The 71857-nt window shown below is 45.2% G+C and overlaps 2 protein-coding genes across 2 annotated transcripts; one reads left to right on the top strand and one right to left on the bottom strand.

Annotated features, from left to right (window-relative positions):
- Positions 1–17897: 17897 nt before the first annotated feature.
- On the bottom strand, positions 17898–24971 carry LOC311115550 (uncharacterized protein). The gene is made up of 4 exons (XM_084190702.1): positions 24578–24971; positions 23772–23903; positions 23203–23256; positions 17898–18887 (listed from the first exon to the last, which is right to left on the bottom strand). Exons 1-4 carry the CDS (start codon positions 24650–24652, stop codon positions 18858–18860), a joined length of 291 nt encoding a protein of 96 aa, XP_084046828.1. The 5' UTR covers positions 24653–24971; the 3' UTR covers positions 17898–18857.
- Positions 24972–25513: 542 nt separating this feature from the next.
- On the top strand, positions 25514–61583 carry glrx3 (glutaredoxin 3). The gene is made up of 11 exons (XM_084190705.1): positions 25514–25879; positions 27570–27678; positions 37416–37490; positions 42383–42587; positions 47818–47990; positions 55293–55354; positions 55790–55847; positions 58058–58110; positions 58418–58457; positions 58750–58842; positions 61239–61583. The coding sequence occupies exons 1-11, from the start codon at positions 25815–25817 to the stop codon at positions 61287–61289; spliced, it is 984 nt and encodes a 327-aa protein (XP_084046831.1). The 5' UTR covers positions 25514–25814; the 3' UTR covers positions 61290–61583.
- Positions 61584–71857: the final 10274 nt, after the last annotated feature.

Raw genomic sequence — 71857 nt, 5'->3', positions numbered from 1 at the left:
GATTTGGTGACTAAATCAATGTTCTCATGGTATTTCACAGTAAACATATTTTGGATCAATTGTGGTGTGGTGAAAGATGTTACCAAACAAAACACAATAAAAGGTTTTTAATAGAAGACTTGCTACGTTACAAATGTTACCAGTTTGGAGTTTTGTAGTAAGAGTTTAGAAAATTCACCACATACAGAGCGTTCAGAAAGTATTCAGACCCCTCCCCTTTTCCACATTTTGTTACGTTGCAGCCTTATTCTAAAGTTGATGAAATTACATGTTTTCCTCATCAATCTACACTCAATACCCCATAATGACAAAGCAAAAACAGGTTTTTAGAAATGTTAGAAAATCTTCCTCTGATGGTGGGGGGATTTTCCTCTGATTGTGTGGGGGGGGGGGGGGGGGGGGGGCGGGGGACACTTTGAGGTGGCTATGTGGTAAAGCAGAGGAAACACTTCCTGATTCATCATCAGAGTTCGACAGCCTCACTCCTCACAACTCACAACTCACAACTCATTTCCCTTTGTCCGTGTCCGTGTCCGTGTCCGTGTTGTCTTTCCCTTCTATACTCATGGGACCTGAAATTCCCAAATGTCTCCACAAGGATAGTAAAACAAGGAAAATTCTCCCTTGTGGGGACATTTCCCACTTCCCCACGAGGACAAAGGCTATTTAAAGTTTAGGGGTTAGGTTTAGGGTTACAATTAGGGTTGGGTTGGGTTAGAATTAGGGTTAGGGGTTAAGATTAGGGAAAATAGAATGGAAATACATTTTAGGTTCCCAAGAGGATAAAATAACAAGTGTGTGAGAGAGACAGACAGACAGACAGACAGACAGACAGACAGGGAGGGAGGGAGAGACAGACAGACAGACAGTGAAGACAGACAGACAGAGAAGATAGAGACAGACAGACAGAGAGTGAAGATAGACAGACAGAGACAGACAGGCAGACAGACAGACAGACAGAGAGTGAAGGTAGAGACAGACAGACAGACAGGGAGTGAAAATAGATAGAGGGTGCGATCAAGATATCAAGATGGAGACAGAAGGAGAAAAGACAGGGAGAGATATTCTGGAAACTAGTTTTCTGGACACTAGTTTGCGGATAAAAGGCTATGCGTGACGACGTAGCGCACGTCAAAACAACATTTGCAGTTAAATTCCCATGTACCAAATAAAAAAGACAAGTTAAATGAGTTTCATCTCATTTTCAACTCTACTGATGGTTTGGTCACAAAAAAATGTTTCCGTTATATAGTGAAAGAGCCCACTCTGGTGTTGGCACCTGGGCTCGCAGATACAGTGTAGTTATAGCCTACATGATTTGGACTTTCACCACCCTGTGAAGTTCATCATAACTTATTTAATATGTAGCGTAATAAACTGCATGCTTTCCCCGAGTCATAGTGGGAGGACCACGCAACATGTCATCACGTGACTCCAAATTTACTTCGATATGAAGGATATTTGCGCATTAAAAGCGTTTCCACCGCCATTTCTCGCATAGCCTAGTTAATATTACCGATACAAAGAGATCCGACGTCGTCTAGCGTATTTCGTTTTGTCGACATTTGGAAAGTTTACCGGCAAATTTGCTCTTTCCATCAGGCCTGTCATTGTTTTTATCCGACATGTCCTTCACTGGCATTAAAACGTTGGATGGAAACCTGGTTATTGTCTAAAAATGTGTGCGGTTGTACATGAAATATCTCTGCACGTTGAAATCTCTCAAAACAAACAGAGACATAATTACTGTAAACAAAACCCCCTTGTGATGACTTGTCCTACTTTCTGCAGCCATATTGGGGGAAGGAGAGAAGCACCGCAGAGAGAGAGAGAGAGACTGGCATATGGACTGCATCTTCATTAGGACCATGACAATAAATAGATTCAATGGGCAGATTAAGAAACCAAAGCTTTGATCAGATAATCCCCGGGCGCATCCCAAATGCCACCCTATGGGCACTGGTCAAAAGTAGTGCACTAAATAGGGAATGGGGTGCCATTTGGGACACATCCAACATCTCTGTTGTGAAGCATGACTATTCATAAGGAATATTCACACAGATTGAAACACATAGTAGAGTTTGGCTGAAGAGTTTGTTACGTAATCACATAGAGATGCAGAACATCACAGACAACTGTTGTTTGCTGATAATTCTTTCCCCTAGCAGAGAAAAATGAACCTTTGCCTGACTGTATTCTTCTATTAAAGGGGTAGCTGTTGTGTGTGTGTGTGTGTGTACTAATGAATATTTCATCATCATCAGCGGCAGTTTCAGTCAGTCAGCATTGTCATGACGATCATCTCTGAAAAGTAAAGCAGGTCAGTGGCGACCCGTCATTCAGGGCTGTTTTGAGCCCCACCTGTTTAGCAAAAAAATATATTTGTTGTTTTGTTTTGTTTTGTTTGTTGTTGTTGTTGCCTGTTTTGCATTTTATTTGGGCATTAATACGTGTCACATATCAGTTTGCAAACAATGTAAAAAATTAATATTTGAGTTAATAAAGCCGCATACAAACATGGTCTCTTTTTTGCTTTCTTGAGTAAGGCAGCTCCAAAATGCAGGTGTTTCAGCCTAGCTCAGTGCTTTCTGTGGTGGGGCAGCCAGCGGAAAATACGGCGTGTAGGAGTTGGTAATGTTCTCTAGTTGCACTGTGATTGGCTCAGTGTTCTGTCACTCATTGGGACACTACGTCACCGCAAAATCTACGGGTAAAGCTCGAAAATTCAAACCCCTTGGGTGCTGCCATAGAGTTACATTAGAAGTGCCCATCCAAGAAGGCTCAATGTCATTGGCCACAGATAAAATGACGTCAAATCACGTTATATCTACTGTAGCTTTGATTGGACTGATCATGTCAACATCATACTTTCAAAATCTAAGCTAGCAGTCATCATCATGAATCTAGTCGACAATCAACTGGCAAATCCTTTTCAATCCTTGTCATATGAAGAGAAATTATGAAGAGAAATTATAGATAAAACGTATCGGTGCTCATCGGCCATTGGACATAAACATTACACAACAAGTTGGAAATCGCAAATTCAACAATGAGTGGTTTGGAAGGAATCAGTGGCTAACTGCAAGCATTGCAAAGCAATCACTAGCCTGCTATTCAGTGGAGTGGCTGTGTGGTCCCAAGTCTGGGTTTAAGGGTCTCTTTTCCAAGCTTAAAAGGATCAACATTCAACATTGGACATGCTGTCAATCCATCATGACTTCTGCCGCTTTCAAAACAACTGGAAACTCGGAACTGGGAACTCTGAAAGAAACTAGCTCCGACTGGGAAAATTCGTTTTGAACGGTCATCCAACTTGGAATTCCAAATTGGGAACTCAGGCCTCTTTCTAGAGCTCCGACCTGAAGATCACTGACATCATGATTCGACCTTGTTTTTTTCCCCCCGAGTTCCCAGTTGTCTTGAAAGCACCATAAATCCAGAAAATGCCAGACTTTGATGACAATGTTTGATGACAAAATTTGCCTACGAAGGACCGCCGCGCCACCTTCCTGTTCAAGTGAGCACGACAAGGTGAGTCTAACATTTTTGTTGTATGCTGCTGCATAAATTATTGTAATATGCCAGGGCGATATGTATACTGTAGCTAAGAAAGTAATACTAAGTGTATGTTGTGTAGTAAGCTGTTTGTAGCCCATGTGCCTCACCCTAATAATTTGGTCCCTTTTCCCCTCATAACTTAGCCTACTGTTCTGACTTGGTGGTGCACATGTAGCCTATAGCCTGTTTTAGAGATATGTAATCATCGAATATTGTAAGAGCTTTCATTGTCTGCTTATATGCCCCCTTTATTTATCCTACGGTTCTGACTTGGTGTACAGGGAGAACACTGTAAGAACGGCCCATGTTCTGAATTCTGTCGCTGTACATTTCAAAAGTGCTGAACAAATAGTTATATTGACTACGTCCTTCTTAGCTCGCTCATTAATGTCTTAATCGAAATTACGGATTGCCTCTTATCCGCTCATCGTTCCCTTATGCCATAGTTTGTACATCTCAATTGTCATTAGAAACCACATTTGTTTAAGCAAGTCAGCCATATCAGCTATGTTTTTTTTATTTTAAGGCAGTAAATGAGGCTGAATGAACTGTTTCGCTGCCAGACAAGGCTCCACTGATAGCCAGGTGTAGCAGTGGTAAGGATTCACTCCATGGTGCTGAAAAGAAAGCTCTGCTGTTGGGACAGCTTTATGGAGGCCCTAACAGTTTGTGGGCACCGTTTGTCACCATTATAGTGCAACTAATGTATTGTTTAGTGTTGTGGCTTTGCTGGCATGCATAAAAAAAAAAAAAAATGTGGGGGAGTTTCACCCACCAAGATTTACACGCTAAAATCGCCACTGCATTCAAGCAACTGCTGTAATGATATACTATGGGGCTTGTAAGGCTTGTAGCGTAGCTAACAAATTGTCAGCAAACATAACGTGTAACGTAACTTATTTGAAAAGTACATTCGTTTTTATTACATTGCTCAACATGTTCTTAACATTTGTCATAATCAGTTAAATCAATGAATATTGACCTTCTGGACTTACATTTGTATCCTCTCTCCTCGGACTCCAGCTGCATGTTTTTCCGCCACAATGCTAAAAATCGGCACTGAAGCAGGTAAATAAAGGAAGCAAATGAAGCAACAGCAGATGAGATGGGTGAATGAGGTTAGTTAGGCGTGTGTGGAATGACAGGTGGTGTGATAAAACGTCTCTCCCTCAGAGAGCAGTAGCTGAATACCTTTTTACCTCTCACCCTTCCCCCCGGGGCCCCAGCGTGCACGCAGCTTCTCCCCTCGTTGACACGGATCTGATTTAACCTTTAAAAACAACAGCAAGGTGCACCACCACCAATCCAAACAAATGTACAATGCAGAGGTCAAGCAGAGGTCAAGCAGAGGTTATGCTCAGAGGCAAACAAGCAGCCGAAGGCATGCAGAGCAGAGGGTGAACACCACAAGTCATTATTAATTCATAATACACTTATTATTCGTTACGGGGGCCTTGGGATCAGATAAAACAATATGCATTAAACAGTCTCTGTCTCTACCCTCCCCTCCTCCACTGTTTGGCCTTTCGTCTCTGAAGCTTTGTTCAAACTACATCACCTGTTCCTGTCCTGACGCTCCGCCTGACATTAAGATATCTCTCCGAGAGGAGTCCTGTGCTTTCATGTGTTTGGTAAACCCTTCCAGCAGCTCTGCCATTAGCCGTATGTGACTGGTGGTGACTGACAGGCACGCCACTTAGATACTTTCATGGTACCAATGTATGTTGCAGTAAAGTCTTGAGGGATTCCTTTGGGCACAAGGAGTAATGGGAGCTACTGTCAGGAGCACAGCAAGATATAAAGGTGATTTCAGTTAAGCACATACCCTTAACATATAACAGTATCCATCTTTGTATGGTTTTATTTTCTGGAGGGATGGGGGAGGGGGATGTTCTGAAGAAAAATACAAAACAGTTGCAGTAGTATACAAATTAAACTGTCACCCTTTGATTCATACAACACAATACAATCTTTCTTTAAAGCTAGAATCTGCAATTGAAACAATAACAAAGTGGACACCCCGCCTTTGTTTTGGTAAAAAGCTGAGGGATGGGCCTAGAGAAATGTAACCACTCTCTAATTCAGACAGCACTATGGATGCAAGGACTGACCATCCATGATATCAGAATTATAGCTTTAACAAGGCTTGAGACTACACATATATATATATATATATATATATATATATATATATATATATTGTTTTACATATGTTGTTTACAAACATTGGAGTAAACAAATTGTATATTCTGGCCTGTGATGGGGTATGACAGTTGAACTAAGCTCATCAGGAATTTATAAGTTCTATTCTTCAAGAATCAATGGGTATAAATAATTAATTTATGTCCAAAAAAGGATGTACCAACTTATTTTTGCTTCATTTTTTTCTCTCTCAATGTTCTGTTGTCCTTTTTGCTTCCCACTTAATGACCTATGACCTTGGAATATGCCATAAACCGTTTCCCCCTTGGTTACGGGTTCAAGTCAGATAGGAGGGGAATTCAAGGTGCACTTTGAACTCTCATTATATAGGTATGACCATGACACAGGGTTTTATGTGTTTGTATACAACAGTGAATTAGAACAAATTGGATCAGTAACTGAAGTCATTTTACACTTCGCATGGGAATATTTACTGGGTTAAAATTGTCGTCGGACGGAACCACATAATTCACAATGAACTGTTATCTATTGTATGTTTGTTAATTACTAGTGCTGAGCGATTAACCTACATTTTGGTTATTTTTCGGGTTTTAAAACTATAATTGACCAACGTCAGTTCAATTATTAGAATTCCATTTCGTTCATTTTTTCCCCCCCTGTGAGCTCAATGTGCACATTGCAGTTTCTCTAGAGATAAATCGGATCAAGCTCTAACTATGTGATGTAGTAGGGAGTTGTCGTTTCCAACAGGCCAATATTCTACATACTTTAGGGCAGAAAACGTGGTAATTAACTACAATGACCATAATCCATTGCGCCGCCTACTTGTCAGCCTGTGTTTCTTTATGGCTGCTACATAAGAGACTGAAGAATCCGTGATAGAGAGGGACGGAGGGCACTTTCTTCGGGAGGTATCTCTACCTGAAAATACATGATCTAAGTGAATGACAGTTGGTATTCAGCAGTCATTAAAGTCTGCCTTATTTACTTTGAAGAACTACTGGTTACTTTGAAGAATCACAGTGGTCCTCTGTAGCTCAGCTGGTAGAGCACGGCGCTTGTAACGCCAAGGTAGTGGGTTCGAACCCCGGGACCACCCATACACAAAAAAAAAAAATGTATGCACGCATGACTGTAAGTCGCTTTGGATAAAAGCGTCTGCTAAATGGCATATTATTACTGAAATAGTGATTTAGTCAGACAGTATAGGCAGCAGCTCTGTAGAGATGAGATGACTTGGAATGAAATAATAAAGTCATCAAATAAAACAAACGTAACCTACACAACAACTGAAATAAAGTAAAGTAATGTGAATGAGTGATAAGCAGTAACGGGACTTGTATTAATTGTTTTATTCTGTGCTGTTACAGCATTCAACCCACATAATGCATAGTGCATTTAACATCAAAATAACAATAATATATAAACCTGATAATATATATATATATTTTTTACAATCGAACTGAAACAGACCTCAAAAAGCACTAACCGCTCTAGCACTACGAATTATTCATAGACAGGTTATTCAGGTTATTGGTCATCTTCGACCTTCCTTCAAAAACACTGATCAGCGCTTCGTAACAGTTCAAGGGAGCACCATTCTACCAAGAACGTAGAACAGACCGTCTGTGTGCATGACCTTTTTGTTCTGCGTCTCTGTAGAACTCTTTACTAAAAAGGGGGACTACTTTTTTTGAGGCAGACAAGAAAGGGATCCACGGGTATAGAGTTCCCATAGGGAACAATGGGGGAGCGGGGTAGCCTTGCACTACATGGGGGTAACTTTAAATGCAACATCGTGGATCAAAGACTCAACAAAAAGCAGGTGGACATGCTGTAAGACTATATGGGATGCAGTGAAGGTCACATTCATAAAAGGGAAAAGGTTCGGAGTTCAATAAAGTACAGGAAGAGAAAGTGTCACCTTTCTCAACATCTCTCTTATTCTGTAATGATACACTGAATCTAAAAAGACAAAATGCAAATATTGAAAACTAATACTATATATAGCATGAGACAGTAAATAAGCAGTTCCTCAATGATGAGTTCTACATCAGCTGAACAGATGTCAGGAAAAAGAAAGAGCATACGAGGAGCACACTCTGACCTAGTGTTCTTCAGCAGAGAAACCATTACATCTGTTGACTTCCCAGTGGCCAAGCATGGCAACTCAGCCACCTGTGAACATGTCAGATGAGGGTGTTAGTAGCAGTCAGATGAGGGTGTCAGTAGCAGTCAGATGAGGGTGTCAGTAGCAGTCAGATGAGGGTGTCGGTAGCAGTCAGATGAGGGTGTCAGTAGCAGTCAGATGAGGGTGTTAGTAGCAGTCAGATGAGGGTGTCGGTAGCAGTCAGATGAGGGTGTTAGTAGCAGTCAGATGAGGGTGTCAGTAGCAGTCAGATGAGGGTGTCAGTAGCAGTCAGATGAGGGTGTCAGTAGCAGTCAGATGAGGGTGTTAGTAGCAGTCAGATGAGGGTGTCAGTAGCAGTCAGATGAGGGTGTCGGTAGCAGTCAGATGAGGGTGTTAGTAGCAGTCAGATGAGGGTGTCAGTAGCAGTCAGATGAGGGTGTCAGTAGCAGTCAGATGAGGGTGTCAGTAGCAGTCAGATGAGGGTGTTAGTAGCAGTCAGATGAGGGTGTCAGTAGCAGTCAGATGAGGGTGTCAGTAGCAGTCAGATGAGGGTGTCAGTAGCAGTCAGATGAGGGTGTCGGTAGCAGTCAGATGAGGGTGTCAGTAGCAGTCAGATGAGGGTGTCGGTAGCAGTCAGAGCAGTCAGATGAGGGTGTCAGTAGCAGTCAGATGAGGGTGTCGGTAGCAGTCAGATGAGGGTGTTAGTAGCAGTCAGATGAGGGTGTCGGTAGCAGTCAGATGAGGGTGTCAGTAGCAGTCAGATGAGGGTGTCGGTAGCAGTCAGATGAGGGTGTCGGTAGCAGTCAGATGAGGGTGTCGGTAGCAGTCAGATGAGGGTGTCGGTAGCAGTCAGATGAGGGTGTTAGTAGCAGTCAGATGAGGGTGTCAGTAGCAGTCAGATGAGGGTGTCAGTAGCAGTCAGATGAGGGTGTCGGTAGCAGTCAGATGAGGGTGTTAGTAGCAGTCAGATGAGGGTGTCAGTAGCAGTCAGATGAGGGTGTCAGTAGCAGTCAGATGAGGGTGTCAGTAGCAGTCAGATGAGGGTGTTAGTAGCAGTCAGATGAGGGTGTCAGTAGCAGTCAGATGAGGGTGTCAGTAGCAGTCAGATGAGGGTGTCAGTAGCAGTCAGATGAGGGTGTCGGTAGCAGTCAGATGAGGGTGTCAGTAGCAGTCAGATGAGGGTGTCGGTAGCAGTCAGAGCAGTCAGATGAGGGTGTCAGTAGCAGTCAGATGAGGGTGTGAGTAGCAGTCAGATGAGGGTGTGAGTAGCAGTCAGATGAGGGTGTCGGTAGCAGTCAGATGAGGGTGTCGGTAGCAGTCAGATGAGGGTGTCAGTAGCAGTCAGATGAGGGTGTCGGTAGCAGTCAGATGAGGGTGTCGGTAGCAGTCAGATGAGGGTGTTAGTAGCAGTCAGATGAGGGTGTCGGTAGCAGTCAGAGCAGTCAGATGAGGGTGTCGGTAGCAGTCAGATGAGGGTGTTAGTAGCAGTCAGATGAGGGTGTCGGTAGCAGTCAGATGAGGGTGTCGGTAGCAGTCAGATGAGGGTGTCGGTAGCAGTCAGAGCAGTCAGATGAGGGTGTCGGTAGCAGTCAGATGAGGGTGTTAGTAGCAGTCAGATGAGGGTGTCAGTAGCAGTCAGAGAAGTCAGATGAGGGTGTCGGTAGCAGTCAGATGAGGGTGTCAGCAGCAGTCAGAGCAGTCAGATGAGGGTGTCAGCAGCAGTCAGAGCAGTCAGATGAGGGTGTCAGTAGCAGTCAGATGAGGGTGTCAGTAGCAGTCAGATGAGGGTGTCAGTAGCAGTCAGATGAGGGTGTCGGTAGCAGTCAGAGCAGTCAGATGAGGGTGTCAGCAGCAGTCAGAGCAGTCAGATGAGGGTGTCAGCAGCAGTCAGATGAGGGTGTCAGCAGCAGTCAGATGAGGGTGTCAGCAGCAGTCAGATGAGGGTGTCAGCAGCAGTCAGATGAGGGTGTCAGTAGCAGTCAGATGAGGGTGTCGGTAGCAGTCAGATGAGGGTGTCGGTAGCAGTCAGATGAGGGTGTCGGTAGCAGTCAGATGAGGGTGTCGGTAGCAGTCAGATGAGGGTGTCAGTAGCAGTCAGATGAGGGTGTCAGTAGCAGTCAGATGAGGGTGTCAGCAGCAGTCAGATGAGGGTGTCGGCAGCAGTCAGATGAGGGTGTCGGTAGCAGTCAGATGAGGGTGTCGGTAGCAGTCAGATGAGGGTGTCGGTTGCAGTCAGATGAGGGTGTCAGCAGCAGTCAGAGCAGTCAGATGAGGGTGTCAGCAGCAGTCAGAGCAGTCAGATGAGGGTGTCGGTAGCAGTCAGATGAGGGTGTCGGTAGCAGTCAGATGAGGGTGTCATTAGCAGTCAGATGAGGGTGTCAGTAGCAGTCAGATGAGGGTGTCAGTAGCAGTCAGATGAGGGTGTCAGTAGCAGTCAGATGAGGGTGTCAGTAGCAGTCAGATGAGGGTGTCAGCAGCAGTCAGATGAGGGTGTCGGCAGCAGTCAGATGAGGGTGTCGGTAGCAGTCAGATGAGGGTGTCGGTAGCAGTCAGATGAGGGTGTCGGTTGCAGTCAGATGAGGGTGTCAGCAGCAGTCAGAGCAGTCAGATGAGGGTGTCAGCAGCAGTCAGAGCAGTCAGATGAGGGTGTCGGTAGCAGTCAGATGAGGGTGTCAGCGGCAGTCAGATGAGGGTGTCAGTGGCAGTCAGATGAGGGTGTTAGTAGCCGTCAGATGAGGGTGTTAGTAGCAGTCAGATGAGGGTGTCGGTAGCAGTCAGAGCAGTCAGATGAGGGTGTCGGTAGCAGTCAGATGAGGGTGTTAGTAGCAGTCAGATGAGGGTGTGAGTAGCAGTCAGATGAGGGTGTCAGTAGCAGTCAGATGAGGGTGTCAGTAGCAGTCAGATGAGGGTGTCAGCGGCAGTCAGATGAGGGTGTCAGTGGCAGTCAGATGAGGGTGTTAGTAGCCGTCAGATGAGGGTGTTAGTAGCAGTCAGATGAGGGTGTCGGTAGCAGTCAGAGCAGTCAGATGAGGGTGTCGGTAGCAGTCAGATGAGGGTGTGAGTAGCAGTCAGATGAGGGTGTCAGTAGCAGTCAGATGAGGGTGTCAGTAGCAGTCAGATGAGGGTGTCAGTAGCAGTCAGATGAGGGTGTCGGTAGCAGTCAGATGAGGGTGTTAGTAGCAGTCAGATGAGGGTGTCGGTAGCAGTCAGAGCAGTCAGATGAGGGTGTCAGCAGCAGTCAGATGAGGGTGTCAGTAGCAGTCAGATGAGGGTGTCAGTAGCAGTCAGATGAGGGTGTCGGTAGCAGTCAGATGAGGGTGTCAGCAGCAGTCAGATGAGGGTGTCGGTAGCAGTCAGATGAGGGTGTCAGTAGCAGTCAGATGAGGGTGTCGGTAGCAGTCAGATGAGGGTGTCGGTAGCAGTCAGATGAGGGTGTCGGTAGCAGTCAGATGAGGGTGTCGGTAGCAGTCAGATGAGGGTGTCGGTAGCAGTCAGATGAGGGTGTCGGTAGCAGTCAGATGAGGGTGTCAGTAGCAGTCAGATGAGGGTGTCGGTAGCAGTCAGATGAGGGTGTCAGCAGCAGTCAGAGCAGTCAGATGAGGGTGTCAGCAGCAGTCAGAGCAGTCAGATGAGGGTGTCAGTAGCAGTCAGATGAGGGTGTCAGTAGCAGTCAGATGAGGGTGTCAGTAGCAGTCAGATGAGGGTGTCGGTAGCAGTCAGATGAGGGTGTCAGCAGCAGTCAGAGCAGTCAGATGAGGGTGTCAGCAGCAGTCAGAGCAGTCAGATGAGGGTGTCAGCAGCAGTCAGATGAGGGTGTCAGCAGCAGTCAGATGAGGGTGTCAGCAGCAGTCAGATGAGGGTGTCAGCAGCAGTCAGATGAGGGTGTCGGTAGCAGTCAGATGAGGGTGTCGGTAGCAGTCAGATGAGGGTGTCGGTAGCAGTCAGATGAGGGTGTCGGTAGCAGTCAGATGAGGGTGTCAGTAGCAGTCAGATGAGGGTGTCAGTAGCAGTCAGATGAGGGTGTCAGCAGCAGTCAGATGAGGGTGTCGGCAGCAGTCAGATGAGGGTGTCGGTAGCAGTCAGATGAGGGTGTCGGTAGCAGTCAGATGAGGGTGTCGGTTGCAGTCAGATGAGGGTGTCAGCAGCAGTCAGAGCAGTCAGATGAGGGTGTCAGCAGCAGTCAGAGCAGTCAGATGAGGGTGTCGGTAGCAGTCAGATGAGGGTGTCGGTAGCAGTCAGATGAGGGTGTCAGCGGCAGTCAGATGAGGGTGTCAGTGGCAGTCAGATGAGGGTGTTAGTAGCCGTCAGATGAGGGTGTTAGTAGCAGTCAGATGAGGGTGTCGGTAGCAGTCAGAGCAGTCAGATGAGGGTGTCGGTAGCAGTCAGATGAGGGTGTTAGTAGCAGTCAGATGAGGGTGTGAGTAGCAGTCAGATGAGGGTGTCAGTAGCAGTCAGATGAGGGTGTCGGTAGCAGTCAGATGAGGGTGTCGGTAGCAGTCAGAGCAGTCAGATGAGGGTGTCGGTAGCAGTCAGATGAGGGTGTTAGTAGCAGTCAGATGAGGGTGTCAGTAGCAGTCAGAGAAGTCAGATGAGGGTGTCGGTAGCAGTCAGATGAGGGTGTCAGCAGCAGTCAGAGCAGTCAGATGAGGGTGTCAGCAGCAGTCAGAGCAGTCAGATGAGGGTGTCAGTAGCAGTCAGATGAGGGTGTCAGTAGCAGTCAGATGAGGGTGTCAGTAGCAGTCAGATGAGGGTGTCGGTAGCAGTCAGAGCAGTCAGATGAGGGTGTCAGCAGCAGTCAGAGCAGTCAGATGAGGGTGTCAGCAGCAGTCAGATGAGGGTGTCAGCAGCAGTCAGATGAGGGTGTCAGCAGCAGTCAGATGAGGGTGTCAGCAGCAGTCAGATGAGGGTGTCAGTAGCAGTCAGATGAGGGTGTCGGTAGCAGTCAGATGAGGGTGTCGGTAGCAGTCAGATGAGGGTGTCGGTAGCAGTCAGATGAGGGTGTCGGTAGCAGTCAGATGAGGGTGTCAGTAGCAGTCAGATGAGGGTGTCAGTAGCAGTCAGATGAGGGTGTCAGCAGCAGTCAGATGAGGGTGTCGGCAGCAGTCAGATGAGGGTGTCGGTAGCAGTCAGATGAGGGTGTCGGTAGCAGTCAGATGAGGGTGTCGGTTGCAGTCAGATGAGGGTGTCAGCAGCAGTCAGAGCAGTCAGATGAGGGTGTCAGCAGCAGTCAGAGCAGTCAGATGAGGGTGTCGGTAGCAGTCAGATGAGGGTGTCGGTAGCAGTCAGATGAGGGTGTCATTAGCAGTCAGATGAGGGTGTCAGTAGCAGTCAGATGAGGGTGTCAGTAGCAGTCAGATGAGGGTGTCAGTAGCAGTCAGATGAGGGTGTCAGTAGCAGTCAGATGAGGGTGTCAGCAGCAGTCAGATGAGGGTGTCGGCAGCAGTCAGATGAGGGTGTCGGTAGCAGTCAGATGAGGGTGTCGGTAGCAGTCAGATGAGGGTGTCGGTTGCAGTCAGATGAGGGTGTCAGCAGCAGTCAGAGCAGTCAGATGAGGGTGTCAGCAGCAGTCAGAGCAGTCAGATGAGGGTGTCGGTAGCAGTCAGATGAGGGTGTCAGCGGCAGTCAGATGAGGGTGTCAGTGGCAGTCAGATGAGGGTGTTAGTAGCCGTCAGATGAGGGTGTTAGTAGCAGTCAGATGAGGGTGTCGGTAGCAGTCAGAGCAGTCAGATGAGGGTGTCGGTAGCAGTCAGATGAGGGTGTTAGTAGCAGTCAGATGAGGGTGTGAGTAGCAGTCAGATGAGGGTGTCAGTAGCAGTCAGATGAGGGTGTCAGTAGCAGTCAGATGAGGGTGTCAGCGGCAGTCAGATGAGGGTGTCAGTGGCAGTCAGATGAGGGTGTTAGTAGCCGTCAGATGAGGGTGTTAGTAGCAGTCAGATGAGGGTGTCGGTAGCAGTCAGAGCAGTCAGATGAGGGTGTCGGTAGCAGTCAGATGAGGGTGTTAGTAGCAGTCAGATGAGGGTGTGAGTAGCAGTCAGATGAGGGTGTCAGTAGCAGTCAGATGAGGGTGTCAGTAGCAGTCAGATGAGGGTGTCAGTAGCAGTCAGATGAGGGTGTCGGTAGCAGTCAGATGAGGGTGTTAGTAGCAGTCAGATGAGGGTGTCGGTAGCAGTCAGAGCAGTCAGATGAGGGTGTCAGCAGCAGTCAGATGAGGGTGTCAGTAGCAGTCAGATGAGGGTGTCAGTAGCAGTCAGATGAGGGTGTCGGTAGCAGTCAGATGAGGGTGTCAGCAGCAGTCAGATGAGGGTGTCGGTAGCAGTCAGATGAGGGTGTCAGTAGCAGTCAGATGAGGGTGTCGGTAGCAGTCAGATGAGGGTGTCGGTAGCAGTCAGATGAGGGTGTCGGTAGCAGTCAGATGAGGGTGTCGGTAGCAGTCAGATGAGGGTGTCGGTAGCAGTCAGATGAGGGTGTCGGTAGCAGTCAGATGAGGGTGTCAGTAGCAGTCAGATGAGGGTGTCGGTAGCAGTCAGATGAGGGTGTCAGCAGCAGTCAGAGCAGTCAGATGAGGGTGTCAGCAGCAGTCAGAGCAGTCAGATGAGGGTGTCAGTAGCAGTCAGATGAGGGTGTCAGTAGCAGTCAGATGAGGGTGTCAGTAGCAGTCAGATGAGGGTGTCGGTAGCAGTCAGATGAGGGTGTCAGCAGCAGTCAGAGCAGTCAGATGAGGGTGTCAGCAGCAGTCAGAGCAGTCAGATGAGGGTGTCAGCAGCAGTCAGATGAGGGTGTCAGCAGCAGTCAGATGAGGGTGTCAGCAGCAGTCAGATGAGGGTGTCAGCAGCAGTCAGATGAGGGTGTCGGTAGCAGTCAGATGAGGGTGTCGGTAGCAGTCAGATGAGGGTGTCGGTAGCAGTCAGATGAGGGTGTCGGTAGCAGTCAGATGAGGGTGTCAGTAGCAGTCAGATGAGGGTGTCAGTAGCAGTCAGATGAGGGTGTCAGCAGCAGTCAGATGAGGGTGTCGGCAGCAGTCAGATGAGGGTGTCGGTAGCAGTCAGATGAGGGTGTCGGTAGCAGTCAGATGAGGGTGTCGGTTGCAGTCAGATGAGGGTGTCAGCAGCAGTCAGAGCAGTCAGATGAGGGTGTCAGCAGCAGTCAGAGCAGTCAGATGAGGGTGTCGGTAGCAGTCAGATGAGGGTGTCGGTAGCAGTCAGATGAGGGTGTCAGCGGCAGTCAGATGAGGGTGTCAGTGGCAGTCAGATGAGGGTGTTAGTAGCCGTCAGATGAGGGTGTTAGTAGCAGTCAGATGAGGGTGTCGGTAGCAGTCAGAGCAGTCAGATGAGGGTGTCGGTAGCAGTCAGATGAGGGTGTTAGTAGCAGTCAGATGAGGGTGTGAGTAGCAGTCAGATGAGGGTGTCAGTAGCAGTCAGATGAGGGTGTCAGTAGCAGTCAGATGAGGGTGTCAGCAGCAGTCAGAGCAGTCAGATGAGGGTGTCAGCAGCAGTCAGATGAGGGTGTCGGTAGCAGTCAGATGAGGGTGTCGGTAGCAGTCAGATGAGGGTGTCGGTTGCAGTCAGATGAGGGTGTCAGCAGCAGTCAGAGCAGTCAGATGAGGGTGTCAGCAGCAGTTAGAGCAGTCAGATGAGGGTGTCAGCAGCAGTCAGATGAGGGTGTCAGTAGCAGTCAGATGAGGGTGTCGGTAGCAGTCAGATGAGGGTGTCGGTAGCAGTCAGATGAGGGTGTCGGTAGCAGTCAGATGAGGGTGTCGGTAGCAGTCAGAGCAGTCAGATGAGGGTGTCGGTAGCAGTCAGATGAGGGTGTTAGTAGCAGTCAGATGAGGGTGTGAGTAGCAGTCAGATGAGGGTGTCAGTAGCAGTCAGATGAGGGTGTCAGTAGCAGTCAGATGAGGGTGTCAGCAGCAGTCAGAGCAGTCAGATGAGGGTGTCAGCAGCAGTCAGATGAGGGTGTCGGCAGCAGTCAGATGAGGGTGTCGGTAGCAGTCAGATGAGGGTGTCGGTAGCAGTCAGATGAGGGTGTCGGTTGCAGTCAGATGAGGGTGTCAGCAGCAGTCAGAGCAGTCAGATGAGGGTGTCAGCAGCAGTTAGAGCAGTCAGATGAGGGTGTCAGCAGCAGTCAGATGAGGGTGTCAGTAGCAGTCAGATGAGGGTGTCGGTAGCAGTCAGATGAGGGTGTCGGTAGCAGTCAGATGAGGGTGTCGGTAGCAGTCAGATGAGGGTGTCGGTAGCAGTCAGATGAGGGTGTCGGTAGCAGTCAGATGAGGGTGTCGGTAGCAGTCAGATGAGGGTGTCAGTAGCAGTCAGATGAGGGTGTCGGTAGCAGTCAGATGAGGGTGTTAGTAGCAGTCAGATGAGGGTGTTAGCAGCAGTCAGATGAGGGTGTCGGTAGCAGTCAGATGAGGGTGTTAATAGCAGTCAGATGAGGGTGTTAGTAGCAGTCAGATGAGGGTGTCAGTAGCAGTCAGATGAGGGTGTCAGTAGCAGTCAGATGAGGGTGTCAGTAGCAGTCAGATGAGGGTGTCGGTAGCAGTCAGACCAGTCTGAAGGAGAAAAGAGAGGGACAACAGGAACATGAAAATAAAACAGGAGTACACTTGTCCAAAACCTCCCTGAGGAAATCTAAATAATTCCACATCCATAAAACGATACTTGTCAGGGTTGGTCAGCGTGAGGCCTATGAGTCCATCCCAAATGGCACCCTATTTCCTACATAGTACACTACTTTTGAGCATAGCCCTATGGGCCCTGGTCCACAGTAGTGCTCTATATAGGGTGCCATTTGGGACACTCCCTATACCATCACCCTGCTCATTACGTCTTCATGAAGGGCTCTTCTGGGGCATACTTGATCTCCCAATATGAGTTGGAGGGTGTTTTCTTTTCCATTTTATTAGCAGCTAAGCTCTTTACACTTGTAGCATATTGCAGCAGGTTTCAAGCTTACGCTTTATTGTCTTACATTATTGAAAATCTAGGCCCTCAGAGCCATTTCCCTCAGGTCAAGCTTTGTGTGAGAACACTCATTTCTCCTGCTAGTATACTGGGCTGTGCTGGGGGAGGACAGGGGAGATTGTAAGGGTAATACTCATGAATCCATCCCGGTTGACTTTCCTCCAAACTTTAGCCCTCCCCTATTGCATCTGTTGAGCCAGACTATTGATACCCTGACGTCTATGAATATATCATTCATCATGGCATTATAACGGCCAATCACTCCGTATCATATGAGATGGACTGGAAACTATCATAAAGGTTAGGATAGAACACCCAACAGAATATGGTAACGTTCTAGAAGGATAGGATACGGAGGATGGTAACGTTCTAGAAGGATAGGATACGGACTATGGTAACGTTCTAGAAGGATAGGATACGGAGGATGGTAACGTTCTAGAAGGATAGGATACGGAGGATGGTAACGTTCTAGAAGGATAGGATACGGAGGATGGTAACGTTCTAGAAGGATAGGATACGGACTATGGTAACGTTCTAGAAGGATAGGATACGGAGGATGGTAACGTTCTAGAAGGATAGGATACGGACTATGGTAACGTTCTAGAAGGATAGGATACGGAGGATGGTAACGTTCTAGAAGGATAGGATACGGACTATGGTAACGTTCTAGAAGGATAGGATACGGACTATCCTAACATTCTAGAAGGCAGGGGAGTTGGAAAATACTGGAATAGAAAAGTGGCCTGAAAATGTGTGATCTAGTTCAACTTCATGGATAAGAATTGGGATGCTAGCTACAGTATATGCTACCTCCTGACATGAGAAATGTGAACCAAAGACAGCAAGAAGTAGTATGTAACAAAACATATCCTCAAACAAGTGAGACAAAAACGTAACTGAATAAATGCTGTTCACATATAATTCACTAGTAAACATCCCAGACTGCTTTAGGGTAAAGATCCATAATGTACAGTAGGCAGTAGAAGCTGGTGAACAGAATAGATGAGATCTGGAAATAAGCTTCATATACAAAGGCATTGGATAAGAATGACAAATAGTAGTCACAGAAATACATCTAAAACGTCCACCATGTTTAATCAAACCATACTTTATTGAAAGTAGTTTTTCCTCGTACTAAAAATAAAACTATTTCATTGAGTCATAACCTAAATCTAACAGCATCAACTATTGTCTATTCCTTCCATAAAAATCATTGCTTAGCAAGGAGGAAACTGGCTTCAAATCATTGTAAGATAACACAAAACAAAATCTAGTGGGAAATAGACACAGCATTGTCAAACAGCACTACATTTCAAGTGCCGATCAAACTATTGAAAACAATATAGTGGTTGAAACGGTTCATGAGATTAACACTAAATTCAGGACACTAGCCAAAATTAAATGATTATCAGAAATATTGTTAGAAAAGTTCTTATTTTATATTCAGCCAATTACATTTTACAAAAATATATAAAATATTTAACAAAATATATATTTGCAGACATGATTATCCATTTCCAAAAGGTTTACAATGATATCGCTTCAAAACATTGATTTACTTAACAATATCATGATTATTTACATTCTGTATTTTCTGGCAGCTTTAGAAGCCGTTTTGATACTGGGACAATAACAGTTATTTGTGTAATGCAGCCATTGACTTTAAAATGAGTATCCTCGTTACATTGTAAAGTTACAGTATTAAATTGTGGCTTGATGGCTCATTCCTTATCGTTGTATGTAGACTACACTGTAGTGGTTGTCTTTCCATTCAAAACAGAATGTTATTAAGATGGTAATGAAATGATCATGTCTACTGTTTGGTTAACAGCCCTTTTCCCATACCAGTGTTAGGTAGTGTAACCATGTGAGGCTATATATGTGAAGCAATACAGTACTAGTGGTAAAAAGCAAGAAAAGTCAAGGCTCCTTTCTAACGAACGTTCACAGCCACACACACACGCCATGGCTTGATCAATCAATCATTCGCTTCATCCTCAAGGATCCTTCAAGTTCTTCAAATGATCTCTGATCATGGCGATGACCGATCAATACCCCATGATGTGGTTAATGTGCCCCTGAGAAGAGAGGGGGACTCACAATGTGACACAGGTAACCTATATGGAACAAACCCTTCACATTTACATAATGCCGGCATCCCAAACGGTACCCTCTTCCCTATTAGGGAACAGGGTGCTATTTGGGACGCAAGCCATGTCATGTTCATTAACCAGTCCCTCCAGCATTTTAAATGGGATTTTTATGGGCAAACTGCTTGATTTTGCTGTGGCAATCCTGACACTTTGCATGGCAATATTCTATGATTTAGTCTAATTTGTCTTGAAAATATGCTGACGGGGGGGGAGAGTTTGTTGATGTGTAGCTTGATTTAACCATATTATGGTGGTAAATGTGCTCATTTTGGTTGAAATTGCAAGCCCTCTTTTTGTGCTGCGGTGATGGGTCAGTTTTATGTGATAATATTGCGATGATTTGACTGTTTTAAATGGAAATAGTGCAGTGATTGGTCAAATGTACAAGCCCTCACATAATATGCAGGGAATTGTTGATTTTGCACAACAACAACAAAAAAGTGATGGCAGAATCCTGGGGGGACTGATGAACCCTTTGGACATTAGAAAGTCCAGAATGCTGACTCGGCCCAAGGTGAGTATGAAGAGCAATGCTCCATGGTCAATGTGGTAGGTTCTTTAGTCTGAGGGCCAACCCTTCTAAACGCTCCATGGTCAATATGGTCGGTTCTTTAGTCTGAGGGCCAACCCTTCTAAATGCTCCATGGTCAATATGGTAGGTTCTTTAGTCTGAGGCCCAACCCTTCTAAATGCTCCATGGTCAATATGGTCGGTTCTTTAGTCTGAGGGCCAACCCTTCTACAGTGGGGAAAAAAAGTATTTAGTCAGCCACCAATTGTGCAAGTTCTCCCACTTAAAAAGATGAGAGAGGCCTGTAATTTTCATCATAGGTACACGTCAACTATGACAGACAAAATGAGATTTTTTTTCTCCAGAAAATCACATTGTAGGATTTTTAATGAATTTATTTGCAAATTATGGTGGAAAATAAGTATTTGGTCAATAACAAAAGTTTCTCAATACTTTCTTATATACCCTTTGTTGGCAACGACACAGGTCAAACGTTTTCTGTAAGTCTTCACAAGGTTTTCACACACTGTTGCTGGTATTTTGGCCCATTCCTCCATGCAGATCTCCTCTAGAGCAGTGATGTTTTGGGGCTGTCGCTGGGCAACACGGACTTTCAACTCCCTCCAAAGATTTTCTATGGGGTTGAGATCTGGAGACTGGCTAGGCCACTCCAGGACCTTGAAATGCTTCTTACGAAGCCACTCCTTCGTTGCCCGGGCGGTGTGTTTGGGATCATTGTCATGCTGAAAGACCCAGCCACGTTTCATCTTCAATGCCCTTGCTGATGGAAGGAGGTTTTCACTCAAAATCTCACGATACATGGCCCCATTCATTCTTTCCTTTACACGGATCAGTCGTCCTGGTCCATTTGCAGAAGAACAGCCCCAAAGCATGATGTTTCCACCCCCATGCTTCACAGTAGGTATGGTGTTCTTTGGATGCAACTCAGCATTCTTTGTCCTCCAAACACAACGAGTTGAGTTTTTACCAAATTGGTTCTATTTTGGTTTCATCTGACCATATGACATTCTCCCAATCCTCTTCTGGATCATCCAAATGCACTCTAGCAAACTTCAGACGGGCCTGGACATGTACTGGCTTAAGCAGGGGGACACGTCTGGCACTGCAGGATTTGAGTCCCTGGCGGCGTAGTGTGTTACTGATGGTAGGCTTTGTTAGTTTGGTCCCAGCTCTCTGCAGGTCATCCACTAGGTCCCCCCGTGTGGTTCTGGGATTTTTGCTCACCGTTCTTGTGATCATTTTGACCCCACGGGTGAGATCTTGCGTGGAGCCCCAGATCGAGGGAGATTATCAGTGGTCTTGTATGTCTTCCATTTCCTAATAATTGCTCCCACAGTTGATTTCTTCAAACCAAGCTGCTTACCTATTGCAAATTTAGTCTTCCCAGCCTGGTGCAGGTCTACAATTTTGTTTCTGGTGTCCTTTGACAGCTCTTTGGTCTTGGCCATAGTGGAGTTTGGAGTGTGACTGTTTGAGGTTGTGGACAGGTGTCTTTTATACTGATAAGTTCAAACAGGTGCCATTAGTACAGGTAATGAGTGGAGGACAGAGGAGCCTCTTAAAGAAGAAGTTACAGGTCTGTGAGATCAAGAAATCTTGCTTGTTTGTAGGTGACCAAATACTTATTTTCCACCATAATTTGCAAATAAATTCATTAAAAATACTACAATGTGATTTTCTGGAATTTTTTCTCTCAATTTGTCAGTCATAGTTGACGTGTACCTATGATGAAAATTACAGGCCTCTCTCATATTTTTAAGTGGGAGAACTTGCACAATTGGTGGCTGACCAAATACTTTTTTCCCCCACTGTAAAATGCTCCATGGTCAATATGGTAGGTTCTTTAGCCTGAGGGCCAACCCTTCTAAATGGGCATATTTTATTATGTTGAATATACATTGATGTTATAGGAGCAACAATTGTCCCCAAAGTAAGAGGCATTCTATCCTATATTAGCATATCAATGTTTGTTTATATGTGCAATAGCCATTAATCACATTGCCAATGATGAGACATTGGTTTCGGTGTTGCTGGGTTAGGCCTACACACTGACATACAGTGAGGGAAAAAAGTATTTGATCCCCTGCTGATTTTGTACGTTTGCCCACTGACAAAGACATGATCAGTCTATAATTTTAATAGTAGGTTTATTTGAACAGTGAGAGACAGAATAACAACAAAAAAATCCAGAAAAAAAACGCATGTCAAAAATGTTATAAATTGATATGCATTTTAAATGAGGGAAATAAGTATTTGACCCATCTGCAAAACATGACTTAGTACTTGGTGGCAAAACCCTTGTTGGCAATCACAGAGGTCAGACGTTTCTTGTAGTTGGCCACCAGGTTTGCACACATCTCAGGAGGGATTTTGTCCCACTCCTCTTTGCAGATCTTCTCCAAGTCATTAAGGTTGAGGCTGACGTTTGGCAACTTGAACCTTCAGCTCCCTCCACAGATTTTCTATGGGATTAAGGTCTGGAGACTGGCTAGGCCACTCCAGGACCTTAATGTGCTTCTTCTTGAGCCACTCCTTTGTTGCCTTGGCCGTGTGTTTTGGGTCATTGTCATGCTGGAATAACCATCCAAAACCCATTTTCTATGCCCTGGCTGAGGGAAGGATGTTCTCACCCAAGATTTGACGGTACATGGCCCCGTCCATCGTCCCTTTGATGCAGTGAAGTTGTCCTGTCCCCTTAGCAGAAAAAGACCCCCAAAGCATAATGTTTCCACCTCCATGTTTGATGGTGGGGATGGTGTTCTTGGGGTCATAGGCAGCATTCCTCCTCCTCCAAACACGGCGAGTTGAGTTGATGCCAAAGAGCTCGATTTTGGTCTCATCTGACCAAAACACTTTCACCCAGTTCTCCTCTGAATCATTGAGATGTTCATTGGCAAACTTCAGACGGGCCTGTATATGTGCTTTCTTGAGCAGGGGGACCTTGCGGGCGCTGCAGGATTTCAGTCCTTCACGGCGTACTGTGTTACCAATTGTTTTCTTGGTGACTATGGTCCCAGCTGCCTTGAGATCATTGACAAGATCCTCCCGTGTAGTTCTGGGCTGATTCCTCACCGTTCTCATGATCATTGCAACTCCACGAGGTGAGATCTTGCATGGAGCCCCAGGCCGAGGGAGATTGACAGTTCTTTTGTGTTTCTTCCATTTGCGAATAATCGCAACTGTTGTCACCTTCTCACCAAGCTGCTTGGCGATGGTCTTGTAGCCCATTCCAGCCTTGAGTAGGTCTACAATCTTGTCCCTGACATCCTTGGAGAGCTCTTTGGTCTTGGCCATGGTGGAGAGTTTGGAATCTGATTGATTGCTTCTGTGGACAGGTGTCTTTTATACAGGTAACAAGCTGAGATTAGGAGCACTCCCTTGAAGAGTGTGCTCCTAATCTCAGCTCGTTACCTGTATAAAAGACACCTGGGAGCCAGAAATCTTTCAGATTGAGAGGGGGTCAAATACTTATTTCCCTCATTAAAATGCAAATCAATTTATAACATTTCTGACATGCGTTTTTCTGGATTTTTTTGTTGTCATTCTGTCTCTCACTGTTCAAATAAACCTACCATTAAAAGTATAGACTGATCTTTTCTTTGTCAGTGGGAAAACGTACAAAATCAGCAGGGGATCAAATACTTTTTTCCCCCCCTCACTGTATGATATCAGTCATCCATATTACTGGGATACGTTGAACGCTACTTACAGGCTCCCCTGCCAGGCAGCGATTACAGCACTGGCTGCCTTGGACTGCATAGACCTGTACAAGAGAAGACACGAGACTGGTGGGTTATTACGGCAATCATTATTATACTGATTATTGAATGGATTGTCATACTGTAGTTCTGCCAAAAAATATTTGAGGATGAACACCAAGAAGCCAAGACTATTCAAAGGCTGATTATGACGGATGGACAATTCCACAGTAAAGTGAAAGGAAATATAAAAGGTCATGTCAACATTGTGGCACTAGCCAAATTCCTGACAGAGACTGGGTAAGGATGATGTTGAATTTCCCAAACAGTTAAACTGTCTTAAAATATAGCTACCGCTGCACCTTAAGAGATGTTGAGGAAGTATGTTGTCATGGGTACGCCTAGCGTCCCTAACTCCTTCACCTATTCACCTTTATTACTACTATAGCATCATTCAGGAGGAAAACACGGACCACAAAACACTCCTGCAATGCACATGGGAAGCTAAGTCCTTTGGAATATAGGCCTAGAATGTAGCAGCGAAAGATTTTTTAAAAAATCGTTTAATATGCATAGCTACCATGTTAGAAGCTGGGTGGTTGATGCTGTTTGGGACACTCTGCTGTTGCATACTGGCATCCATGCCACTGTCAGTCACCATCGCGCCATGTTCAACCTGGATGTAGACTCCCACCCCGTTGCACAGTCGTTTCTGAGGATTCAAACAACGCAGCATGGTTCCATAACATGACAGGCAAAGATCGATCTAGCTAGCTACATTTTTTATAGGCATGCATTCACTTAGCTACTATTCTAAGGTACTAAGATAAAGTTTCTTCCTGAGACTGTGTAAATTACACGTGCTTTTTGTAAACACCCCACTAACGTTAGCTCTCTATGCGTTAGCTTAGCTAGCTACCGTACAACCATATATGCATGCAAGGTTAGTTAAACTAGTAGCAATACAAATACATACACACGTGATAACCACTGAAATGTGACTAGCCAATTAATCACTATTAACTGATTTAGCCTAAAAATAGTAACAAGCCAACTGGACAGCTATTTCAATAGCCAGTTAGCTAGACTGGTGTTAGTTAAATTATAAATACAACAATAGCACAGATCTTTATAACTAAAGCAACAGGATAACGTTATTGCCTGGAAACCCGACGTTGAATTGCATTGAATTCTACGTCGGGCAGAAATGAGCGCTTGAATCAGGGTAGTTTCCTCTCACAACGGCCTCTACAATTCGGGAATGTTGTTGAATAAAATTGTATTTTAACGTTAAAATTCAAAACGCTCATTTCTGCCCGATGTAGAATTCAATGCAATTCAACGTCGGGTTTCCAGGCAATAAACTAGCTAAGGTTAGCTTCATACCGCTTGGCAATCTTTCCAGTTTTGAAGGTCCCCTTGGTGGCGTCTCTTCTTCTGGAGGGGTGTCATATATTCCATGGTTGTGGAAAATTATTATACCTAGTTATTTTTTAGATCTATCGACTGAGTTTAATAACAAAATGTCAAAGGTAACAGTAACGTTAGATAGCTGGCAAGCAAGCATAACACGTCCAGTTAGCTAGCTAGCTAATGCTAACGAGGTATTTTCAGAAACGTCTGGCTGCGATATCAAATTAATGAAATGTCAACTAGTAGTGGCTACAAACGGTTCAATCTCTGGCTACCTTATTAGCTGGTTAGTTAGCTATTTCACTTTCATTTCGCTTTTCTACCGCAAGGACACGACAACCGCTCTATTCATTTCTCTGCTTCTGACATTTGAAAGTGTTGTCCCGGTTGAAGACTTCCAATGATAGCCAGCCAATCAGAATCCATTTCAAGATAGACAGCCAATCAGAATGCATTTCAAGATAGACAGCCAACCAGAAACCATTTTAAGATAGACAGCCAATCAGAATCCATTTCAAGATAGACAGCCAATCAGAATCAATTTCAAGCAGCGGGGGCGGGGGGATATCTGTATAGCACCTTGTGACAACTGCTGATGTAAAAAGTGCTTTATAAAATACATTTGATTGATTGATTGAATTTGTTTTTCCCGCCACCAAATGCATGCTCAACACATTTTCTGCATTAGAATAATAACAATAATATAGCTATGTTTTTGTATTTTACATGTTGGTTATTAATTTTAATTAATAGATCAGTAGCAGACCTACTCTGTGTACATAGTTATGTCTTGTTCCATCCATGTAGTTGCCAGAAGATACCGACTCTACCATTAGCTTGTTTACACTGAGCTGCACTGGGGTCGGAACAAAGTAAGCATTACATTAACTGTGGAGCCAGGCGATATATGGTTCGGTAAATGTACCTCAATGCATGGATGTGATATGCCACTGTAGTCCAAATTTTGGAGTACAGTGGCATATCCTATTTCTGCATTGAGGTACGTTTTCAGACCCATGTCTAGCGCAGGGTTCACTGTGTCTTTATGTAATCATGATTGCGTTCTGACCCCAGTGCAGCTCAGTGTAAACAAGCTTAATAGTAGAGTCGGTATCTTCTGGCAATCCATATAGAACACGACCACTCGGTCAGTGATTACACATGTCTTAAAACACGATCACTCGGTCAGTGATTACACACGTCTGAAAACATGGCGAATTTTGTGGAGGCAACATCCTCGCAGCAGTTTGAGGACTTGCTATCAAAGGCTGGCAAGTATGTACATCATTTCATAATATGACATTTAAGCAATTAGCTATTGAATGAGTTTCATTCAAATATGCCTAGTATGATATTTAGCTTGCTATGATAGCTACCTTTATGTTATATCGACATCTAGCAAGCTAGCGTGATGTAGCTTCACCCTTTTAGGTAACGTTAACTAGCTATCTAGCTGCTCCAAATGAAAGTAGAACTAGCTAGCCATTTTAGCGAATATTTGCTTTAGCATGTCGTCGGACGACAACGAACTTGGACATCTAGCTAACTAATAACATACATTTTTATTGAACAAGGTGTGAATGTAATTGATCATTGTACATGCTGATGCGTTTATCTGATATGAACTGTCACGCTCTGTGTCTTGAACTCGTGTGGAATTCATGTCATGAGATTTACATTTAACATTTAACATTTTACATCATTTAGCAGACGCTCTTATCCAGAGCGACTTACATATTGGTGCATTCACCTTATGATAGCCAGTGGGACAACCACTTTACAATTATTATTGATATGTCTGCCAGACATGCAGAGATGTGATTCGCCACCTGGTTATCAGAAGGGGGAAAGGAGCAGATGACGGGGCTAGGCGAGCCTTTCTATTAGGCAGACATACTTTTCTATGCCTTATAATGTAGGACAAGCCCCCATATGAAAGTGAGCGATTAACTCCTTATCAGACATGACTAGTGTTATCCCACATAACAGAGGTACTCCCGAGTGGCGCAGTGGCGCATCTCTAGTAGCTGTGCCACTAGAGATCCTGGTTCGAATCCAGGCTCTGTCGTAGCCGGCCGTGACCGGGAGACCAATTGGGCGGCGCACAATTGGCCCAGCGTCGTCCAGGTTAGGGGAGGGAACGGCCGGCAGGGATGTAGTTCAGTTGGTAGAGCATGGCGTTTGCAACGCCAGGGTTGTGGGTTCATTTCCCACGGGGGGCCAGTATAAAAATAATAATAATAATAACAACAACAAAAAAACATGTAATGTATGCACTCACTGTAAGTCGCTCTGGATAAGAGCGTCTGCTAAAGGACTAAAATGTAAAATGTAAATGTAAAAATAACATCACATGCCCATTTCAGAATTATGAAGCTAACTAGGTCCATTCAGTTATTGTGCTCTTGAAATCCGTCATCAAAAGTAGGCTATAAAATAATATTTAATTCCAGAAGATTCCTGTTATGATCCACTGTCCTAGTCATGTGATGTTCAGTTGGTCAGCGATCTCGTGCATGATCATCACTGTATGGGAGGTAAGAATTAGTGGATGACAACAACGTCAATTATCTAGGCCTACTGATGGTGGACAGTAGCTGGCAAGTGTGCGTGCATGTCCCACATCTTTAGCATATGAATCTGCGTGTCTATAAAGTTGTGCTGTTTTAGACCTATTGCTATTCTGAGATCTGACACCTGTCTCTTCCTTGAGCCTCACCGGTGTACCCACGGCCTTACACCATTCCAATATAATAATAATATATATATATATATATATATATATATAATATGCCATTTAGCAGACGCTTTTATCCAAAGCGACTTACAGTCATGCGTGCATACATTTTTTTTGTGTATGGGTGGTCCCGGGGATCGAACCCACTACCTTGGCGTTACAAGCGCCGTGCTCTACCAGCTGAGCTACAGAGGACCACAATCTAATGTAACTTCTCTGTTCCACCAGGTTCTTGACAGTGGTCCACTTCCAGGCAGCATGGGCCCCACAGTGCAGTCAGATGAACGATGTGATGGGAGAGCTGGCAAAGGAGAACAAACACACCATGTTTGTCAAGGTACATACTGTAATATGCCTTGTGATGGATGTTACACGATGCCTGATGCACATAATATACCTTGTGATGGATGTTACACGATGCCTGATGCACTTAATATACCTTGTGATGGATAATATACCTTGTGATGGATGTTACACGATGCCTGATGCACATAATATACCTTGTGATGGATGTTACACGATGCCTGATGCACTTAATATACCTTGTGATGGATAATATACCTTGTGATGGATGTTACACGATGCCTGATGCACATAATATACCTTGTGATGGATGTTACACGATGCCTGATGCACATAATATACCTTGTGATGGATGTTACACGATGCCTGATGCACTTAATATACCTTGTGATGGATAATATACCTTGTGATGGATGTTACACGATGCCTGATGCACATAATATACCTTGTGATGGATGTTACACGATGCCTGATGCACTTAATATACCTTGTGATGGATAATATACCTTGTGATGGATGTTACACGATGCCTGATGCACATAATATACCTTGTGATGGATAATATACCTTGTGATGGATGTTACACGATGCCTGATGCACTTAATATACCTTGCGATGGATGTTACATGTAGTGATGTTAAATGTAATACCGGAGCTCTGAGACATGTGTGAAAATTGCTAAGCAGTTAACTTCAAAGCAGTGTGTCGATGCGTGGATCACTTTTTCAGAAGTACCAAGCTGCTTTCAAACACTGACCTCTACTGGACACCGTAGTTACATATATAGTTAGGATGTTGTACAGAAAGTTTCACCTGACCGGTAGCTTAGCAGGTAGAGTAGGGAACTTTGGAGCATTCAGGGACTTGAGGGTCGTGAGGTCGAATCATGTTGAAGGCACACTATTTTGAAAATTGTTTTATGTGAAACCACACTTTCTGTTGTTCAAATAATTTGTTTTATTTCGTTTAGTATATGCTTCTGTCTTAAGCATCCTAAATAATGCCATAGATTCAGTTTTAGAAAAATTGTAATCTTGAAGGCAAAAAAGGGAAGCATGATGTGAGATGGGAACCTGCTATTCCACCTGATTATAGGCTACTAAAGACAACGACTGACCTCTGTACATTGTGATACATATGACAGCCAACTTTCTGACTCCGCCCATAACTTTTGGACTTTATAGCGTTCCCAGAAGGCATGGATTATTGAGTCATTAGTAGTTTTACACTTACAGTGGGGAAAAAAAGTATTTAGTCAGCCACCAATTGTGCAAGTTCTCCCACTTAAAAAGATGAGAGGCCTGTAATTTTCATCATAGGTACACGTCAACTATGACAGACAAATTGAGAATTTTTTTCTCCAGAAAATCACATTGTAGGATTTTTTAATGAATTTATTTGCAAATTATGGTGGAAAATAAGTATTTAGTCACCTACAAACAAGCAAGATTTCTGGCTCTCACAGACCTGTGACTTCTTCTTTAAGAGGCTCCTCTGTCCTCCACTCGTTACCTGTATTAATGGCACCTGTTTGAACCTGTTATCAGTATAAAAGACACCTGTCCACAACCTCAAACAGTCACACTCCAAACTCCACTATGGCCAAGACCAAAGAGCTGTCAAAGGACACCAGAAACAAAATTGTAGACCTGCACTAGGCTGGGAAGACTGAATCTGCAATAGGTAAGCAGCTTGGTTTGAAGAAATCAACTGTGGGAGCAATTATTAGGAAATGGAAGACATACAAGACCACTGATAATCTCCCTCGATCTGGGGCTCCACGCAAGATCTCACCCCGTGGGGTCAAAATGATCACAAGAACGGTGAGCAAAAATCCCAGAACCACACGGGGGGACCGAGTGAATGACCTGCAGAGAGCTGGGACCAAAGTAACAAAGCCTACCATCAGTAACACACTACGCCGCCAGGGACTCAAATTCTGCAGTGGCAGACGTGTCCCCCTGCTTAAGCCAGTACATGTCCAGGCCCGTCTGAAGTTTGCTAGAGTGCATTTGGATGATCCAGAAGAGGATTGGGAGAATGTCATATGGTCAGATGAAACCAAAATAGAACTTTTTGGTAAAAACTCAACTCGTCGTGTTTGGAGGACAAAGAATGCTGAGTTGCATCCAAAGAACACCATACCTACTGTGAAGCATGGGGGTGGAAACATCATGCTTTGGGGCTGTTTTTCTGCAAAGGGACCAGGACGACTGATCCGTGTAAAGGAAAGAATGAATGGGGCCATGTATCGTGAGATTTTGAGTGAAAACCTCTTTCCATCAGCAAGGGCATTGAAGATGAAACGTGGCTGGGTCTTTCAGCATGACAATGATCCCAAACACACCGCCCGGGCAACGAAGGAGTGGCTTCGTAAGAAGCATTTCAAGGTCCTGGAGTGGCCTAGCCAGTCTCCAGATCTCAACCCCATAGAAAATCTTTGGAGGGAGTTGAAAGTCCGTGTTGCCCAGCGACAGCCCCAAAACATCACTGCTCTAGAGGAGATCTGCATGGAGGAATGGGCCAAAATACCAGCAACAGTGTGTGAAAACCTTGTGAAGACTTACAGAAAACGTTTGACCTGTGTCATTGCCAACAAAGGGTATATAAGAAAGTATTGAGAAACTTTTGTTATTGACCAAATACTTATTTTCCACCATAATTTGCAAATAAATTCATAAAAAATCCGACAATGTGATTTTCTGGATTTTTTTTCCTCAATTTGTCTGTCATAGTTGACGTGTACCTATGATGAAAATTACCGGCCTCTCATCTTTTTAAGTGGGAGAACTTGCACAATTGGTGGCTGACTCAATACTTTTTTTTCCCACTGTACATTTACATTTTTGTCATTTAGCAGACACTCTTATCCAGAGCGACTTACAGTTAGTGCATACATTTTTATTTATCATAGTAGCCCCCCGTGGGAATCGAACCCACAACCCTGGCGTTGCAAACGCCATGCTCTACCAACTGAGCTACATCCCTGCCGGCCATTCCCTCCCCTACCCTGGGCCAATTGTGCGCCGCCCCATGGGTCTCCCGGTCGCGGCCGGCTACGACAGAGCCTGGATTCGAACCAGGATCTCTAGTGGCACAGCTAGCACTGTGATGCAGTGCCTTAGACCACTGCGCCACTCGGGAGAAAGACTTCAGACATGACTCTGCCGTTGTGCTGTAGAATTTTGTCTCTTGTAAAATACATTCTATACATTAAGTTATGCTAGATTAAGTGTCACTTTTCGTTACCTGTAATTTTGTTAGTTACTTTCCAACATTCCCTCTAATAGTAGTTATTTTTAAGTCTTGGTTCCAATGAGAGCTGTGACTGCCGGTTCTCACAGTAATTGACTGTTAATTAACATAAACACATTTAGCATCTCTTGGCCTCCAGCAAACCTCTTTAAAAAAAAAGTCTAATAAACAAATGTAAAATACACCATCACAGTAAATCCATTATTTATTGTAGTCCGGTCTAAATAAATATTATGATATGAAGAAAATGTATTTCAGAAGAACAGAATATGAGTTAGCCTACTGTATGTTATCTGGCTATACTCCATGCCATAGGTTGTATGGTTGTTCATTTAGCAGACAAGATACGCTTATAAGTCTCGTGCCATTATTTTATATGATTTTATAGTAAGAAGAATACAATTGAACTTAGCTGAATAAAATATAGATAATATTTTTCCCATTACGGAGCAAGTGCTCATATGACGTGGCTATATGGAGCGTAAAAGTGATCACTTGAAACAGGTCATATATGCTAGATTTAGAGTTATTTGGCAGCTTTAGTTCTGAATGATACAAACCTGAGAATGTCTTAGAAATCTAAAGATATCTGGGCTGCATGGTGATATCTGGGCTGCATGGTGATATCTGGGCTGCATGGTGATATCTGGGCTGCATGGTGATATCTGGGCTGCATGGTGATATATGGGCTGCATGGTGATATATGGGCTGCATGGTGATATATGGGCTGCATGGTGATATATGGGCTGCATGGTGATATCTGGGCTGCATGGTGATATATGGGCTGCATGGTGATATATGGGCTGCATGGTGATATATGGGCTGCATGGTGATATATGGGCTGCATGGTGATATTTGGGCTGCATGGTGATATCTGGGCTGCATGGTGATATCTGGGCTGCATGGTGATATCTGGGCTGCATGGTGATATATGGGCTGCATGGTGATGTATGGGCTGCATGGTGATATCTGGGCTGCATGGTGATATATGGGCTGCATGGTGATATCTGGGCTGCATGGTGATATCTGGGCTGCATGGTGATATCTGGGCTGCATGGTGATATATGGGCTGCATGGTGATATATGGGCTGCATGGTGATATATGGGCTGCATGGTGATATCTGGGCTGCATGGTGATATCTGGGCTGCATGGTGATATATGGGCTGCATGGTGATATCTGGGCTGCATGGTGATATCTGGGCTGCATGGTGATATATGGGCTGCATGGTGATATATGGGCTGCATGGTGATATCTGGGCTGCATGGTGATATATGGGCTGCATGGTGATATATGGGCTGCATGGTGATATTTGGGCTGCATGGTGATATATGGGCTGCATGGTGATATCTGGGCTGCATGGTGATATATGGGCTGCATGGTGATATATGGGCTGCATGGTGATATATGGGCTGCATGGTGATATCTGGGCTGCATGGTGATATATGGGCTGCATGGTGATATATGGGCTGCATGGTGATATCTGGGCTGCATGGTGATATCTGGGCTGCATGATGCGACTAGAGGATATTGATGATTTGAGAAAGTAGCAAACAAAAAAAGCTTGCTCTGTTCCTCACCTCAGACTGCACAGCTGTTCTCTCATCAAGTGATCATATTTTCACCCATCAGACTATTCTCAATTTAATCTTTACTAATATGTAAAATGAGTTTAGATTTAGAATGGCCCATTTATCAAATGAACAGGGGCAGGAGAAAAAAATACATGTAATCTGTAATCTGTGTTGACTGGAATAGCGAATGGAGGCGGCGCGCTTTCCCACCGGTCCGTTCTGTAGGTTACTGTGGTTTTATAGCGGAGCAGGTTAATACGAGCAGCTGGGAAATAAATATAAGACCTCTTATTTCACTCCACACATCAACCACTGTTTGAGGAGCACGCTCTCACTGCCCCGACCAGGTGATATTCCGCCCAAACTCCGTATGCCATGGGCTCTCCAACCCTGTTCCTCCAGCTACCCAGTACTCTGTATGCCATGGGCTCTCCAACCCTGTTCCTCCAGCTACCCAGTACTCTGTATGCCATGGGCTCTCCAACCCTGTTCCTCCAGCTACCCAGTACTCCGTATGCCATGGGCTCTCCAACCCTGTTCCTCCAGCTACCCAGTACTCCGTATGCCATGGGCTCTCCAACCCTGTTCCTCCAGCTACCCAGTACTCTGTATGCCATGGGCTCTCCAATCCTGTTTCTGCAGCTACCCAGTACTCCGTATGCCGTGGGCTCTCCAACCCTGTTCCTCCAGCTACCCAGTACTCTGTATGCCATGGGCTCTCCAACCCTGTTCCTCCAGCTACCCAGTACTCTGTATGCCACGGGCTCTCCAACCTTGTTTCTGCAGCTACCCAGTGCTTCATTTTGGGAAACCAAGTTAAATCTGTTCGGGAACATCGCAACAAAACATATTTCACTGAACTGTTGACAGCCCGTCTCTCTGCGCACTGGAGAAAGGAATAAAGGAGAGAGGAGGAGATGGAAACGCATGGTGGTGAGATGCTGTATAGCTAAAGGTAATGTCACCCAATTAATTATGAATATATAAAAATTCCCTATTACTAGGCTATTCAAATACAAATTCACTAATTGTAGGCTAACTGTAAGCCGCCCTGCACAATCAATGAACCAACAGCATTGCCTAGGGCTATACGTTCTCTCCCAGACTAGTGGATAGACATTTTGGAGCGTAGCATAAGGTAACCAGTCCATCCAGTATGCATAATAATACTGTCCACACTCAAAGGCCATTACTAGAATTGTGTTGAATCTTGGAGTGTAGGCCTATGCGCATAAGCTCTAATATACATATGAGTGTTTTGAATTAATCATCACCTTAGAAAGCGCTGTCAATTTTTTTTTGTGTTAGCCTTTGAAACAACATCCACAGCAACCATGTTTTACACTGTTTCAACCTGCTGTTGAACTTTATTCTTCAAATTGATCATCACAGTGAGGTGAGTTTTAAAAGTAAGACAGGCCTACTGTTTTAATGGTGAGTGTTTGATGTGATTTTTTTTTATTGCATTTGCATTGATGTCAGAGTGGTTAGAGGGACAATAGAGCCCTGAGTACCAGGCCATTCGGACCTTGATGGTAGTTAGCGAGTTAGGTTCTACCAAAGCATGTCCGGAGTGCATAAGAGGAGATTACTGTAAGTCGCTCTGGATAAGAGCGTCTGCTAAATGACTAATTATTTATAATTTATTATTACCATGACTCAACAACGGTCACATGGCATTTTGGAATTTTACTGCGGTCTTGACTGATGACTGCCCTTGTGGCGGAAATATGGTCACTGCAAAAGCCCTAGTTCCAATTTCTATTGTTTTCTAAGAGGTTGTCAGTTGGACAGACTCTCTGCAAGGTTTTGTATACCTTACCTACAATCTGAGTATCATTTTCTGACTAAAATAGGATTCCCTCAAGATTGCTCTGATGGTCCAAAAGATTTCTAATTGAAATTTCTTGATATGAAACTTTTAAGTTGCATGTATTTGAAAATATCTACATTGGTCAGTCCAAAATTGATTTTACATTTTGTCATGGAAATACATGTATTTCCTGTTACCAAGTAATTCACGGTTTCTATGCCTTTTTAGTTTTCCATGTGGACCAATTTATCGGTGAATTCTGAAAAGCTATCCAAGGATTGTTTCATAGGGTTGTGTTTTTTGGGAGTGATATTGGTTCTTGTAGAATGCGTAGAATTTTCTTCCATATTGTTATAGTGTTCTTAACTATGAAGTTGTTAATGGTCTTTAGATTTATCCTTTGAAAATAGACGTGAAAATATTTTGGGGGTGAGCATGTGCATCTTCAATATGTACGCATTGTTCCTCTTTAGTGCATTTAGCACTAAAGTAAAAGCCTTGGGTGGTGAGTTTAAAACCACACTCAGACTTAGGAAGATGTACAACTTTCCATCTTATTCTATGAGTTTTATTTGGTCATATAAAATCTGTTATGGCCGAGCATACTTTTTTAAAAGAACGTCTTCGGTGGGGTAATTGGTATTACCCAGAATAAATACAATGACTCTGGGAGCCATGCCATTCTGAAGACGTTTATTCTACCTGTAAGATTTATGGGAAGATTGTTCCATTTAATTAGATCTGCTTTCATATTGTTGAGTAATGGGATAAAGGGATTTTTATATATTTGTTTGTTGTCACTTATTAATCATGCGAAGTATGATCTTTTTTTGTGGTCCACTTAAAGGACTGCTGTAGACAACAACAACAACAACAACACGCCATTTAGCAGACGCTTTTATCCAAAGCGACTTACAGTCATGCGTACATACATTTTTACGTATGTGTGGTCCCGGGGATCGAACCCACTACCCTGAGCGTTACAAGCACCGTGCTCTACCAGCTGAGCTACAGAGGACCAAGCACCGTGCTCTACCAGCTGAGCTACAGAGGACCAAGCGCCGTGCTCTACCAGCTGAGTTACAGAGGACCAGAGGACCACGTAGATCATGAGTTATTGTTTTTCCTATTGCCATTATTTCCATTTTTTCCACATTCATTTTATATCCTGAGATTTGAGAGTATTCTGAAAAGATGTAGTGTTCCCTTTGTAGTGCACTGCTTTTGACCAGAGCCCATAGGTGCAAAGTAGTGCACTAGCGATTTAGGGAATACGGTGCCGTTTCAAATCACATTTTATTTGTCACATCCGAATACTTTTAAATTTTAGTCATTTAGCAGACGGTCTTATCCAGAGCGACTCACAGTTAGTGAGTGCATACATTTTTCATACTGGAGAGAGAGAGAGAATACAACAAGTGTAGACTTTACCGTGAAATGCTTAACTACGAGCCCCTTTCCCAACAATGCAGTTAAAAAGTAGAAAATTAACAAATAGATGAAAATAAGATAGTAACACATTTGGAACTCTGGTCAGGGACTCCGTCATAATGCCTCTCCCTCTCCTGGGACCCAGAGGATCTGCCTGGTAGTGATATTCTCTCTTTCTCTCTGTCTCTGTTCCTCTCTCTCTGTCACTCTGTCTCTCTGTCTCTCTGTCTCTGTCTCTCTGTTTCTCTCTGTCTCTTCTCTCTCTATCTGTCTCTCTGTCTCTGTCTCTCTCTCTCTCTCTCTGTCACTCTGTCTCTGTTCCTCTCTCTCTGTCTGCCTGGTTCATGTCTGATTAGACCTGTGGTATAGGGGTGGGAGAGGGGGGGCGATACGATAAAGACTTATGGCTTGTGTACAGTGATCAAGGAGAGATATGCTATCCTTTTTCATAATGACGTAGGCCTAACCAGTAGATTTGATATTTGATCCAACACTGCAAAAATCGTACACTGCAAAATCGTACACTGCAATCGTACACTGATCGTACACTGCAAAAGAGCTGTTTTCTTAATTTGTGTTTCAAGTTATTTTTTCCCCCCATACACATTTATTAACAATATTCCTATAGACTCCAATATGAGTATTTTCTTCCTGTACCCAGCCTAGGTTGTCTTTAATCAATCAATATCACTGTTATTGCCCATGTCACATGGAAACAAGCATTTGGCTATACATATTTAGTGACTATATGTCGCCACCCTCATAGCTATATTTCACTGCGTGAATGTAGGTAGTGTTCACAGAGCCTATAAGTGACTGTCAGTCATAATGCTACGCCCCATGGGGCAGCAGCACCAACAGCAGAGTTGGCTCCAGGCAGGAAATAAGTGATGTCTGTAATCGCCCGTCTGTAATGGCTGGCTGCGACAACCTGGGTCAGTGATTTATGGATTTCAATATGTGCCAGCTAAATATGATTGAACATTCTCTGGGTCAGTAGTGCATCAATGTTGGTTCTCCTTTCCTCTGCCTTGGGGGGCATTTCTGGGAATTCATGGTGAAATACAAACCTTCAAAGCCCTGTTTGTGTGATGGTCCAGTGTTGGAAGGTAGCTAACTTGACCTGGAATCCTCGGTGAAGTCTTTTTTTTTTAAAAACTCAAAAAAATCAGAAACATCATTGTTTTTAGACATGAAATTGAACGTGATCTTTTTTTTTAACGATGTAAAGTAAAGGCCAACTTGAACTGTTTTATTCTTCTGTTTTAGTTTGAGGTGCGTGATCACGCTAGTCCCCTTCATTTGGTCCTGGTGGATTGCCACAGCACTGTCAAGAACAAAGCGACTATCCATCACCAATCACAGATCACAACACCCCGAGCAGAGCAGGAGATGGTGCTACTCTGCTCTCTCATTTGTCTTGCTTGTTAGAAATATCAAAGTGGTGAATGTGTGCTTTATTTTCTCCCTGAAGGGTGATGCCTCCTGGCTAAATACATCTAGTGTTGAGGGGGGACTGGAGTGGGGTTCAGGGGGGTTCTTCATTGTTTGTTGGCTTGGAAAGGGAACAAAGGGGAATCAGCAGTGTGTGGATGATCCCTCATTCACTCTTTCTTCATTCCTCTTCCCTTCCCTTCCCTTGCTTTGTCCTCTCTCTCTCCATCCCTTCCTCCCTCCTTCTCTCCCCTCTCTCCTACAGCTGGAGGCAGAAGCAGTGCCAGAGGTATCAGAGAAATATGAGATCGCCTCAGTCCCAACCTTCCTATTCTTTAAGGTGAGTCTTATTACCTCAGTCCCAACCATCCTCTTCTTTAAGGTGAGTCTTATTACCTCAGTCCCAACCATCCTCTTCTTTAAGGTGAGTCTTATTACCTCAGTCCCTACCTTCCTCTTCTTTAAGGTGAGTCTTATTACCTCAGTCCCAACCTTCCTCTTCTTTAAGGTGAGTCTTATTACCTCAGTCCCAACCGTCCTCTTCTTTAATGTGAGTCTTAAAATTGGAATCTTTAACATTAAGTAAAATCCCTAACCGAAAAACAAATATACACTACATTACCAAAAGTATGTGGAGACCCCTTCAAAAATGAGTGGATTTGGGTATTTCAGCCACACCTGTTGCTGACAGCCATGCAATCTCCATAGACAAACATTGGCAGTAGAATGGCCCGTACTGAAAAGCTCAGTGACTGTCAACGTGGCACAGTCATAGGATGCCACCTTTCCAAAAAGTCAGTTGGTCATATTTCTGCCCTGCTAGAACTGCCCATGTCAACTGTAAGTGCTGTTTTTGTGAAGTAGAAACGTCTAGGAGCAACAACGGCTCAACTGCGAAGTGGTAGGCCACACATGCTCACAGAACAGAAAAATAATCTGTCCTCGGTTTGCAACACTCACTACCGAGTTCCAAACTGCATCTGGAAGCAACGTCAGCACAATAACTGTTCGTCAGGAGCTTCATGAAATGGGTTTCCATGGCTGAGCAGCCACACACAAGCCTAAGATCACCTTGTGCAATGCCAAGCGTCGGCTTGAGTGGTGTAAAGCTCACCACCATTGGACTCTGGAGCAGTGGAAACGCGTTCTCTGGAGTGATGAATCACGCATCACCATCTGGCAGTCCGACGGACAAATCTGGGTTTGGCGGATGCCAGGAGAACGCTACCTGCCACAATGCATAGTGCCAACTGTCAAGTTTGGTGGAGGACTAATAATGGTCTGGGGCTGTTTTTCATGGTTCAGGCTAGGCCCCTTAGTTCCAGTGAAGATACTTTTTAATGCTACAGCATACAATTACGTTCTAGACGATTCAGTGCTTCCAACTTTGTGGCAACAGTTTGGGGTAGGCCCTTTACTGTTTCAGCATGACAATGCCCACGTGCACAAAGCGAGGTCCATACATAAATGGTTTGACGAGATCGGTGTGGAAGAACTTGACTGGCCTGCACAGAACCCTGACCTCAACCACATCGACCAATGCTGTAGGCCTATACAGTGCATTCGGAAAGTATTCATACCCCTTGCTTTTCCACATTTTGTTACATTACAGCCTTATTCTAGAATGGATTTCCTCATCAATCCACTCACAATACAATTTAATGACAAAGCAAAAACAGGTGTTTAGAAATGTTAGTAAATAAAGAACACGCTACCTTTCAAAAGTTTGGGGTCACTTAGAAATGTCCTTGTTTTCGAAATAAAATATATATTTCTGTCCATTAAAATAACATATAATTGATCAGAAATACAGTGTAGACATTGTTAATGTTGTAAATGGCTATTGTAGCTGGAAACGGCTGATTTGTAATGCAATATCTACATAGGCGTACAGAGGCCCATTATCAGCAACCATCAGTCCTGTGTTCCAATGGCACGTTGTGTTAGCTAATCCACGTTTATCATTTTAAAAGGCTAATTGATCGTTAGAAAACCCTTTTGCAATTTTGTTAGCACAGCTGAAAACTGTTGTGCTGATTAAAGAAGCAATAAAACAGGCCTTCTTGAGACTAGTTGAGTATCTGGAGCATCAGCAATTGTGGGTTCGATTACAGGATCAAAATAGCCAGAAACAAATATCTTTCTTCTGAAACTCGTCAGTCTATTCTTGTTCTGAGAAATGAAGGCTATTCCATGCGAGAGATTGCCAAGAAACTGAAGATCTCGTTTAACGCTGTGTACTACTCCCTTCACAGAACAGCGCAAACTGGCTCTAACCAGAATAGAAAGAGGAGTGGGAGGCCCCGGTACACAACTGAGCAAGAGGACAAATACATGTGAGTGTCTAGTTTGAGAAACAGACGCCTCACAGGTCCGCAACTGGCAGCTTCATTTAATAGTACCCGCAAAACACCAGTCTCAACGTCAACAGTGAAGAGGCGACTCCGGGATGCTGACCTTCTAGGCAGAGTTGCAAAGAAAAAGCCATATCTCAGACTGACCAATAAAAAGAAAAGATGGGCAAAAGAACAGACACTGGACAGACGAATCGAAGTTTGAGGTGTTCGGATCACAAAGAAGAAGACCAAATGAAAAGATGCTGGAGGAGTGCTTGATGCCATCTGTCAAGCATGGTGGAGGCAATGTGATGGTCTGGGGGTGCTTTGGTGGTGGTGAAGTGGGAGATTTGTACAAGGTAAAAGGGATCTTGAAGAAGGAAGGCTATCACTCCATTTTATTTTATTTTGCAATGCCATGCCATACCCTGTGGACGGCGCTTGATTGGAGCCAATTTCCTCCTACAACAGGACAATGACCCAAAGCACAGCTCCAAACTATGCAAGAACTATTTAGGGAAGAAGCAGTCAGCTGGTATTCTGTCTATAATGGAGTGGCCAGCACAGTCACCTGATCTCAACCCTATTGAGCTGTTGTGGGAGCAGCTTGACCGTATTGTACGTAAGAAGTGCCCATCAAGCCAATCCAACTTGTGGGAGGTGCTTCAGGAAGCATGGGGTGAAATCTCTTCAGATTACCTCAACAAATTGACAACTAGAATGCCAAAGGTCTGCAAGGCTGTAACTGCTGCAAATGGAAGATTCTTTGACGAAAGCAAAGTTTGAAGGACACAATTATTATTTCAATTACAAATCATTATTTCTAACCTTGTCAATGACTACATTTCCTATGCATTTAGCTATATTTCCTATTCAAACTCATTTCATATATGTTTTCATGGAAAACAAGGACATTTCTAAGTGACAACAAACTTTTGAACGGTAGTTTACCTTATTTACATAAGTATTCAGACCCTTTACTATGAGACTCAATTGAGCTCAGGTGAATCTTGTTTCCATTGATGATCCTTGAGATGTTTCTACAACTTGATTGGAGTCCACCTGTGGTAAATTCAATTGATTGGACATGATTTGGAAAGGCACACACCTGTCTATAGAAGGTCCCACAGTTGACAGTGCATGTCAGAGCAAAAACCAAGCCATCAGGTCGAAAGAATTGTCCGTAGAGCTCCGAGACAGGGTTGTGTCGAGGCACAGATCTGGGGAAGGGTACCAAGAAATGTATGCAGCATTGAAGGTCCTCAAGAACACAGTGGCATCAATCTTTCTTAAATGGAAGAAGTTTGGAACTACCAAGACTCTTCCTATAGCTGGCCGCCTGGCCAAACTGAGCAATCGGGTGAGAAGGGCCTTGGTCAGGGAGGTGACCAAGAACCCGACGGTCACGCTGACATCGCTTCTGAATGACAAGCGTCACGTCTGGAGGAAACCTGGCACCATCCCTACGGTGAAGCATGGTGGTGGCAGCATCATGCTGTGGGGATGTTTTTCAGCGGCAGGGACTGGGGGACTAGTCAGGATCGAGGGAAAGATTAACGGAGCAAAGTACAATGAGATCCTTGATGAAAACCTGCTCCAGAGCGCTCAGGACCTCAGACTGGGGTGAATGTTCACCTTCCAACAGCACAACAACATTAAGCACACAGCTAAGACAACGCAGGAGTCACTTCGGTACAAGTCTCTGAATTTCCTTGAGTGGCCCAGCCAGAGCCTGGACTTGAACCCGATCTAACGCAACCTGACAGAGCTTGAGAGGATCTGCAGAGAAGAATGGGAGAAACTCCCCAAATACAGTTGTGCCAAGCATGTAACGTCATACCCAAGAAGATTCGAGGCTGTAATCGCTGCCAAAGGTGCTTCGACAAAGTACTGAGTAAAGGGTCTGAATGCTTATGTAAATGAAATATTTCAGTTTTTTATTTGTAATACATTTGCAAACATTTCTAAAAAACAGTTTTTACTTTGTCATAATGGGGTATTTTGTGTAGACTGAATAAGCTGTAACGTAACAAAATGTGACAAAAATCAAGGGGTCTGAATACTTTCCTAAGGCACTGTATATCATTTTTATTTAATTTTATATTTTTATTTTTACGTAGATGCAGTAAATCGCATAGTAGGTCAATTTCCGCAACTAAGAGCGTTGAAGCTCAACTTCACGGCTGTTTTGGTGCCCTGGCAACCACGCTGCGAACCCTTGCACATGTGCAGATACTGTGTGTGACTGAGTGTTTCATTTCACTCATCTTAATATCTATTCCTTGATGACATGCCCTGCTTTACGGAAGTTGCGAGACATTGCAAGCCAAGAAATTGTGAGATTCCATTGCAAGCCACAGCTTTTGATTGTCGATAGATAGGCCTAGTGCACGGTTCTGACTCTGCCCTCTCTCTCCGTCCCTCACTAGCTCGCTATGAAAGATGCTTGTGTTTGTGTTCTCGGAAGTACGACAACTAATCAGACTCCTCCATTCCGAAAATGCTGAATCTTATGAGTCGATTCCTAGCGGAATCTAATCTTGACACTCCGATAAGGGAGTTTTCAGCCATAGAGGCTGCTGGTAAATACTTGTCTGTTAGGAGAGGTAACACACTGGATATCAGGATCAATGGGAAAATAAAACCTAGGTTACAGCTTCTCCACAGTCCCATCAGGCCTTCTGTCAGGCCTTCACTGTTGATTTAACATGTCAAACATTCAACTGAGCTCTCTCTCTCTCTCTCTCTCTCTCTCTCTCTCTCTCTCTCTCTCTCTCTCTCTCTCTCTCTCTCTCTCTCTCTCAAAACCCTCCTCCTCTAGAACAATACAAACAAAAAGCGCTAAAATATGAATGTTGTTTTTCTTTCTCCCCCATTGTCCTCTGGTGGGTCTCAGGGTGGCCAGAAGATTGACAGGCTGGACGGAGCTCATGCCCCAGAGCTGACCAATAAGGTCCAGAGGCTGTCGGTCAGCTCGGGGGGGCTGGGCGGGCCAGGGGTGGAGCCCCCCAAAGAGGACCTTAATGAGCGTCTGAAGAGACTGATCAATGCAGCACCCTGCATGCTCTTCATGAAGGGATCCCCACAGGAACCTCGCTGCGGTAATGAGAGTGTGTGTGTGTACGTGTCTGCCTGCATGTGTTGGCGTGAGAAGGAAAAGAGAGAGCGATGGAGAGGAGGCAGGCATGGTGGAGGAGAGGAGGCAGGCATGGTGGAGGAGAGGAGGCAGGCATGGTGGAGGAGAGGAGGCAGGCATGGTGGAGGAGAGAAGGCAGGCATGGTGGAGGAGAGAAAGCAGGCATGGTGGAGGAGAGAAAGCAGGCATGGAGGAGGAGAGGAGGCAGGCATGGTGGAGGAGAGAAGGCAGGCATGGTGGAGGAGAGAAGGCAGGCATGGTGGAGGAGAGGAGGCAGGCATGGTGGAGGAGAGGTGGCAGGCATGGTGGAGGAGAGGAGGCAGGCATGGTGGAGGAGAGGAGGCAGGCATGGAGGAGGAGAGGAGGCAGGCATGGTGGAGGAGAGGAGGCAGGCATGGAGGAGGAGAGGAGGCAGGCATGGTGGTGGTAGGTAGTGAATAGTGAAGTGTTGGGTGTGGATCCAGCCCCGCCACAGCAGGACACTAATCTGCCTGGGAGAACCTAACAGCACTTCTATCCAAGGGTGCCAACAACCTCTACCTGGGGAGGCCATTACACTGGACAGGGTTGAGGTCCCACTCCCAACCACTACCTGGGAGGCCATTACACTGGGCAGGGTTGAGGTCCCACTCCCAACCACTACCTGGGGAGGCCATTACACTGGACAGGGTTGAGGTGCCACTCCCAACCACTACCTGGGGAGGCCATTACACTGGACAGGGTTGAGGTCCCACTCCCAACCACTACCTGGGAGGCCATTACACTGTACAGGGTTGAGGTCCCACTCCCAACCACTACCTGGGAGGCCATTACACTGTACAGGGTTGAGGTCCCACTCCCAACCACTACCTGGGAGGCCATTACACTGGACAGGGTTGAGGTCCCACTCCCAACCACTACCTGGGGAGGCCATTACACTGTACAGGGTTGAGGTCCCACTCCCAACCACTACCTGGGGAGGACATTACACTGGACAGGGTTGAGGTCCCACTCCCAACCACTACCTGGGGAGGCCATTACACTGGACAGGGTTGAGGTCCCACTCCCAACCACTACCTGGGAGGCCATTACACTGTACAGTTTTGAGGTGCCACTCCCAACCACTACCTGGGAGGCCATTACACTGGACAGGGTTGAGGTCCCACTCCCAACCACTACCTGGGGAGGCCATTACACTGTACAGGGTTGAGGTCCCACTCCCAACCACTACCTGGGGAGGACATTACACTGGACAGGGTTGAGGTCCCACTCCCAACCACTACCTGGGGAGGACATTACACTGGACAGGGTTGAGGTCCCACTCCCAACCACTACCTGGGGAGGCCATTACACTGTACAGGGTTGAGGTCCCACTCCCAACCACTACCTGGGGAGGACATTACACTGGACAGGGTTGAGGTCCCACTCCCAACCACTACCTGGGAGGCCATTACACTGGACAGGGTTGAGGTCCCACTCCCAACCACTACCTGGGAGGCCATTACACTGTACAGGGTTGAGGTCCCACTCCCAACCACTACCTGGGGAGGCCATTACACTGGACAGGGTTGAGGTCCCACTCCCAACCACTACCTGGGGAGGCCATTACACTGTACAGGGTTGAGGTCCCACTCCCAACCTCTACCTGGGGAGGCCATTACACTGGACAGGGTTGAGGTCCCACTCCCAACCACTACCTGGGGAGGCCATTACACTGGACAGGGTTGAGGTCCCACTCCCAACCACTACCTGGGGAGGCCATTACACTGGACAGGGTTGAGGTCCCACTCCCAACCACTACCTGGGAGGCCATTACACTGTACAGGGTTGAGGTCCCACTCCCAACCACTACCTGGGGAGGCCATTACACTGGACAGGGTTGAGGTGCCACTCCCAACCACGCCGCTGAGTATAATTATTAGGGTTAGGGTCAAGGCAGTTTGCCAAACACCTAACATTACATTTTAGTTTTTAAAATCTAATCCCATAAGTGTTACTTTTCACCTCATCCTGAAATCTATCTCTAAATGTTATTTATCTTTAAAGAACCCAAGTTGTAGTGTTTCTGAACTCTTGTTTAATCTCCACCAAGCCACGTGAGGCTGTGAGTAGGACCTCTAGGTCTTTAAAGAAGCCCTCTAAACCTGAATTTAAAGGTTACACCATTTAAATGTAAAACACATGTAGCTAACACATTACACACTCTTTGTGTGTGTGTGTGTGTGTGTGTGTGTGTGTGTGTGTGTGTGTTTGTGTGTGTGTGTGCATAATAACCAAACTTTCCTTGAAATAAGAAATCAGCTCTGTATGTTCCTTTATCCTGGAGCTGTATCGTCTGTCTGCGGAGCGCGATCCCCCCTGACCCTTTAGGAACAGGAGAGAGGGAGAACAACCTCTCACCAATCAATCGTGCGTGTCTGGGTCTGGGAGAGAGAGCCTCTAGCCAGAGAAAGCAGCTGGGCCTGGTGTAGTAGAAACAAGTTAATATAGTGGCATGCAGCTGAATAACCATTAGTTGGGGGCCTCTAGCTGTTTTATAATGAATTCCCCCATGAATGAATGAAGTATCAGAATGAGAGTTTCACTGCAGGCTCTACATACAGGCAGCATATCACCCTCCCCTCCGTCTCGTGTTCGCTCTTTTCTCTCTGGTTTTCTCTTTCTGTTTCTTTTCTCATTTCTCTCTCTCTCTCTCTCTCTCTCTCTCTCTCTCTCTCTCTCTCTCTCTCTCTCTCTCTCTCTCTCGCTCTCTCGCTCTCTCTCTCTCTCTCTCTTTCTTTCTCTTTCTCTCGTTCTCTCTCGCTCTTTCTCTTTTTCTCTCTCTCTTTTTCTCTCTTCTCTCTTGCTCTCTCCCTCTTTCTTTCCGTCTCTTTCTCTCTCTTTTTCTCTCTTTTTCTTTCTCTCTTGCTCTCTCCCCCTCCCCCTCTCTCTCATTTCTTTCTCTCTATTCCCTCTGTCACAGTCTCTTCTCACACACTGACCCATGTATCAAGGACATAACACATACCTCACATATTTAAACAATGAGCCTGTCCATTCCAAAGTGGACCCATGTCAGTGTTAACAAAGAAAATAGCTATTACAATAGCTCAGAGCATTCGGAAAGTATTCAGACCCCTTGACTTTTTCCACATTTTGTTACGTTACAGCCTTATTCTAAAATGGATTAAATAAAAACATTTCTTCATCAATCTACACACAATACCCCATAATGACAAAACAAATGATGTCACATTTACATAAGTATTCAGACCCTTTACTCAGTACTATGTTGAAGCACCTTTGGCAGCGATTACAGCCTCATGTCTTCTTGGGTATGACGCTACAAGCTTGGCACACCTGTATTTGGGGAGTTTCTCCCATTTTCTGCAGATCCTCTCAAGCTCTGTCAGGTTGGATGGGGAGCATTGCTGCACAGCTATTTTCAGGTCTCTTCTAGAGATGTTCGGTCGGGTTCAAGTCCGGGCTCTGGTTGGGCCACTCAAGGACATTCAGAGACTTGTCCCGATGCCACTCCTGCATTGTCTTTGCTATGTGCTTAGGGTCATTGTCCTGTTGGAAGGTGAACCTTCACCCCAGTCTGAGGTCCTGAGCGCTCTGGAGCAGGTTTTCATCAAGGATCTCTCTGTACTTTGCTCCATTCATCTTTCCCTCGATCCTGACTAGTCTCCCAGTCCCTGCCGCTGACAAACATCCCCACAGCATGACGCTGCCACCACCATGCTTCACCGTAGGGATGGTGCCAGGTTTCCTCCAGACGTGACGCTTGGCATTCAGGCCAAAGAGTTCAATCAGTTTCATCAGACCAGAGAATCCTGTTTCTCATGGTCTGAGAGTCCTTTAGGTGCCTTTTGGCAAACTCCAAGCGGGCTGTCATGTGCCTTTTACTGAGGAGTGGCTTCTGTCTGGCCACTCAACCATAAAAGCCTGATTGGTGGAGTGCTGTATAGATGGTTGTCCTTCTGGATGGTTCTCCCATCTCTACAGAGGAACTCTGGAGCTCTGTCAGAGTGACCATTGGGTTCTTGGTCACCTCCCTGACCAAGGCCCTTCTCCCCCGATTGCTCAGTTAGGCCGGGCGGCCAGCTCTAGGAAGAGTCTTGGTGGTTCCAAACTTCTTCCATTTAAGAATGATGGAGACCATTGTGTTCTTTGGGACCTTGAATGCTGCAGACATTTTCCGTGCCTCGACACGATCCTGTCTTGGAGCTCTACTGACAATTCCTTCGACCTCATGGCTTGATTTTTGCTCTGACATGCACTGTCAACTGTGGTACCTTATATAGACAGGTGTGTGCCTTTCCAAATTATGTCCAATCAATTTAATTTACCACATGTGGACTCCAGTCAAGTTGTAGAAACATCAAGGATGATCAATGCAAGCAGGATGCACCTGAGCTCAATTTCGAGTCTCATAGCAAAGGGTCTGAATACTTATGTAAATAATGTATTTGTATTTTTTTAAATAAATTTGCTTATTCTAAAAACCTGTTTTCGCTTTGACATTATGGGGTATTGTGTGTAGATTGATGAGAATTTTTCAAGATCAGTTTTAGAATAAGTCTGTAACGTAACAACGTGGAAACGGTCAAGGGGTCCTTAATACTTTCCGAATGCACTGTGTATTAGTTTTTATTTTATCAGTGTTACACTTATTACATCAAATGAATGTCATGATACCAGACTAGGGTCTGGGACCATCTTTATTTGACCTTTTAATTCATTACATTTACATTTACATCATTTAGCAGACACTCTCATCCAGAGCGACTTACAAATTGGTGCATTCAACTTATGGTAGCCAGCGGGACAACCACTTTTTCTTCTTTTTTTATGGGGGGGGGGGGTGGGTAGAAGGATTACTTTATACTATTCCAGGTATTCCTTAAAGAGGTAGGGTTTCAAGTGTCTCCGGAAGGTGGTTTCAAGTGTCTCCGGAAGGTGGTCAGTGACTCCGCTGTCTTGTTCATTTGTTTCTATAATATGAGGGTAACAAACATGCTGCTGACCAAACTGATCTGCAATTAGGTCCTGATTTAATATCCTGACTCTGTTGTTCCTATGAACATACAATAACATTTTAACTAACAACCCCTTGATTTCCCCTCTGGGTTTCAGCCGTCAGAGTGTAGTTCTATTAAAGGACCCAGTACAACAGCTGTGTACCTGTCTTGTACCATGTTACAAACAGACTCTGTTTTCTCCCCGTCCACCAGGCTTCAGCCGTCAGATAGTGGCGCTTTTCAAGGACCATGCTATCCAGTACAGCAGCTTTGACATCCTGTCAGATGAGGAAGTGAGAGGGGGGCTGAAGACCTTCTCCAATTGGCCCACCTACCCTCAGGTTTACGTTAATGGAGAACTCGTAGGGGGACTGGACATTGTCAAGGTGAGTAATGTTCAACACACATTTAGCCATACCATTTTTTATTTTTTCTCCAGAAAAGTGAGGCAAAAAATGAAAAGTTGAACCCTTGTAAAAAATACTAAACAACCTTGGTACAACACCTAGAGACCTCACCAAGAGATTTTTAGCCTTTTGGTATAATGGTTTTGGAATGACAGGGACCAGGGTGTTTGAGTCCTGGTCAGGATACCTTCCTAATTAACTACATTGGTGTCAGGAGTTGGATAGGACCATTGAAAAGCATGCCCCAGCCAAGTTAGAGGCATAGTTCTAATAATTGATGTGCTACCTGAAATGTATAGTATTCTATTAAAGTAATCACACCTATTGTTACTATATTTAACTGCTTCAGCTTCTATTCAGCTTGGATTCTACACTTAACACATCTCCCACTACCGTGCAAATGTTTTTAGACAGCTGAAGCGAGAACACACATTGTCTTCAATTGTACTTATTCTAGTTGAGTTATATGTGTTCACTGCAGGCTGACTAGCAGCTATTAAGTTGCAGTGTCTCATAAAATAATTGCCCAAATCAACCTAAAGTATCTACAAAACAAGTTTTACAGCAACATAATCCAAAAGGAAGGTTACTAAAATGTTTTCCTATTACTGTTCGCGATTTACAAATTATTATTTAAATTCCCAGGATTTGATTCACAGGCGATCAAACCGAATCCCAACTACTACAATGGCGAAGCGAATCATTCGATTTGTAAAAGGAAAATATAAATATATATTTTGGGGTCTGAGCAGTTCTGGACTGGTTCCGACCGATATTTCTGTGTACAGCGCAACATCAATTGCTTTACACTCACTAAAAGCACTGGTTGTCCCGATTTCACATGCGCTATTACAAGAGCAGCTGTGAGGTTCACAGACACAGGAAATCTTCCATTTGCATGGGGAGCGATATGTCACATTTTCTGGCCTATCCAGACAAAGGAAGGATTTCCTGTACCTGTGAACCTCGTAGCTGTGCTTGCAATAGTGCATATGAATGAAACAGGAGACTCCAGCGGAGGCAACAATAACGGTTTCATCTCACTGTGATGTTTTCAGATGGATTTAGAGCGCTCCACAGGGAAAATGTGCAAAACCGTTTTGTAGAATTGAAAGACCGCTTATTCTTGGTCACAGACGGACAAAACCACTTGTAGCGAGCTGAAGTTTTAATGAATATGGAGACATTTGAATAGTGTCTCTGCGTCACTCAGAGGACGTTTGGCAGAAAGTCTCGGTCGTCAGTTTATATGAAATGGTGCCAATATTGTACTGTCACTAAGTATGATCACATTTATATTACAGTTACAGTGAGGGAAAAAAGTATTTGATCCCCTGCTGATTTTGTACGTTTGCCCACTGACAAAGAAATGATCAGTCTATCATTTTAATGGTAGGTTTATTTGAACAGTGAGAGACAGAATAACAACAAAAAAATCCAGAAAAACACATGTCAAAATGTTTTATAAATTGATTTGCATTTTAATGAGGGAAATAAGTATTTGACCCCCTCTCAATCAGAAAGATTTCTGGCTCCCAGGAGCACACTCTTAAAGGGAGCGCTCATAATCTCAGCTTGTTACCTGTATAAAAGACACCTGTCCACAGAAGCAATCAATCAATCAGATTCCAAACTCTCCACCATGGCCAAGACCAAAGAGCTCTCCAAGGATGTCAGGGACAAGATTGTAGACCTACACAAGGCTGGAATGGGCTACAAGACCATCGCCTAGCAGCTTGGTGAGAAGGTGACAACAGTTGGTGCGATTATTCGCAAATGGAAGAAACACAAAAGAACTGTCAATCTCCCTCGGCCTGGGGCTCCATGCAATATCTCACCTCGTGGAGTTGCAATGATCATGAGAACGGTGAGGAATCAGCCCAGAACTACACGGGAGGATCTTGTCAATGATCTCAAGGCAGCTGGGACCATAGTCACCAAGAAAACAATTGGTAACACACTACGCCATGAAGGACTGAAATCCTTAGCGCCCGCAAGGTCCCCCTGCTCAAGAAAGCACATATACATGCCCGTCTGAAGTTTGCCAATGAACATCTGAATGATTCAGAGGAGAACTGGGTGAAAGTGTTGTGGTCAGATGAGACCAAAATTGAGCTCTTTGGCATCAACTCAACTCGCCGTGTTTGGAGGAGGAGGAATGCTGCCTATGACCCCAAGAACACCATCCCCACCGTCAACCATGGAGGTGGAAACATTATGCTTTGGGGTTGTTTTTCTGCTAAGGGGACAGGACAACTTCACCGCATCAAAGGGACGATGGACGGGGCCATGTACCGTCAAATCTAGGGTGAGAACCTCCTTCCCTCAGCCAGGGCATTGAAAATGGGTCGTGGATGGGTAATCCAGCATGACAATGACCCAAAACACACGGCCAAGGCAACAAAGGAGTGGCTCAAGAAGAAGCACATTAAGGTCCTGGAGTGGCCTAGCCAGCCTCCAGACCTTAATCCCATAGAAAATCTGTGGAGGGAGCTGAACGTTCGAGTTGCCAAACGTCAGCCTCGAAACCTTAATGACTTGGAGAAGATCTGCAAAGAGGAGTGGGACAAAATCCCTCCTGAGATGTGTGCAAACCTGGTGGCCAATTACAAGAAACATCTGACCTCTGTGATTGCCAACAAGGGTTTTGCCACCAAGTACTAAGTAATGTTTTGCAGAGGAGTCAAATACTTATTTCCCTCATTAAAAATGCAAATCAATTCATAACATTTTTTACATGTGTTTTTCTGGATTTTTTTGTTGTTATTGTGTCTCTCACTGTTCAAATAAACCTACCATTTAAAAATGATAGACTGATCATGTCTTTGTCAGTGGTCAAACGTACAAAATCAGCAGGGGATCAAATACTTTTTTCCCTCACTGTATAAGGAAGGTGAAGTCTTATAGTAAGTTGTTTTTTATAATTTGATTGTTAGTATATTTTGAAAGCATTTCAGTCATTTCATGCCCTATTGCCCCACTTTTGTTGAATAAGGAACAAAATCCTATGATTTTTCATAATATTTGTACTATGTACTTGAGCTTGTGTCCTAAAAAGTGAGTACATCTCAGCAATGTATAACTATTTCTACCAGAAAGGTGAGTTCCAGACCTTTCTAAAACGATGCAACAACCAGTTATTGTTTATGGGTCTATTTAGCCCTAATAGTCAAGAGGTTAAAATAATCAATTCACGTGAATCAAATAATCTCTTTTGTTTTTCAAATCATTTTTTTTTTTTTTTTTTTTTTTTTTTTTTTTTTGTGTGAGGCGTCCGTTATGTAGTTAATTACATAAATATGGTCTTACTAAAATAATTACCGACTGAAGCTTTAAACACAACTCTGTTCCTGGAGAGCTACCCTCCTGTAGGTTTTGGGTGAGGTTAAGGAGGCATGGGGGGGGGCAGGGTATGCAAAGTCATAGAAATATAATTACAAGAACGAACATTCTCATTCAAGTCAATGTTCTGTGATGGGTGGACCAGCAGCCATATTGAGTGTATCCATGAGTGGTCCAGTTTAATTGACATGGTCTGAGGGGCTTTGTTCCTTCTGGTAATTATATTTCAATGTGAACAGTAACACATTTTTTATTGCAACATATATGTTTTACAGAATATTAGTGGGTGGTTTGGTTTCTCCCTGCTGCATGGCATGCTTTCTCCTAGGTGCTGTGTTTAGCGTTCTGTGTGTCCCTCCTCCATAGCTGTACATTCCCACTGAGGTAATTCAGCTTTAACACATGAGAGAGCACCTGCTGGGGTAGGAGGGCTGGATTACTTTAGCTAGGAGCTTCCCTCCCCTCAGAGGGAGTGAGGGAGGGAGTGAGTGAGGGATTAGATAGCAGCTCTTTTTCTCTTCCTACCCTGGCTGACTGGGGCCTGAGACGCTAGCTGTGTTCCTACCCCGGCTGACTGGGGCCTGAGACGCTAGCTGTGTTCCTACCCCGGCTGACTGGGGCCTGAGACACTAGCTGTGTTCCTACCCCGGCTGACTGAGGCCTGAGACGCCAGCTGTGTTCCTACCCCGGCTGACTGGGGCCTGAGACGCTAGCTGTGTTCCTACCCCGGCTGACTGGGGCCTGAGACGCTAGCTGTGTTCCTACCCCGGCTGACTGAGGCCTGAGACGCCAGCTGTGTTCCTACCCCGGCTGACTGGGGCCTGAGACGCTAGCTGTGTTCCTACCCCGGCTGACTGGGGCCTGAGACGCCAGCTGTGTTCCTACCCCGGCTGACTGGGGCCTGAGACGCTAGCTGTGTTCCTACCCCGGCTGACTGGGGCCTGAGACGCTAGCTGTGTTCCTACCCCGGCTGACTGGGGCCTGAGACGCTAGCTGTGTTCCTACCCCGGCTGACTGGGGCCTGAGACGCTAGCTGTGTTCCAATATCCATACTAACCTACTGCATACTTAATGAGTATATACTACATACTATATACTATTAGTTCATCTTAGTATACTGTAAACGAACGGTATCTTTTCAGTTGAGTTACTAATGCTTCGCCTGTCTACCGAAAGTTGATGCTGTTGCTATGCAACTTCTTGTTAGCGTAACAAATGACCAGCTAGACATCTTACGACATCATTAACGATGTCCTTTTGAGAACGCACAACGACTATACCAGTCAGCTAAGCTAAGAATGAGGGGAATAATCAAGTCAAATAAATGTTGTCCTCCATATGTGTTAGATGTGTCATTGTTTGTGTCCATTAAACCCTCTATGGCTCAACACGGCACGCGATGCACTGTCTGTGGCTCGAGACAGACATACCACAACTATATATAGTTAATATACTGGCAGGTTCCATGTATTAGTAGCCAACTAACGTTAGGTAGCTAGCTAACATACCGCTACATACTGCTGTATGATATGCTATGCGGTTCGTAAGGCTAGTAGCGTAGCTAACAAATTGTCAGCCAACATATAACGTAACTTATTTTGAAAAGTCATTACTTTATTACATTGCTCAACATGTTCTTAACATTGGTCTTAATCAGTTAAATCAATGAATATTGACTTTTTAGACTTACATTTGTATCCGGTCAAATCTGAAAATGTTGTTAAGCCACTCCCATTTTCTGAAGAATTGCATTATGGGCCCTAAAAGCACGGAAATAGTGTCCACTGCTTGTATACTTTTTATTTTGGCGAATGTAGCACGACATCCGGGATCTTTTGGCATACTAACTATATCCATACTATGACCAATGATCATACTAAATACTCACAAATAGTACAGTTAGTGTTGTTAGTATGAGTATTGGAACACAGCTGCTCTCTACTGCCCCCTCCCTCATTAAGCAGACAGTACACCTGTATAGTGGAGCAAGCAGCCCTGCTGTGTGTGGGACGAGGACGACTGGGGCCTGAGTTTCCTTCTCGTGTGGCGGTGTGTGGCTGTGTGTGTGTGTGTGTGTGTGTGTGTGTGTGTGTGTGTGTGACTGTGTGTGTGTGTGTGTGTGTGTGTGTGTGTGTGTGTGTGACTGTGTGTGTGTGTGTGTGTGTGTGTGTGTGTGTGTGTGTGTGTGTGCGCGTTTGAGAAAGAGATGGATAGATCAAGAGAAGGGGGAAGTGGGAATGAGACTGTAGGTATGTGGGATTGAGACTGTAGGTATGTGTGTTTAGTGGGATTGAGACTGTAGGTATGTGGGATTGAGACTGTAGGTATGTGTGTTTAGTGGGATTGAGACTGTAGGTATGTGTGTTTAGTGGGATTGAGACTGTAGGTATGTGTGTTTAGTGGGATTGAGACTGTAGGTATGTGTGTTTAGTGGGATTGAGACTAGGTATGTGGGATTGAGACTGTAGGTAGGTGTGTTAGTGGGATTGAGACTGTAGGCATGTGTGTTTAGTGGGATTGAGACTGTAGGTATGTGGGATTGAGACTGTAGGTATGTGTGTTTAGTGGGATTGAGACTGTAGGTATGTGTGTTTAGTGGGATTGAGACTGTAGGTATGTGTGTTAGTGGGATTGAGACTGTAGGTATGTGTGTTTAGTGGGATTGAGACTGTAGGTATGTGTGTTTAGTGGGATTGAGACTGTAGGTATGTGTGTTTAGTGGGATTGAGACTGTAGGTATGTGTGTTTAGTGGGATTGAGACTAGGTATGTGGGATTGAGACTGTAGGTAGGTGTGTTAGTGGGATTGAGACTGTAGGTATGTGTGTTTAGTGGGATTGAGACTGTAGGTATGTGGGATTGAGACTGTAGGTATGTGTGTTTAGTGGGATTGAGACTGTAGGTATGTGTGTTTAGTGGGATTGAGACTGTAGGTATGTGTGTTAGTGGGATTGAGACTGTAGGTATGTGTGTTTAGTGGGATTGAGACTGTAGGTATGTGGGATTGAGACTGTAGGTATGTGTGTTAGTGGGATTGAGACTGTAGATATGTGTGTTAGTGGGATTGAGACTGTAGGTATGTGTGTTTAGTGGGATTGAGACTGTAGGTATGTGTGTTTAGTGGGATTGAGACTGTAGGTATGTGTGTTTAGTGGGATTGAGACTGTAGGTATGTGGGATTGAGACTGTAGGTATGTGTGTTTAGTGGGATTGAGACTGTAGGTATGTGTGTTTAGTGGGATTGAGACTGTAGGTATGTGTGTTTAGTGGGATTGAGACTGTAGGTATGTGGGATTGAGACTGTAGGTATGTGTGTTTAGTGGGATTGAGACTGTAGGTATGTGTGTTTAGTGGGATTGAGACTGTAGGTATGTGTGTTAGTGGGATTGAGACTGTAGGTATGTGTGTTTAGTGGGATTGAGACTGTAGGTATGTGTGTTTAGTGGGATTGAGACTGTAGGTATGTGTGTTTAGTGGGATTGAGACTGTAGGTATGTGTGTTTAGTGGGATTGAGACTAGGTATGTGGGATTGAGACTGTAGGTAGGTGTGTTAGTGGGATTGAGACTGTAGGTATGTGTGTTTAGTGGGATTGAGACTGTAGGTATGTGGGATTGAGACTGTAGGTATGTGTGTTTAGTGGGATTGAGACTGTAGGTATGTGTGTTTAGTGGGATTGAGACTGTAGGTATGTGTGTTAGTGGGATTGAGACTGTAGGTATGTGTGTTTAGTGGGATTGAGACTGTAGGTATGTGGGATTGAGACTGTAGGTATGTGTGTTAGTGGGATTGAGACTGTAGATATGTGTGTTAGTGGGATTGAGACTGTAGGTATGTGTGTTTAGTGGGATTGAGACTGTAGGTATGTGTGTTTAGTGTATAGGTACAGTAGAACAAAGGGCCAGTCCAGTGACCCATCTGAGTGTTGATACCTGTTGTAGGAACTAGCTGAGTCTGGAGAGCTGGAGAACACCTGTCCCAAGGCTGTTACACTGGAGCACAGGTAAAACTCATCTTTACACACACACACACACACACACACACACACACACACACACACACACACACACACACACACACACAACCACACACACACACAACCAAACACACACACACACACACACACACAACCAAACACACACACACACACACACACACACAACCAAACACACACACACACACACACACACAACCAAACACACACACACACAACCAAACACACACAACCAAACACACACACACACAACCAAACACACACAACCAAACACACACACACACACACACAACCAAACACACACACACACACACACAACCAAACACACACACACACACACAACCAAACACACACACACCCAAACACACACACACACACACACACACACGTGGAAGATGCCACGTTGTATTGTGCGACTTATGGACTGTCTTTTATAACCTACAGGTTGAAGTCGACCATCAACAGGAGTCCAGTCATGCTGTTCATGAAGGGCAATAAAGAGGTACGTATGGGTCAGTCAATCATAACAGGTCAATAAAGAGGTACGTATGGGTCAGTCAATCATAACAGGTCAATAAAGAGGTACGTATGGCTCAGTCAATCATAACAGGTCAATAAAGAGGTACGTATGGGTCAGTCAATCATAACAGGTCATTAAAGAGGTACGTATGGGTCAGTCAATCATAACAGGCCAATAAAGAGGTACGTATGGGTCAGTCAATCATAACAGGTCAATAAAGAGGTACTTATGGGTCAGTCAATCATAACAGGTCAATAAAGAGGTACGTATGGGTCAGTCAATCATAACAGGTCATTAAAGAGGTACGTATGGGTCAGTCAATCATAACAGGTCATTAAAGAGGTACGTATGGGTCAGTCAATCATAACAGGTCAATAAAGAGGTACGTATGGGTCAGTCAATCATAACAGGTCAATAAAGAGGTACGTATGGGTCAGTCAATCATAACAGGTCATTAACGAGGTACGTATGGGTCAGTCAATCATAACAGGTCATTAAAGAGGTACGTATGGGTCAGTCAATCATAACAGGTCATTAAAGAGGTACGTATGGGTCAGTCAATCATAACAGGTCAATAAAGAGGTACGTATGGGTCAGTCAATCATAACAGGTCAATAAAGAGGTACGTATGGGTCAGTCAATCATAACAGGTCATTAACGAGGTACGTATGGGTCAGTCAATCATAACAGGTCATTAAAGAGGTACGTATGGGTCAGTCAATCATAACAGGTCATTAAAGAGGTACGTATGGGTCAGTCAATCATAACAGGTCATTAAAGAGGTACGTATGGGTCAGTCAATCATAACAGGTCAATAAAGAGGTACGTATGGGTCAGTCAATCATAACGGGTCATTAAAGAGGTACGTATGGGTCAGTCAATCATAACGGGTCAATAAAGAGGTACGTATGGGTCAGTCAATCATAACGGGTCAATAAAGAGGTACGTATGGGTCAGTCAATCATAACGGGTCAATAAAGAGGTACGTATGGGTCAGTCAATCATAACAGGTCAATAAAGAGGTACGTATGGGTCAGTCAATCATAACAGGTCAATAAAGAGGTACGTATGGGTCAGTCAATCATAACAGGTCAATAAAGAGGTACGTATGGGTCAGTCAATCATAACAGGTCATTAAAGAGGTACGTATGGGTCAGTCAATCATAACAGGTCAATAAAGAGGTACGTATTGTTCAGTCAATCATAACAGGTCATTAAAGCTGTGTGTGTGTTTTGCCTGTATACTTCATTAATGGAGTAGAATAGGACTTGAATATAATTGCAACATAATTGCAGCTAATCGGAAATAAATGCTCTGCATAAACATACATGGACAATAAACTGAGGCTTGTGTTTGGCCTGTATAATACTGTTCTAATAGAACTCCTATACATTACTTCAAGAGGCAACAGTTGGCCTATATAGTAGATGAGGAAAATGTGTCTTGCATACGTTAACAGAATTACAGCTAATCTGAAATCAATGATGTTCTGCACCTCACAGAGCAGAGCGATTCCCCCCCCGACAGACACACACACACACACACACACACACACACACACACACACACACACACACACACACACACTAATGCTTCAGCAGGACCTCCTCCTATCTCTTCATACAGCTATTGATTTCTACTGCTCACAGATGAACAGATATCTTCAGAGTAGTTTAAAGCTAGTCCCCTGTGAATCCCCCTCTCTCCCTCCCCTTTCACTCACTCGTTCACTTGCAAAAAAATAAAAATGTTTTATATGGATCTTTATTCGCTTTCCTTCCATTTCTTGAAAGACAGTTTTTAAGTGGGTGCTTTGAAACCAATAGGAGTTGGAACTTGCTCAATGAAAGCTTCAGTTTGATGCTATTCATTCTGTAGTGAAGCAGTCCCAATTCCTCCTGCTTCAGAGTAGCACTTAACGATGACTTATCTTTGAAAGCATTTCTCCTACTCACTCAGAAAGCACCGTTTTATATTTGCTATTTTCAATAACCGTTGCCTTTTAAAAGACCAGAAACATTCCTTCCTGTAATTTTGTTCTGCAATAAAATGGTTTGGTGTAGACTCACCTGTTGGAGGATCTGAAATGTTTTAATATGTTTATTATAAAGTGTATGTTCTTTGTTAATCATACCCAGGCCAGGATCTGGAGTTATATATCTAAAGTATATTTTTCTTCCTATATCTATAGCAAGCCAAATGTGGATTCAGTCGGCAGATACTGGAGATAATGAACAGTGCAGGGTAAGATAACACCCCTATATCTTTATCATGATAATGAACAGTGCAGGGTAAGATAACACCCCTATATCTTTATCATGTTGTTACGTTGATTTATTTAGATAAGATGTCTTCTTCATGTTGTTATGTTTTAGTGGTAATTATTCATAGATTCAGATAGATTTCAATCACATGTTAACTCCAGTGGGATATTCCTTAGTGTACAGCATGCAGAGGACTAGAGGTCTAGGAGGAATGAATGGAGACAGAGAAAAGGTTGTTTATAATATGATGCTTTGGTTAATATCATGCCTGTGCTTTGTGTTTGCAGAGTGGAATACAGTACCTTTGATATACTGGAAGATGAGGAGGTAAAACAGCCTGTCTGTATCTGTCTGGGACATTTTGCTTTAGATTCATTTAAGTCAAGGCTTATTTTCTCAGCAGTGATATTCAAATATGCAGAAAAACAGATCGTATGTTGTAATTTTAGGTGTTTTGATTCTGAACGCCTCTTCCTTGCAACCAAAGTCCCTTGAAGCTTTGAGCCCCCCACAAAACGATGTTGGTGAAACATAAAGATGTGTAACGTTGTTTTGTTGGTGAAACCTAAAGATGTGTAACGTTGTTTTGTTCATGTCTCTTCCACTCACCAATCTCCAGGTCAGACAGGGGCTGAAGACATACTCAAACTGGCCGACGTACCCTCAGCTATACGTCAAGGGGGAACTCATTGGCGGGCTGGACATTGTGAAGGTGAGAATGGATTTAGTTTTACACCTTAGGCCAGGGCTGCCCAACCCTCTTCCTGGAGATCTACCGTCCTGTGGGTTTTCAGTCCAACCCTCTTCCTAGAGATCTACCGTCCTGTGGGTTTTCAGTCCAACCCTAATTTAACACACCTGATTCTACTTATTAGCTGCTCAACAAGACCTTAACTAGCTGAATCAGATATGCTAAATTAGGGTTGGACTGAACCTACAGGACAGTAGATCTCCAGGAAGAGGGTTGGACTGAACCTACAGGACAGTAGATCTCCAGGAAGAGGGTTGGACTGAACCTACAGGACAGTAGATCTCCAGGAAGAGGGTTGGACTGAAAACCTACAGGACGGTAGATCTCCAGGAAGAGGGTTGGACTGAAAACCTACAGGACAGTAGATCTCCAGGAAGAGGGTTGGACTGAACCTACAGGACAGTAGATCTCCAGGAAGAGAGTTGGACTGAAAACCTACAGGACAGTAGATCTCCAGGAAGAGGGTTGGACTGAACCTATAGGACGGTAGATCTCCAGGAAGAGGGTTGGACTGAAAACCTACAGGACAGTAGATCTCCAGGAAGAGGGTTGGACTGAAAACCTACAGGACGGTAGATCTCCAGGAAGAGGGTTGGACTGAAAACCTACAGGACAGTAGATCTCCAGGAAGAGGGTTGGACTGAAAACCTACAGGACGGTAGATCTCCAGGAAGAGGGTTGGACTGAAAACCTACAGGACGGTAGATCTCCAGGAAGAGGGTTGGACTGAAAACCTACAGGACGATAGATCTCCAGGAAGAGGGTTGGACTGAAAACCTACAGGACGGTAGATCTCCAGGAAGAGGGTTGGACTGAAAACCTACAGGACAGTAGATCTCCAGGAAGAGAGTTGGACTGAAAACCTACAGGACAGTAGATCTCCAGGAAGAGGGTTGGACTGAACCTATAGGACGGTAGATCTCCAGGAAGAGGGTTGGACTGAAAACCTACAGGACAGTAGATCTCCAGGAAGAGGGTTGGACTGAAAACCTACAGGACGGTAGATCTCCAGGAAGAGGGTTGGACTGAACCTACAGGACAGTAGATCTCCAGGAAGAGGGTTGGACTGAAAACCTACAGGACGGTAGATCTCCAGGAAGAGGGTTGGGCAGCTCTGCCTTAGACCATTATTGCACTTATTACCACCACTTAGGCATATATTTGTCTCCCGAGTGGCGCAGTGGTCTAAGGCACTGCATCGCAGTGCTAGCTGTGCCACTAGAGATCCTGGTTAGAATCCAAGCTCTGTCGTAGCCGGCCGCGACTGGGAGACCCATGGGGCGGCGCACAATTGGCCCAGCGTTGTCCAGGGTAGGGGAGGGAATGGCTGGCAGGGATGTAGCTCAGTTGGTAGAGCATGGCGTTTGCATGGCGGTTGTGGGTTCGATTCCCACGGGGGGCCAGTATGATTTTTTTCTTTTTTATAATAATGTATGCACTCACTAACTGTAAGTCGCTCTGGATAAGAGCGTCTGCTAAATGACTAAAATGTAAATGTAAATATTCAGCCTGGTCCAGGACTAAAAACCATTCACAAGGGAGATTCTCCATTAAAATAGCTTTTTAGTCCCAAACTAGGCTTAATCTGTGTCCCGGGAAACCGACCCTTATACTATCAACCGGACAGACAGAGACAACGGCAGTACCACAGTCTCTCCACCTGGTGTCACTAAAGCACCGTGTTCTGTTAGCTTACCCTGCTTAATGTCCTCACCCATGGACAGTCAGATAAGCGGCATGGAGGGTTCATCCTCCGTAATAAAAAGCACAGAGGAAAAGATGATCTAATGTAAATACCAAGGTTTCTTAGTGAACTACATTAAACCATGCTAGGGAGGTTACACAACACGCAGATAATAATGTCCCAAGGGTGTATCTAACAGTAATCCTCTTATTGGTATGCCTACTTATTTCACCAAGAGCCTTGCTTTGTATAAACTAGGCCTCTACTCCGGGGGGGGGGGGGGCTTACAGCAGCATATTGCCCAACAGAAGCTAGAGATTAAAGTCAGCTGGAGTTCAGTTCTAATAGATCACCTGTCAATCACTGTTCTTTCAAGGACTGCATTGTGATAACATGAGTTTCACGAGACAGGAGTTATCTGTGAATCTATTCGTAGTTAGTTTCATGAGACAGGAGTTCTCTGTGAATCTATTCGTAGTTAGTTTCATGAGACAGGAGTTCTCTGTGAATCGATTCATAGTTATTGTGCATCAATAGAATATTTATTTCTGGATCCTGTTGGAATGGGGCTTACATGACGGACCCAATAGGCTGTTATTTTCTCATGTATCATGATCAGCCGGTACGAAGATCAGACCTGTATTGACACGTGTGTTCTGTGTTTTTTTTACAGGAGCTTAAAGAGAGCGGAGACCTTCCTTCAGTCCTGAGGGGTGAATGCTAGATGCCGGTAGCACTGTCACTGTGATGGGAATAAAGCTATGGACTACTGCACACTTCCTTACCCTCTATCGTCTTAGAACTTCCTTGACCTCTCACTTAAAAAGCCAACAAGGTCACGGTGAATGCCGTCTGGAGGTACAAGAGATTAAATAAGTCCTATATTATCCACCCATTGATTTCTTAACATAGCACAGGTGTACACGTATCAAAAGAGATGTGTCCAAGTTAACCCAATTGATCAAAGTGCATTTTGCCACCATCAGCTCCAAATGGAATAAAGTCGTCCATGATGCTGCCTGACTGTTTTTTAATGATTTTTTCTTCTTTGGAAACTTAGTGCAGACAGCGCAGCGGTCAGACCACAGAACCTATAGAACGGGCCTCCCCAGTCAAGTCAATGATGACATAATGGGTGGACTGGCAGTCATTCCATAGATCAGTGGTCCCTTCACTTTATCACATGTTGTTATGTTACAGCCTTATTCTAAAATTGATTAAATCGTTTCTTAAATCTGCACACAATACCCCATAATGACAAAGCAAAAACAGGTTTAGAAACTTAATTAAAAACGGATATCTTATTTACATAAGTATTCAGACCCTTTGCTATGAGATTCGAAATTGAGCTCAGGTGCATCTTGTTTCCATTGATCATCCTTGAGATGTTTCTACAACTTGATTGGAGTCCACCTGTGTACATAATTTGGAAAGGCACACACCTGTCTATATAAGGTTCCACAGTTGACAGTGCATGTCAGAGCAAAAACCAAGCCATGAGGTTGAAGGAATTGTCCGTAGAGCTCCGAGACAGGATTGTGTCGAGGCACAGATCTGGGGAAGGGTACCAAAACATGTCTGCAGCATTGAAGGTCTCCAAGAACAGTGGCCTCATTCTTGAATGAAAGAAGTTTGGAACCACCAAGACTCTTCCAAACTGAGCAATTGGGGGAGAAGGGCCTTGGTCAAGGAGGTGACCAAGAACCCAATGGTCACTCTGACAGAGCTCCTCAGTGGAGATGGGGGAAACTTCCAGAAGGACAACCATCTCTGCAGCATTTCACCAATCAGGCCTTTATGGTAGAGTGGCCAGACGGAAGCCACTCCTCAGTAAAAGGCACATGACAGCCCGCTTGGAGTTTCCACTTAGGAGAAATGAGTAGACCTGTGCCACCACCGCGACAATCAGATGCTCTTGGGCTATGAGAGAAAACATAGTCAGATGAAGAGAGAGCAGCTGGACTAGCAGTGTTCTCTGGGGGGATCCATGTCTCCATCAGGGCCAAAAAGTCTAGGGACTGAAGGGCAGCATAGGCTGAGATGAACTCTGTGTCCTGGAACGCAGATCGGCAGTTCAAAACACGGCCAGAGACCCGGAATTCCACATGGGTTGGGCGCGCAGGGTCCACTAAATTAGAAGAGTTGCAGCCAATGGGTGGGGAGCGTCTGTAAAACCTACATGGAGAGGAGCAGCCAAGGGGTGGGGAGCGTCTGTAAAGCCTACAGGGAGAGGAGCAGCCAAGGGGTGGGGAGCGTCTGTAAAGCCTACAGGGAGAGGAGCAGCCAAGGGGTGGGGAGCGTCTGGAAAGCCTACAGGGAGAGGAGCAGCCAATGGGTGGGGAGCGTCTGTAAAACCTACATGGAGAGGAGCAGCCAAGGGGTGGGGAGCGTCTGTAAAGCCTACAGGGAGAGGAGCAGCCAAGGGGTGGGGAGCGTCTGTAAAGCCTACAGGGAGAGGAGCAGCCAAGGGGTGGGGAGCGTCTGTAAAGCCCACAGGGAGAGGAGCAGCCAAGGGGTGGGGAGCGTCTGTAAAGCCCACAGGGAGAGGAGCAGCCAAGGGGTGGGGAGCGTCTGTAAAGCCCACAGGGAGAGGAGCAGCCAAGGGGTGGGGAGCGTCTGTAAAGCCTACAGGGAGAGGAGCAGCCAAGGGGTGGGGAGCGTCTGTAAAACCTACAGGGAGAGGAGCAGCCAAGGGGTGGGGAGCGTCTGTAAAGCCTACAGGGAGAGGAGCAGCCAAGGGGTGGGGAGCGTCTGTAAAGCCTACAGGGAGAGGAGCAGCCAAGGGGTGGGGAGCGTCTGTAAAGCCTACAGGGAGAGGAGCAGCCAAGGGGTGGGGAGCGTCTGTAAAGCCTACAGGGAGAGGAGCAGCCAAGGGGTGGGGAGCGTCTGTAAAGCCTACAGGGAGAGGAGCAGCCAAGGGGTGGGGAGCGTCTGTAAAGCCTACAGGGAGAGGAGCAGCCAAGGGGTGGGGAGCGTCTGGAAAGCCTACAGGGAGAGGAGCAGCCAAGGGGTGGGGAGCGTCTGTAAAGCCTACAGGGAGAGGAGCAGCCAAGGGGTGGGGAGCGTCTGGAAAGCCTACAGGGAGAGGAGCAGCCAAGGGGTGGGGAGCGTCTGTAAAGCCTACAGGGAGAGGAGCAGCCAAGGGGTGGGGAGCGTCTGTAAAGCCTACAGGGAGAGGAGCAGCCAAGGGGTGGGGAGCGTCTGTAAAGCCTACAGGGAGAGGAGCAGCCAAGGGGTGGGGAGAGTCTGTAAAGCCTACAGGGAGAGGAGCAGCCAAGGGGTGGGTAGAGTCTGTAAAGCCTACAGGGAGAGGAGCAGCCAAGGGGTGGGGAGCGTCTGTAAAGCCTACAGGGAGAGGAGCAGCCAAGGGGTGGGGAGCGTCTGTAAAGCCTACAGGGAGAGGAGCAGCCAAGGGGTGGGGAGCGTCTGTAAAGCCTACAGGGAGAGGAGCAGCCAAGGGGTGGGGAGCGTCTGGAAAGCCTACAGGGAGAGGCGCAGCCAAGGGGTGGGGAGCGTCTGTAAAGCCTACAGGGAGAGGAGCAGCCAAGGGGTGGGGAGCGTCTGTAAAGCCTACAGGGAGAGGAGCAGCCAAGGGGTGGGGAGCGTCTGTAAAGCGTACAGGGAGAGGAGCAGCCAAGGGGTGGGGAGAGTCTGTAAAGCCTACAGGGAGAGGAGCAGCCAAGGGGTGGGGAGCGTCTGTAAAGCCTACAGGGAGAGGAGCAGCCAAGGGGTGGGGAGCGTCTGTAAAGCCTACAGGGAGAGGAGCAGCCAAGGGGTGGGGAGCGTCTGTAAAGCCTACAGGGAGAGGAGCAGCCAAGGGGTGGGGAGCGTCTGTAAAGCCTACAGGGAGAGGAGCAGCCAAGGGGTGGGGAGCGTCTGTAAAGCCTACAGGGAGAGGAGCAGCCAAGGGGTGGGGAGCGTCTGTAAAGCCTACAGGGAGAGGAGCAGCCAATGGGTGGGGAGCGTCTGTAAAGCCTACAGGGAGAGGAGCAGCCAAGGGGTGGGGAGCGTCTGTAAAGCCTACAGGGAGAGGAGCAGCCAAGGGGTGGGGAGCGTCTGTAAAACCTACAGGGAGAGGAGCAGCCAAGGGTTGGGGAGCGTCTGTAAAACCTACAGGGAGAGGAGCAGCCAAGGGGTGGGGAGCGTCTGTAAAACCTACAGGGAGAGGAGCAGCCAAGGGGTGGGGAGCGTCTGTAAAGCCTACAGGGAGAGGAGCAGCCAAGGGGTGGGGAGCGTCTGTAAAGCCTACAGGGAGAGGAGCAGCCAAGGGGTGGGGAGCGTCTGTAAAGCCTACAGGGAGAGGAGCAGCCAAGGGGTGGGGAGCGTCTGTAAAGCCTACAGGGAGAAGAGCAGCCAAGGGGTGGGGAGCGTCTGTAAAGCCTACAGGGAGAGGAGCAGCCAAGGGGTGGGGAGAGTCTGTAAAGCCTACAGGGAGAGGAGCAGCCAAGGGGTGGGGAGCGTCTGTAAAGCCTACAGGGAGAGGAGCAGCCAAGGGGTGGGGAGCGTCTGTAAAGCCTACAGGGAGAGGAGTGAACTGGGATGGAAAACACACACATAGTTACCAAAGCTACAAAAGAGCAAAATGAGATCTGAAAAGGAAAGATCCTGAAGTGAGAGAGTGGTGTTGGAGCCTTCCTCTCTAAGATACTGAAGTGAGAGAGTGGTGTGGAGCCTTCCTCTCTAAGATACTGAAGTGAGAGAGTGGTGTGGAGCCTTTCTCTAAGATACTGAAGTGAGAGAGTGGTGTTGGAGCCTTCCTCTCTAAGATACTGAAGTGAGAGAGTGGTGTTGGAGCCTTCCTCTCTAAGATACTGAAGTGAGAGAGTGGTGTGGAGCCTTCCTCTCTAAGATACTGAAGTGAGAGAGTGGTGTGGAGCCTTCCTCTCTAAGATACTGAAGTGAGAGAGTGGTGTGGAGCCTTCCTCTCTAAGATACTGAAGTGAGAGAGTGGTGTTGGAGCCTTCCTCTCTAAGATACTGAAGTGAGAGAGTGGTGTGGAGCCTTCCTCTCTAAGATACTGAAGTGAGAGAGTGGTGTGGAGCCTTCCTCTCTAAGATACTGAAGTGAGAGAGTGGTGTGGAGCCTTCCTCTCTAAGATACTGAAGTGAGAGAGTGGTGTTGGAGCCTTCCTCTCTAAGATACTGAAGTGAGAGAGTGGTGTGGAGCCTTCCTCTCTAAGATACTGAAGTGAGAGAGTGGTGTTGGAGCCTTCCTCTCTTTCCTTCCTGGAGTAACTTGTCAGAACCCGTCTTTGTTTTCGGCAACAGTCTTAGAACCACTGCTTACAGCTGCTGCTGAGAAACTATGGGAGACGAAAAGACAGCACTAGACCACAACACTTATCACTCCTGGAGAGATCAGGAGTCCTCAGGCTATAGAATGATTCAGTGTGGATCATTAAGACATTCACACTGATCAGTCTCCCCTGTTATCTCACAGAAGCATTTATTTAACCTTTTATTTCTTTCATCTTTTATTTATTCAACCTTTTATTTATTTAACCGTTATTTATTCAACCATTTATTTATTCAACAGTTATTTAACATTTATTTATCAACCTTTATTTATTCAACCTTTTATTTATGTAACCTTTTATTTATTCAACCTTTATTTAACCTTTATTTATTTAAGCATGCACAGTCACCTAATACAGCAGGGATGGTGTTGCAGGTAGACATACACTGGCAAGGCAGGGCACTCATTTTATCTAGAGTGAGATCCACTGCCACAGTGTCGGGGTAATGAAGCGTGTGTGTGTGTGTGTGTGTGTGTGTGTGTGTGTGTCGGTCGGGAGGTGGTCTGCACACCAGAGTTAATACAAGTAAACAAAGCATTCATATTCATTGACTGTGGTGAGCCAGGCATCCGCGTGCTCACCTCACCTGACACACACACACACACACACACACACCTGGCTCTGAGCCAGGGGCTTAGTGGTGGTGCCATTAGGGCTGAACAGCCCCCCTCCTCTCCCTCCTCACCCCATCATCTTCCTCACCTTGGAGTACATCTGTCTCTCCTGAGGTAATTCTGGTTCTCCAGTAAATCCACTGTGTCTCTCCTGAGGTAATTCTGGTTCTCCAGTAAATCCACTGTGCCTCTCCTGAGGTAATTCTGGTTCTCCAGTAAATCCACTGTGCCTCTCCTGAGGTAATTCTGGTTCTCCAGTAAATCCACTGTGTCTCTCCTGAGGTAATTCTGGTTCTCCAGTAAATCCACTGTGCGTGTGACTGACTGACTGAGGCCCTGTGCTACCCTCCTCCTCCTCTCCTCCCCTCCTCTCTTTCCCTCTTCCACCTCTCCACACATCCCAGCTTCCTCACATCCCATGGCATTTTCTCAGCACACAGCTCTCTCTCGCCCTCTCTCTCCTAAACACACACTCCACACTACAGTGCTCAGGAGGACTGTCTCCTTTCCACCAATTCACTCTGATTGCCAAGTTGTTATTCCAGTCAGTGAGAAATCATGACTCCCGCCTGTTAGTGATGGCTGACAGAGAGAGAGAGAGATGCTGTTAATGTTAATGGGTGTTTATAATGGGGTTAGATGCAGATGGAAAACACCAATGTGTAATTCCCTAGATCAACCACAGGGAGGAGCACTCATTTAGTCTGTCCAATAACCCAACAACATGTAGAGACTGGGCCTGATGCTATTTCGGGGGAAATATTGTAATGCAGATCTGTTTCCGCTATGTATCCCATCTTTGGTATGCATTTTTCATTGTTTGTTTAGATTGTTTTTGGGAAGGAATCTTGGGACAGAATGGTGGAATTTCTACTGTTGTAAATCCTAAATTGCGGTGCACACCCATGATTAAATAATGACAAGTCATAAAGATGTCATGAGCTCAAATGGCTTCCTAGACAGGAAGTAACATTTGGGAGATCAGAGACGATTCGTGTCACTACAGTGTGTGTGTGTGTGTATAGCTTCCAAAGTAAATATCCCATCCTTTTAGTCTACTGTTGCCTAAGTGCTTCTCATTACCAGTTGTGATACAACTATTCAGGCATACGCTTATTACATTTAGAAGTTAAACCAAAATGCAAAATGTGTTCAAGGGTCAAGACTTTAGAATAGATAAAGCTCTAACTCTGTCTGCAGATGGTGCTATAAATATTCATCTGTCTGTTTCCTCAGAGCTGGCGATGATGCCGGGGGGTGTCAACATATTCAGACTCCCTCCAGCGTTTTTTTTATATATAATCCCAAATAGTGAGATGAGCTCTCGAGACCACTGCAAATTTGATCACCCTCTTTGACTTGAAGGATATTGGTTTATGAAGATGCATTGCATATGATTACATGAACAAATGTTTTAGTTGAATATTTAGCAATTTGACCATGATACATTTCAAGACATAGAACTAGCCATAGAAATATATATATATATATTTTATTTAACCTTTATTTTATCAGGTAGTCATACTGAGACCAAGGTCTCTTTTACAGATGAGCCCTAAATTACAGAAAATACACACATCAATATAAATTCAAAATGCAAGCAGAAAGAACAACATGGTCATAAAAAAACAAACACATTCATCAGTAATAAGGTCCTCAATCAGCTTTCTGAATTGCCCTAGAGACACCAAAATATCAAATGTAAGAACATTTTGAAGATTGTTCCACAAATAAGGTGCTAGAAAACTAAAAGCTGATTTACCTGACTCGGTAAAGACCAAAGGAATTTCCAGAGTCTGGTAACTCGTATGTCTAAAGTTTAGTAAATACAGTGTATTCGGAAAGTATTCAGACCCCTTGACTTTTTCCACATTTTGTTACGTTACAGCCTTATTCTGAAACGGATTACATTAATTTTGTTCCTCATCAATCTACACCCAATACCCCATAATGACAAAGCGAAAACAGGTTTTTAGAAAATTTTGCAAATTAATAACAAAATAAAAAAACAGAAATAGCTAATTTACAGAAGTATTCGGACCCTTTGCTATTTACATTTACATTTTAGTCATTTAGCAGACGCTCTTATCCAGAGCGACTTACAGTTAGTGAGTGCATACATTATTATTTTTTTAATTTTTTCATACTGGCCCCCCGTGGGAATCGAACCCACAACCGCCATGCAAACGCCATGCTCTACCAACTGAGCTACATCCCTGCCAGCCATTCCCTCCCCTACCCTGGACAATGCTGGGCCAATTGTGCGCCGCCCCATGGGTCTCCCAGTCGCGGCCGGCTACGACAGAGCCTGGATTCTAACCAGGATCTCTAGTGGCACAGCTAGCACTGCGATGCAGTGCCTTAGACCACTGCGCCACTCGGGAGACAAATATATGCCTAAGTGGTGGTAATAAGTGCAATAATGGTCTAAGGCAGAGCTGCCCAACCCTCTTCCTGGAGATCTACCGTCCTGTAGGTTTTCAGTCCAACCCTCTTCCTGGAGATCTACTGTCCTGTAGGTTCAGTCCAACCCTCTTCCTGGAGATCTACTGTCCTGTAGGTTCAGTCCAACCCTCTTCCTGGAGATCTACTGTCCTGTAGGTTCAGTCCAACCCTCTTCCTGGAGATCTACTGTCCTGTAGGTTTTCAGTCCAACCCTCTTCCTGGAGATCTACTGTCCTGTAGGTTCAGTCCAACCCTCTTCCTGGAGATCTACTGTCCTGTAGGTTCAGTCCAACCCTCTTCCTGGAGATCTACTGTCCTGTAGGTTTTCAGTCCAACCCTCTTCCTGGAGATCTACTGTCCTGTAGGTTCAGTCCAACCCTCTTCCTGGAGATCTACTGTCCTGTAGGTTCAGTCCAACCCTCTTCCTGGAGATCTACTGTCCTGTAGGTTTTCAGTCCAACCCTCTTCCTGGAGATCTACTGCCCTGTAGGTTCAGTCCAACCCTCTTCCTGGAGATCTACTGTCCTGTAGGTTTTCAGTCCAACTGCTATGAGACTCGAAATTGAGCTCAGGTGAATCCTGTTTCCATTGATCATCCTTGAGATGTTTTTACAACTTGATTGGAGTCCACCTGTGGTAAATTCAATTGATTGGACATGATTTGGAAAGGCACCAACCTGTCTATAAGGTCCCACAGTTGACAGTGCATGTCAGAGCAAAAACCAAGCCGTGAGGTCGAAGGAATTGTCCGTAGAGCTCCGAGACAGGATTGTGTCGAGGCACAGATCTGGGGAAGGGTACCAAAAAATTTCTGCAGCATTGAAGGTCCCCAAGAACACAGTGGACTCCATCATTCTTAAATGGAAGAAGTTTGGAACCACCAAGACTCTTCCTAGAGCTGGCCGCCCGGCCAAACTGAGCAATCGGGGGAGAAGAGCCTTGGTCAGGGAGATGACCAAGAACCCGATGGTCACTCTGACAGAGCTCCAGAGTTCCTCTGTGGCGATGGAGAACCTTCCAGAAGGACAACCATCTCTGCAGCACTCCACCAATCAGGCCTTTATGGTAGAGTGGCCAGAAGGAAGCCACTCCTCAGTAAAAGGCACATGACAGCCCCCTTGAAGTTTGCCAAAAGGCACCTAAAGGACTCTCAGACCATGAGAAACAAGATTCACTGGTCTGATGCTAAATGACTAAAATGTAAATGTAAATGTAATGAAACCAAGATTGAACTCTTTGGCCTGAATGCCAAGTGTCATGTCTGGAGGAAACCTGGCACCATCCCTACGGTGAAGCATGGTGGTGGCAGCATCATGCTGTGGGGATGTTTTTCAGTGGCAGGGACTGGGAGACTAGTCATGATCGAGGGAAAGATGAACGGAGCAAAGTACAGAGTGATCATTGATGAAAACCTGATCCAGAGCGCTCTGGACCTCAGACTGGGGCGATGGTTCACCGTCCAACAGGACAACGACCCTAAGCACACATCCAAGACAACTCAGGAGTGGCTTCGGGACAAGTCTCTGAATGTCCATGAGTGGCCCAGCCAGAGCCCGGACTTCAACCCTATCGAACATCTTTGGAGAGACCTGAAAATAGCTGTGCAGCGACGCTCCCCATCCAACCTGACATAGCTTGAGAGGATCTGCAGGGAGGAATGGAAGAAACGCCCCAAATACAGGTGTGCCAAGCTTGTAGCGTCATACCCAAGAAGACTCGAGGCTGTAATTGCTACCAAAGGTGCTTCTAAAAGTACTGAGTAAAGGGTCTGAATACTTATGTAAATGTTTCCGTTTTTTATTTTTAATACATTTGCAAACATTTCGACAAACAAGTTTTTGCTTTGTCATTATGGGGTATTGTGTGTAGTTGTTGAGGGGGAAAAAAAAACATTTAATCAATTTTAGAATAAGGCTGTAACGTAACAAAATCTGGAAAAAGTCAAGGGGTTCTGACCCCCTTGACTTTTTCCACATTTTGTTACGTTACAGCCTTATTCTAAAATGGATTAAATTGTTTTCCGAATGCACTGTATGTTAGGTACAGTGGGACTTTTTTTAAAAGGGCTTTATAAATGAAACCATAGCAATGTATCAACCTACGTGACATCAAAGAGGGCCAACCAGTGCTCTATGATAAACTGCATCTAATGGCTTTAATGAAGTAGCAGCTGCGTTCATATATACTGAAAAAAAATATAAACGCAACATGTAAAGTGTTGGTCCCATGTTTCATGAGTTGAAATGAGATCCCACAAATTTTCCAAGCTTATTTCTCTCCAATTTTGTGCACAAATTTGTTTACATTCCTGTTAGTGAGCATTTCTCCTTTGCCAAGATAATACATCCACCTGACAGGTGTGGCATATCAAGAAGCTGGTTAAACAGCATGATCATTACACAGGTGCACCTTGTGCTGGGGACAATAAAAGTACACTCTAAAATGTGCAGTTTTGTCACACAACACAATGCCACAGATGTCTCAAGTTTTGAGGGAGTGTGCAATTGGCATGCTGACTGCAGGAATGTCCACCAGAGCTGTTGCCAGAGAATTTCATGTTCATTTCTCTAGCATAAGCCGCCTCCAACCTTGTTTTAGATAATTTGGCAGTACGTCCAACCGGTCTCACAACTGCAGGCCATGTGTAACCACACCAGCCCAGGACCGCCACATCGGGCTTCTTCACCTGTGGGATCGTCGGAGACCAGCCACCCGGACAGCTGATGAAACTGAGGAGTATTTCTGTTTGTAACAAAGCCCTTTTGTGGGGAAAAACTCATTCTGATCGCCCATAGTCTAGGACCGATAGGAGCGTCGACTGAATCTGCTTTCTACTATTTAGCGAGAGGCAGGACCTATTTCTATAGAAGAAGACCATTTTTATTCTCAGCTTCTTAACTAACTCATCAATATATGCTTTTCAAAATAAAGCTTTTA

This window comes from Coregonus lavaretus (assembly GCF_964263955.1).
Source record: "Coregonus lavaretus genome assembly, contig: HAP1_SCAFFOLD_152, whole genome shotgun sequence".
In the NCBI taxonomy this organism is placed as follows: domain Eukaryota; kingdom Metazoa; phylum Chordata; class Actinopteri; order Salmoniformes; family Salmonidae; genus Coregonus; species Coregonus lavaretus.
Note: the sequence above shows the minus strand (reverse complement) of the source record. Positions and strands in the feature narration are given on the sequence as shown.

What these genes read in the sequence shown, in the direction of transcription:
- LOC311115550 (XM_084190702.1), bottom strand. Translation starts at nt 24,652, where the DNA reads ATGGAATATATGACACCCCTCCAGAAGAAGAGACGCCACCAAGGGGAC. An exon ending in ACTGGAAAGATTGCCAAGCG is followed by an intron (nt 23,904 to 24,577) that starts GTATGAAGCTAA and finishes TTGAATCCTCAG; the next exon opens with AAACGACTGTGCAACGGGGT. An exon ending in ACCACCCAGCTTCTAACATG is followed by an intron (nt 23,257 to 23,771) that starts GTAGCTATGCAT and finishes TCTCTTGTACAG; the next exon opens with GTCTATGCAGTCCAAGGCAG.
- glrx3 (XM_084190705.1), top strand. Translation starts at nt 25,815, where the DNA reads ATGGCGAATTTTGTGGAGGCAACATCCTCGCAGCAGTTTGAGGACTTG. An exon ending in CAACCTTCCTATTCTTTAAG is followed by an intron (nt 37,491 to 42,382) that starts GTGAGTCTTATT and finishes GGTGGGTCTCAG; the next exon opens with GGTGGCCAGAAGATTGACAG. An exon ending in TCATGAAGGGCAATAAAGAG is followed by an intron (nt 55,848 to 58,057) that starts GTACGTATGGGT and finishes CTATATCTATAG; the next exon opens with CAAGCCAAATGTGGATTCAG.